The sequence below is a fragment of the Salmo trutta genome, chromosome 4 (assembly GCF_901001165.1).
Source record: "Salmo trutta chromosome 4, fSalTru1.1, whole genome shotgun sequence".
Classification (NCBI taxonomy): Eukaryota; Metazoa; Chordata; class Actinopteri; order Salmoniformes; family Salmonidae; genus Salmo; species Salmo trutta.
Window position 1 is genome coordinate 22991678 of NC_042960.1, and position 72089 is coordinate 23063766.

A 72089-nucleotide genomic window follows, 5' to 3' on the forward strand; every position below is an offset into this window, starting at 1 on the left:
ATAAATTTAAAAAAGCAGCCTGGCAAAGTTGCATATTAAAGAAAAGAGTTACACTCCTTGTGATGACAAATTGACTAAATTAGTTTAATTCTTTAGGATATACGTAATCGGGACAATTGTCAAATTGTTCTTAGGGGATGTGTGTGTGAATGAGGGGGAACTGCAAACGTGTGGTGCAGCAGTCTAAGGCACTGCATCTCAGTGCAAGAGCTGGTTCGAATCCAGGCTGTATCATATCCAGCCGTGATTGGGAGTCCCATAGGGCGGCGCACAATTGGCCCAGTGTCGTCTGGGTTTGGACTGGGTAAGCCATCATTGTAAACAAGAATTTGTTCTTAATTGACTTGCCAAGTTAAATAAAGGTTACATTTAAATTTAAAAAATGCCCACAGTCCAATAAAGACATGTTATTGATAAGTACAGTCAGCAGCCATATCACCTGGCATTCTTCTGCTGTCTAGGTTTGCACCCAGTTGGGCTTTAGAAGAGGTTTCTACTGTGATGAGGACACTGTTCTCAAAGGGTGCCATTCTTGCTAAAACTGTAAGCTGGTTACCTGATTGAGGACAAGTATTCCAGGGCAGGGCTGTGCACAGACGTTTCAGGGGGCAGGGGCTCAAAATGTACCCTCCCACCTGAAAGAAAGAATCTACTTTAAGCATTAATTTCTCGAAATTCATTACAGCCCCGTAGCGATTTTCATTTTAGAATATTCATATATATTTCTTGCAACAACACACTTACTCATCACAAATTGTAAGCAAGCTAACTTCGTTGCCTCCTAAAGACATTATTGAGGTCGGTAAAAGAGGGTGGGCTATTAACTGATCATTGATGTTGATGATTGATGGACATTTGCAAGTTAGCTAGCTCGATAAATCACAATGAGTAAAAATTATTTTATCTTAAATTCTCCAAAATAATAACTTCATAGTATAATATTCTAACCCATGATATATGTCTGGCTGGTTAGTGGCCTGTGTGGATATTGTAGTATATTGTGGTTAGCTAGATTCAACTACCTCTGTTGCTGCTGACACACCTGCAACTCCCGACTGAAGAAATTATGGAGTTAGGTCAGAGGGTAGTTGATGCAGCCGCTCCTCTCCTCTTTTTGCGTCTCACTGCTGCGCGTATCAGCCAACCAGACCGAATCTTGATGATGATGTAAATCAAGTGTTATAAAGTGTTAATCAAATATTATGCTGCTGTGGCAGTACTGTTGATATTTAAAATATGTAGCTTGTTACACACACACACACACACACACACACACACACACACACACACACACACACACACATATAAAATCGGATACCGGGCGCGCGCAATCTCAGTGGACAGACCTGGAAACAGGCGCAACCAATCGTGCGCGAGATCCAGGGCAGACCAAAAGGCGAAACCAATGGACGGGGTGGGGGGGTGGCGAACTTGATGACGACCTATACTGCCACCCAATGGGGCACTTGGTGATTGGGAGGGCAAAGGGTGAGGTGCTCAGGCACAGTTAGGCCTCTATCTGTGCACGTGCCTGTCCCAGGGCTTTATCCCAAATGTCCAAACTAAAGTCCTACTCAAGTCCCTCATACTGTCATGGCCATCTAACCAAATTGGCACCCCAATCTATAGTCACACAGCCCAGTAACACTCACCGTGCTATAATTACTGTGTAATTATTTCTGTTAGTAAAATGTAGCATTGCAATTACAGTTTAGGGTTACTGCTGTAAGTACAGTGTAAAAATGACTAATAACAAAACTTGTTAGACTGTACTCACAGGAATAATTAGCCTACACAGTAATCAGATTAAAAGTGTCACCAAATCAGATAGGAACTTTACCCAGAGCAAACGGTAAAATAATCAGCTGTTGGTCTCATTTTGTCACTTAGTGGCTTTATTGCTTCACCTTTCTTGCCCACTGGACCAGCCTGTCGATTATTCAAAAACAAACATCCTATTACTGATTAGACATACAGTATTCTACTAAATTATTTTTTCAAATTTCTTATGTTCCATCAGACAAGATCTGAAAGACTAAATGTAACATTTGTTTTTTTTATGATTGTTGTTATTGTCATTGCATTTGTTTTTATTATGAAAATATAGTTAGTTGTTTGCATTGGGACTCGCATGATTATATATAAAAATGAAAAACCTAAATTGTTTGAACACATATATAGCTACCAGGTGTAACTTCGAAGTGAAAGTAACATTATGGTTCAGGCACAGGAGGCAACAAATGTGCAAATGTCCTAAGGACAGTTTTCACAGCTGTGAGTTGACCCATTATCTTCCCTCTCATATGGTCCAATAGCCAGTTGTGTATCATTAGAGCCCTCTATTAAGGTCTGAAACAATCTCTCAATATGAGGCTTCGTGTATTTTGTTAGTAAAATTTTGCATAATAATACTACTAATAATAATTCTGAATAATAACAATAGGCTCATTATTTTTTGGGCAAATACATACTTCCCATCAAGTATTATTATTAAGAATACATTTCTTTGCTGAAAGGCGCTATACGCTGTCTAAAAGTACTTGGTTTTAAATATAAAGTATCAAATGTATATGTAATTGCTCAAATATAGTTAAGTATCAGCAGTCGAAGTCAAATTCCTTAAATAAAGGCTTCACCATTTTCTAGTTTTTTTTTTAAATTTATGGATAGCCAAGGGTCATGCTCCAACACTCAGACATAATTTACAAATGAAGCATGTGTTTGAGTCCCCCAGATCAGAGGCAGTAGGGATGACCAGTGATGTTCTCATTATGTGTGTAATTTAAACAATTTTACTATCCTGCAAAGCATTCAAAATATAACAAGTACTTTTGAGTGTCAGGGAAAATGTATGGAGTAAAAGTACATCATTTTCTTTAGGAATGTAGTGAAGTAATAGTTGTAAAAAATATAAATAGTAAAGTACTGGTACTCCCAAAAATGACTTTAGTACTTTCAGGTATTTTTACACCACTTGTTACATTTAGTCTATGGATCCAGGCTGGGATGTGAGGAGTCTGACACTGAAGTGTAGCCTACCAACTCTATTCTGTACCAATTACGGCAGTGAAATGTTGCATGTACTGTACATAAACTACAAACAATGATCAGAAAATAATTTAACTATTATACAGTGGAGGAGGAATAACTTGAGAAACATGCCCGATAGGAGTACAAATTTGGCACTGTATCTCTGATCTACAATCAAGATGGTGGGCATGGACAGTCCGCCCTAATTTCTAACACATGGACATTATGAATTCTATTAAATGTTATTCTTTAGTGGTTATTGTTTGTGTTGAAGTTGCCAAAAATTCCAAAAAACAGCACTGCTCATCTGTCATTGTTTAAATAGTCCGTCAAAGTTCAGCATTCTAATCTGGTAAATGTTTGCAAATCAATCTCACATATATTTTGGAATGTAGCTACATGTAAAAATAAAACATTTAAAAATAAATAATAACTGCACAAATTGATCCCATACAGACAGCTTTCAGACAAATTCACAATCCACTGTGTATGAAGGTTTTCCAATGACATGGAGGTGACAGTGTTGTGGTTGTCACTTCAGTCAAAGCTACAGGTAATGAACCTTCCTTATGTTTCGATGGTCGGTAAGTTTTTGTTTTAACACACTGTCCCCTGGTGGCATAAACTCTGATCAACAGGTAGTTTTAGTTGATAGGACTACAGATGACAAGACTACGGCAGACAGCACATTGGCCTTGGCCTAATATACGGCCGCTTAACGCTTTAACATATCAACTTCACTGTACAATGACAATAGGCTTCAATTCTAGCCAACATGTTTTAAAGCAAGCCATAGTTGTAAGTTGGTGATCAAAGAAACTCATATTTTGGCAGGATTGTGACAGACTCGCTATAATGTTCCAATATGTGTTCGATGTTATAATATGTGTTTGATGCCCAGTCTAACCAACTGAATCAATTCCTCAAAATGAATAATGCAAAGACAGTGCATTTTTTGTAGTAATTTATATTTTGTTGCATAAAATAAAAATAATGATATAAAATACTTCAAATCACATTCAAAATATTTGTCTACAAAACAGGATAAATTCTGAAAATAAATATTACTGTGCAACTTGAATGTATTGTCATTGCAGGTAGAGAGATGGATCAAGAACACTCTTTTTATAGATTAAACTTCACTTGAACTAAGTTACAATTATGTAGGCTTTAGGTTGGCTAGCTCAAGGCCGTTTCAATAGAAAATGCATAATTCTTTCCGCCCTAACCTTGAGGCCATCACTGACATGCGATTGGATAAGTAAAAGTAAAGATTAAACCCCACTGCTTTTACCAATTCAAACCTCTCACATCTGTGATTACTTTGAGGAAGGGAGAGAAATAAAATTGAATTGTTTAAGTGAAAGCATTCAAACAGGTCCTACATTTGTTTTTTCTCACACTACTGAGCCAAGCCAAACTCACTTGGCCCAGTTACACATCCACTAGTTGCTGGAACCTTGCTGAAAAGGACAATGTGAAGCCAGCACAAATTGCTTTGGAAGTGCACAATAGTGTGAAAGGGGTATTATTTAGCCTACTACACAGGCTGTCATAGGATTCAAAACACATATTTTGACAAGTAAAAAAGCTTTGGACTTTGTCAAATCACTCATACTTGGAAAGCAACAGAATGGTGATTCTTGATCATATTCTAAAAACAGTTACCATCCTGCATGTCTGCAGGTTTTTAAATAAAATCCAAGTAGAAGGTATCTAGGTTTGTAGACACTAGCACTGCTCTTTTTGCCTTTGTTCAAAACAGTGCACTGCATGTTACGGTATTCCTGTCCCATACAATACATCTACTCACTACAATGGTTGACAATACAAAATAATAATACTTCAGTTTTTTTTGTCATGCATCCTTTTAAACGGCTGTGCTCTACATTTAGGAAAATATAAATATACTTTTTGGCTAAACAAAATACTTCAGATACTGTAGTTAAAAATTATACCACTTTGTGGACTCTGGATAGAGTTGTTTCCTGCACTTGTTTGCCCCTATACTTTGACACCACACAACCCAACAAATTGTATACAAAACAAATTGTATCAGACTGTGTAAAGAAATACCAGTATAGCTTAGTTTAAAACAGAACAGTTCTAAATGGAGTCCACAAAAAGGTAATTGACTTGAGATTAAATTACTTGTGGTAAAACTATTATTGGAGTCAAGTGTTTGCTATGCCTCCTCCAACCAACAACCTTCCCTTCCAAATGGTAGTGTACAAAAGTTGAGCAGTTCTATTCAATTACTCAATTTTAATTCACTTACATGGATTCAACTGATAGGCCAGATCATGGCATATTGAAAAAGCCAACCAGGTTCACGCAAGGCTTGTCACTACACACAGTGCCTCTTATTTGGATATGCATTGCATGCCTTATATTTTTCTCTAAGGGCTAAAAGTAATGTAAAAAAAAAAAAAACACTTTAATGTTGGCACAAAAATGACAATTAAGAAAGCAACTTAAATTCATAACATAATTATTAATGAATTGCTCCACTTGTTAAATAGACCTACTTCATTGGCCATCCAGAGTTGTTTACTAAGCACTTGCACCAGTGACATTTTGCACCACTTATTTTCCAGGAGGAAATATAAAAATAATAAGGGCCAGTTTCCCAGACACAGAGAAAATCTACTCCTGGACTAAAAACTAATGTTCAATGGCACATGAATCTCCTATAATAAAAGTGTATTTTAGTCCTAAAGGTAGAATAAATATTAAGATAGTTGTGTTTTTTTTCTTGTTGCTTTTATCTTATTCCCTTCTGAAAATAACAGGTGCAAACACTCCCTTGTTGTCTAGTTTAGACTTTCTTAGTTCTCTTCATGTGGGTAACTATTCAGTAGGGTTGGCCACGTAACAACCAGCATAATATTGTCGTCAAGGCGTCATGAAGACATCAACAGCAAACAATTACTATGGTAACTGACCTATCCCTTTTATGCCTATGTGAGTATTTATATGGTTGCAATTCACTATCATCAACAGTTGAGACAGCGTTTTACATTTCAGTTCTGTTACTCTCATTTTCATGACAACTGACAATCTGAGACTTGACTTACATTTCTCTTCTAATACTCCGCATTCAGTAAAGACTAGGGTTGAGGGGGTTGAGTGTTTAAAAAAAGAATCAGCTAAACACCTCTTACTTCAAAAAGGTATCCGTGTGTTCCAGAGCCTTCAACAGGGAGAAAAAATTGTTTGCTTTTGCCTTACATTTTAAAATATATAATACAAATGCTCTTAAATATAGTTGTAGATAATGCAATAACTGAGATAATACTGTATACAGAAAGTCTGTTAACGCTTCACATTCGTACCCATATACGCGTGGAAAAAGATTGACACTGCTAAGAGCCTAAATTCGAACACAGTGGCTGTACAGTAACATGCTATACATGAGTCAGAGCTCAGGATTTCCGCTTCACAGCTCTGTATGGGTTTTGACTGACAGTTGTTCTGAACTTGAGCACCACAAGAAGTTGCCTTCATCCCTCCCGCTAATTGGGCAACTTTAGCAAATGTTTTGTTGTCTGAGTGAGGGAAAGGCTGTAAATTATGAGGATTCAATGTATTTTCAAAGATGAGACATTGAGGATGATAATACCACACTGATGTCATACAACCAAGCCAAACACCTGAGTCCACTTCACATTACCATATCAACTCATGTAATATAGTGTCAACATGTATATTACATGTTTGATGTACAGATAACATGGCATTATACCCTGGGCTTTCCTGAACAGAATGAGCCCGTTTGTGGTATCGTGATGAAAATCTGCAGCGAACCATGCATCTGAATGCACGCATGACTCCATTCTATGCGCACCAAAATTATTATCTGCTTCTCTGAATTGCCTTGTGAAGGCCTAACACTGTAAGATCATATTTTATAAATTTAGCTAGTCATGTTGGCAATAGAACAATCTTTCAAGTTATGCCCACCTGACCCAGATTGCGATTTATAATGGACCGTTTTTGGATTGCGTAATCAATAGTAATTGTGTAAAGATGGGGATGCAGGGCTGTGTTCCAAACAAAAAAACTACATGTCTGCGTGCTCTAGTTCCTCAACGGCACAGCTAGGACAGAAGGAAAAAAAAAGCTCCTTATAGTTGAAGAATCTTCTTTGAGTCATAAAAAGTGCATTGAAATTACTTCGGAACTGTGCACACTTTGGAGAAGTCACTTTGGGAACACCAATTAGATCTCTCACTTGTCATTTTTTTGTCATATGTTGTACCTAACCCACATTTTCCAATAATATTTTTTATCGTGCAACTGAATGTATCCAGAGTATTTTTAGATTTCGTTATCAACAAATGCGGCAAAAAGTACATTGAAAGTAAAATGCACAAAAAATTTCATGTTTGGATTCAGTCTTGTGTCAGAACTGTTGTGTCCTCAGCTTTAGTCTGATAATTTTCCAATAACTAACCAAACTGTTCCCTTTTAATTGCTACCATGGTTATGCATTCCATATTTCTTCTGTAAGAAACATATCAATTTCTCCCTATAGGTCAATTCCCATGAGTCTAAGGGGTTAATTAATACACGTCAATAACAGTCCCGTGGTCCCGTGTGGCTCAGTTGGTAGAGCATGGTGTTTGCAACGCCAGGGTTGTGGGTTCGATTCCCACGGGGGACCAGTACGGGGGGGAAAAAAAATGTATGCATTCACATTCGCTCTGGATAAGAGCGTCTGCTAAATGACTAAAATGTAAATGTAATTAACAATCAGTCAGCCACGCTGTAAATGTAAATACTGCACAACATATACCAATGGCAAGGTCCTCACCATTTGTGCTCAATTGCCTGAAAATGCAAGGGCAGTGAGTATTTTGAATAGTAGATCCAGAGCTGAAAAATGTAACATTTCTGTGAGAAACACTGCAATACACCTATATACATTACTGCTTTACTCTAAATTGAATTATTCACGATCACCTCAACAAAGCCTGAGAATTACATTCGGAGTTGATTAATGAACACAACTTGGTAAGTTTCTTAGCATTGATGTTACCTCACTTATGTCACTTTAATAGACGACTGCGGGACACATTTGTGCTTTGACACTAAGTTGCATAAACATTATTGCATATGCAACAAGGGAGTGAGGGGATTTCATTTTGAGGCGATAACGGACAAGTTATGTCGACTTTGTCACCCATGTCAGAGAAGTACTTTAGAGGTACTTCATTTTAAAGCATACTACATGCATTGTTCCGATTATCTGACATTAGGGCATATTTTGTGGGCATGTTTGGGGAACACCTCATAGTGAGGAATTTTCCAAGCACAGTGGGCCCTGAGGAGGTTATGTCACCTTGACAGAGTCAGATTTCTTGGTTTCACAGAGTAGAGTGACATAGGGCACTCCGATGAAGGCCCATTTCTCGTTGGGCCAGAACATGATGACCGGGCCTCGTTCGGGGGCCTCTGTGGCGACGTCGAAGTAGGCGAAGCACACACAGCCCAGGTAGGAGGCTAGGCAGATAAGAATGTGCCTGTGGGAACAAGAGTCATGGGGTCAGGACCAAAAACATTTAGGGCCAGTTTCTCAGAAAACTAGCTGAGAAACTGGCCCTAATGGTGTATCTCAACAAACTTGAGTGGCTTCCTTTCCTCATCTCCTTTCTTCCATCTGCACTGATGTGAAAGAACTTGCCCAGTGGGCAAAAATGATTGTAAGGATGTTCATAATGACAATTTCAACCAGCTTCTGGTTATAACAACATAATGTCAACTAGTTTAGCCTGCTGGGTGTCAGGAAAAAGGACATTTTTTAATACAGAAAGTGTGAAGACAATTTCATGTTTTTAATCTTCATGTATTTATTCCTTCTTAAAAACAGCAGGTGCAATTTCCAACCATTGTGTCCTCTGGTGACCCAGATCAGTACCTGATTTGGACTTTGAAAACAAAGGTGTTGCAGGTTTCATACCCCACCCTTAGAATTGAATAGCCCTACATTAGAGTGGTTAATAAAATACTTCAAGAAAGGGAAAATAATTCTGAAAGCCATTGTCATAAGAATATTTGTCATCATCATGCGTGCACCATGTGTGATGGAACATCAAGGTGACCCCATTTAAAAGGATTACATTAAAATGGTAGCTACCCATCTTTCCCACTCATTTGAGATTGAGGCATATACAGTAGCTGGAACTACATATCAGACAGCATGGCACATCGACTCATCTCACCATTAGACCACTTTTGAGGTCTGAAAACATTGTCACTTATGATTCATTTATTTTATTTATCTTAGTTGAAGTCACTGACTAAGTCACTCTGGATAACAGTGTCTGCTAAATGACCAAAATGTAAATGAAAACTTTCTCAATTACTTTTCATGCAGTTTCAAGCTCACCAAGCACAGTGTAGGTAGGGGAAGTTGACAGAGGACCACATCTCACAGAAGATCTTGTCGCTGATCCAGCAGAGGAGAGCCAGAGCCCACCAAAACCCCGAGATCAGCCCCAGCTTGAATACACGTGGGTTCTCACACCTGCAAACACCACACAATAACACATTGACAATGCATAAGTCCCCACAAAGACATATACGTGACACACACTATTCAAATGTTAGCAAGAAAACACACACACTTCATGGCTTGCTGTTAATGTAAATTCTATATTGACAAGAACTACAGCCATCATGAAACCAAATGCCAGTACAACTTCCAGTAAATGTTCATACAATGCCCATACATATGACTTTTGATTGCATTTCAAATAAAAGAGCTTCAAACAATAGGAAGCCATGCATGTAAAAAGCAATGGGAAATGAAATATCACATTTTCGTCATTTAGCATATGCTCTTATCCAGAGCGACTTACAAGAGCAATTAGGGTTAAGTGCCTTGCTCAAGGGATTTTTCACCTAGTCTGTTGGGGGATTCAAACCAGCAACTTTTCAGTTACTGGCCTGTTGCTCTTAACCACTAGGCTACCTGCCGCCATAATCAACTACAATCCCTATACAGATTTTGAATCTGGTGTAAAAATAATAATAAGCAGGTAGACTCCAGAGGTCGACCGATTAATCGGAATGGCCGATTAATTAGGTCCGATTTAAAGTTTTCATAACAAATCGGAAATCGGTATTTTTGGACGCCGATTTGGCCGTTTTTTTTTGTTTTGTTTTAGCCCTTTATTTAACTAGGCAAGTCAGTTAAGAACACATTCTTATTTTCAATGACGGCCTAGGTAGGTAGGTTAACTAGGTGGGTTAACTGCCTTGTTCAGGGGCAGAACGAAAGATTTTTACCTTGTCAGCTCAGGGATTCAATCTTGCAACCTTACGGTTAACTAGTCCAACGCTCTAACCACCTGCTTTAAATTGCTCTCCACGAGGAGCCTGCCTGTTACGCGAATGCAGTAAGAAGCCAAGGTAAGTTGCTAGCTAGCATTAAACTTATCTTATAAAAAACAATCAATCAATCATAATCACTAGTTAACTACACATGGTTGATGATATTACTAGTTTATCTAGCCTGTCCTGCGTTGCATTTAATCGCTTAGAAACACGTTGCTCCAACCATAAACATCAATGCCTTTCTTAAAATCAATACACAAGTATATTTTTAAACCTGCATATTTAGTTAATATTGCCTGCTAACATGAATTTCTTTTAACTAGGGAAAATGTGTCACTTCTCTTGCAACAGAGTCAGGGTATATGCAGCAGTTTGGGCCGCCTGGCTCGTTGCGAACTGTGAAGACTATTTCTTCCTAACAAAGACAGCCGACTTCGCCAAACGGGGGATGATTTAAGAAAAGCGCATTTGCGAAAAAAGCACAATCGTTGCACGACTGTACCTAACCATAAACATCAATGCCTTTCTTAAAATCAATACACAGAAGTATATATTTTTAAACCTGCATATTTAGCTAAAAGAAATCCAGGTTAGCAGGCAATATTAACCAGGTGAAATTGTGTCATTTTGCGTTCATTGCACGCAGTCAGGGTATATGCAACAGTTTGGGCCGCCTGGCTCGTTGCGAACTAATTTGCCAGAATTTTACGTAATTATGACATAACATTGAAGGTTGTGCAATGTAACAGGAATAACGTTTTGTTTTCGAGATGATAGTTTCCGGATTCGACCATATTAATGACCTAAGGCTCGTATTTCTGTGTGTTATTATGTTATAATTAAGTCTATGATTTGATAGAGCAGTCTGACTGAGCGGTGGTAGGCAGCAGCAGGCTCGTAAGCATTCATTCAAACAGCCCTTCGCAATGCATTGCGCTGTTTATGACTTCAAGCCTGTCAACTCCCAAGATTAGGCTGGTGTAACCGATGTGAAATGGCTAGCTAGTTAGCGGGTGCGCGCTAATAGCGTTTCAAACGTCACTCGCTCTGAGACTTGGAGTAGTTGTTCCCCTTCCTCTACATGGGTAACGCTGCTTCGAGGGGTAACGCTGCTTCGAGGGTGGCTGTTGTCGATGTGTTCCTGGTTCGAGCCCAGGTAGGAGCGAGGAGAGGGACGGAAGCTATACTGTTACACTGGCAATACTAAAGTGCCTAAGAACATCCAATAGTCAAAGGTATATGAAATACAAATCGTATAGAGAGAAATAGTCCTATAATTCCTATAATAACTACAACCTAAAACATCTTACCTGGGAATATTGAAGACTCATGTTAAAAGGAACCACCAGTTTTCATATGTTGTCATGTTCTGAGCAAGGAACTTAAACGTTAGCTTTTTTTACATGGCACATATTGCACTTTTACTTTCTTCTCCAACACTTTGTTTTTGCATTATTTAAACCAAATTGAACATGTTTCATTATTTATGAGGCTAAATTGATTATATTGATGTATTATATTAAGTTAAAATAAGTGTTCATTCAGTATTGTTGTAATTGTCATTACTACAAATAAATAAATAAATAGGCCGGTTAATCGGTATCAGCTTTTTTTGGCCCTCCAATAATCGGTAGCGGCGTTGAAAAATCATAATCGGTCGACCTCTAGTAGACTCCCCCCAATTCAGTCAGTCAGACACATGTGTGCACTGGCAGTAGTTGTGTATTGCTATTTACAAATACACACACTGCATGAGCAGTATTTAACTGAGCCTCAGTCCCATGTCACATTGACGGGCGACTCGGCCTGACAGGAAATTTAGTGCGGCGATGGGCCGTGTCGTGACATGTGGTCTGTACTGGGACGATAAACCATTAAATCATCAACACCGACCACTTATCGCAGGCATTTTGCTGATATCGATCATTACAATAAGTAGCCTGTACTAGAGAAATGTGAAGTTTGCTAATATGGGTGACTGTTAATGGGACAATTGATGGCTACAACCATAAAACTTGTAGTAGTAGTTTAAAAGGTAATACATTTTTTTTTAAACTGTGGTGCATATTAATGCTATAAAATTGTTCTATTTAATTGCATCAATTCAGGCAATTTATCGCGATATGGATTTTTGTTCATATCGCCCAGCTCTAGTCTGTACATCTGGCTAATTAAGCACAGAGAGGGAGAAACACATGCACGAGAGAACGAGCAGTAAAGAGGAAGTGCAAAAATAAAGAGACGGGGGACAAAGACAGTGTCAGGAAATAGAATGTTAGAAGAACTATTAACTCATATTAGCACATTTCGATGCAACTTTGAGCTTGAAGGAGACACACGCATGTTAAAAAACCACGGACTATCGGTAGTGAAATGACAACGGGGTCGTTCCACAAAATGAGAGTAACTTGTTGAAAAAAATGTTTAAAATTGTTTTCCCGTCTCAAGAAGTTAAAATAGGCCTATAGTAAGTGAGTATTAAGTGCCAAATAAAGTAACAGGGTGGAGCGTAACAGGCCATAAATCAGCCATAAATCCCTTTGTGACAGGGGGAATGGAAGCTGGTTGTGTGCAACAGTGAGGGGCAATTGAATGCAAGTTTGTTTAAGATGTATTTATTTTTGTAATAGTAACACCATATTGGGCTCCTGAGTGGCGCAGCGGCCTAAGGCACTGCATCTCAGTGCTAGAGGGCTCACTACAGACCCTGGTTCGATCACTGGCTGCCGTGATTGGGAGTCCCATAGGGCGGTGCACAATATGCCCAGTGTCATCCAGGTTAGGGCTTGGCCAGGGTAGGCCATCATTGTAAAATAAGAATTTGTTCTTAACCGACTTGCCTAGTTAAATAAAAAGGTTCAAATAAAAAATGTATTCAAATGAGAGTTCAGTTCATAGTAGAGGGTTGATCTTAAAATGAGGGACAGGTTTTTTTAACATAAGAATTAGTCCCTAAATCACATTAAATAAAATTATAAATCTTCATACAACAAAATAACTAGGGATTTCAAATGATGATGAAAACCGAGAAATTTGGGGAGTAAGTGAGTTAAAATCTTCCTAGAAGTCACAGAGTCAGCTATACAACTGAATACCTTCAACTGAAATGTGTCTTCCGCATTTAACCCAACCCCTCTGAATCAGAGATGTGCTGTGGCCTGCCTTAAATCGACATCCAAGTCTTCGGCGTCCAGGGAACAGTGAGTTAACTGCCTTGCTCTGGGGCAGAATGACAGATTTTTACCTTGTCGGCTCGAGGATTCGATCCAGCAACCTTTCAGTTACTGGCCCGGTTACTGGCCCCCTCTAATAGCTGAAGAGACTGGTACCCAGGCTAACTGTCTTCCATTTTTTAAGAAATGTATTTTCATTGTTAGAGCGACTTGAGCATCTGGTCAATATAATGGATAATCATGGGGGACGACATGTTTACTGTTGCCTTGTTCATATAAAAAATTTGATTTATTGAATTTTAAAAAGGGCACTTCATTTAATTTAACAGGCTTTTAAAATGCAATATTGGTGCACAATCTCTACTTAAAATATCAAAACGGTTTCACGACCGTCATATGAATAATTGGACCAAGGCGCAGCGTGAGTAGAGTTTCACATTTTAATGATAGTGAAACTTCCAAAACAACAAAGATATAACGATCGTGAAATACGTAGCGCACATAGGCACTCATACAAAACAATATCCCAATTAGAGGTAACGATTATCAGCTGCCTCTAATTGGGAACCATACACACACACACCAACATAGAAATATAATACCCCCTAGTCACGGACCTAAAACACCATAGAGAAGCCCGAGGGCTCTCTATGGTCAGGGCGTGACAAACGGACTCATTTCGTGGATGACCCACCTGCTAGCGACACAGGTACCAATCAATTAATACAGACAAAAGACTAATCTCCAATGGAATAGATTCTACAAGTCTCTGGAACTCTATTGGAGGGATGCAACACCATCCTTCCACGAGAAATTCCATTATTTGGTGCTTTGTTGATGGTGGTGAAAAATGCTGGTCTTATGGGACATTCTGGAGCGGCACCTAAGTGTCCAATTTGGTTGAGATCTGGTGATATAGTGAAACATCAGCAAGTTGAGCAGTCTTTGTCACTGAAGCTCTTGCCAAACGTGCCCCAACAATCAACCCTCTTTTAAAGTCACTGAGATCTCTTCTAGCCATGGTAGCCAAAATAAAATGGGCAACTGGGTCTGCCCAGCATTTCTATACACTAAGCATAAGGAGATGATAATTCCACACCTGTGTTCAAGCACCTGCTTTCAATATACTTTGTATCCCTTATTTAGTCTGTCTGTCTGATTAAGCTACTCTCAACCCAAGGTATAATAAGGAAGACAAAGACAATAGAAGCAAAGCAAGATGCAGCACATATATTAAATGAGAGTTTGAGAGTTTTAGAGTTATAAATGAGAGTTTTAGAGTTATAATTTTCCGAATATAACTCTTCAGATATTTTAATATTACAGTCTTCTATTATTATTATATATTATTGAATTATTACCTCATCAGTTCTCAATACTGAATGTCTCAACCCCTTAGATATCTGCACGAACCCTAGCCTAAATCATGAATCAGCGACATACAAAATTGGCTTCATTATTTATTTACTAACTAACCACACAGAATTACAAACAAAATAACAAACAAACAAACAGTAGATACTTGGGTTACTACATGATACAAAGAAAAAGTCTCTAGCTGACGAAGCCAATATGATGGCTTGGTAGACAAAGGAAAGGGGTGGGGACTGAGAAAGAGCGGCAAAGAAAGACAAAATAGATTCACTACACACAGTTGATAATTATATTCATTGAAATGCTAATCCTTTGCACATGAACGGCCACTCATTCAAGAATATTTGCAATGTATATATTTACGCCCGTATGTCGTTATTGTCTTCTCTATTGGAATCGTGGTCAATTCAGAGTCTCTGGTTAACTTCCCCAGAAGTCACAATGTCCTTCGTGGTTGTAGTTTTCTCCGTGGCTCTGGATAGTGTCTGTTGTAATGGATACGTCAGGCGTAACATGTTCTTAGATTAGATGTTTCGGTGGTTGTGGGTATTCTCGTCCTAGGTTTACGTAATTTCTAGCTACAGACTAGTAATTCTACGTCTAGGATTTGCTCTTATGCTGTTTGATAGTCTCAGAGATTAACCATTTCCAGCCGTGTTGCCAACACTACACGCGGTATGGTCTCCGTGGCCTATAGCATTGTAGCCATTCGAATGTGTGGACTCCATCCCGGCGTTCCCTGACTTAATGTATATTTTGTAGGAAGTGGGTTTTTTACTCTGTAGAAGAAGGGGAGGTTCTATGATGCCTAATGTGATGTCTGGGCACATGGGGGTGTGGCAACCGACTAGTTAATCTTTATATAAAAATCCATACCCTCATTTAGAAGGTTAACATCACATTACATCTTTTCACAAATAGTTTCATGTTTAATCACATACGTTTCACAATATTTAGATGTAAACCTGACAGCTGGGAAATGTACACTTTAAGAGATACAGTTGTGTGTTTCCTGTCCTTCATGAGATCACCAAATGAAAAGCACTCGTCATAACTGTCCCCTAAGTGTCCACGGACCATTCCCACATTCTCAAAAGTAGAAACATTGTTTAATTATTCAAACTTTTGATGTCCAAAGGTCTCTCTGTGTTCCACAGTTTACATTCCAATCTCAAACACTACAGAGCATAGGGGCAGCCCATTTTATGACCGACCATAAAACAGTCGACTTCCCACTCTATGAGAGAGAGCACGCTGTAGAGCGGACCCCCGTAACCTGATCCTTCAGATCGTCACAGGAGAGTTATGACAAGTCCTTCATGCTGAACAATGACTTCAAATTGTTAATAAAAAAAATGCACTTAGCGTTTAACATGAGAGCGCTAACTGTTTTAGTGCAATGAGAGTGGGTAAGATGCTAAGCTATTGGCTCAGTTGATAAACTAGAGGGAAATGTTAACGGAGTTACAAAATCAATTGTGATGTACTAGAAGGCAGCAGGCCATGTTTTAAAGGGTCTCCTGCAGGAACTCTCATCCACTTAGCAGAACTACGAAAACAAAACAACAATATCAATGACTGGCCGTGTGAGGTATGTCAAGAATTAGAAACAAGTAGAACAATGGATGAATCAAGGCTAAATGCTTTAAGTGAGTCAGTCTTGTAGGAAAAGGAAAAAACATCATGCACCCACTTCCACACAGGTGCATATACACAAACCGACACGCGCACACGACAGGAATGGCCCTTTGTGCTGCTATTTGGAAGAATGTTATTTCCTTCAACATTGACAGCAACACACTATTGAAAAGACTCAAAGTAACACAATGCAAAATAGGTGACACATAACCATAGTCAAAAATGTGGACCCTCCAAAATGTGACTAACTTGTTTTCTGTCTAAATGGTTTTCTGTGTGTTAACTGCTACTTACACTCTGACCTTAGAGAAAAAATATTTAGAAATGTACTTTTAACACTGACTGTTTCCCATTACTGGTTGAAAATTACTACACTACAACAAAGTGTTGTCACGATACCAGTATCATGAAACAAGAAGCAGACTGAACTCCATGGTCCTTTAACAACCTGTTTTAGGTCACATATTGTGTGTCTAGTTTAGAAATAAAAACGTGCCTCTGGGTGACAACTCTTTTCCCTGGGAAATTGAGTCCACTTCATGTGTTGCTTACTTGCCATGAAACTTGTGACATCACTATAACATTACACTCGTCACTTTTGTAAAGCACCAGGAATTGTTGATGCTTACACAACACTAAATCATATTAACTGAGATAAGGTTTGGATGTAGAATCAGCAAAGTGAGGCGAATCGCTATTTTCAATGTGAGTGAGAGGAAGACATTATCCCTGAGGCTCAACTTTGCGGCTTTCGCGTGCACACCCACACACGTCCACTATTGCATGTGGACACACACCCAAACACACCTTGTGGCTGCCTCATTAGATACAGCTTTCAAAACATTCAGACGCCTGGAGTTTTATCCATTTCACATTCACTCAGCAACAGGCCACAAAGTCTTTTATAAAAATATAATCCTTACATTGGAGGGTGCATTCTTTCATTCAGATCCATTACATTCCAATTCAGGAGATGAATTGACATTTTTCCAATTAATTAATTACATTTCGATTCTCTTCCTGAAATGGACTTGACCCCAACCCTGGTTTCTACATATACTTTAGGTCTAAGGCCCCTCAGAGAGAACTAATGACTCAATGTCAAATCTGTTATTTAATGGATTCATAAATGATTTAATCTGTGGTGGCTTCTCAAACCTAATTTAGCTAGACAGCAAACTCAACTAGCTGTAGGCCCCATACAATAGGACAGATTTGTGGACTCAAGTCACCTGACTTGGACTAAAGTCACAAATTTGATGACTTGAGACTCGACTTGATATAAAATAAAATAACTGGAGACTTGACTATGACTTGAGACTGATGACTTGAAATTATCTGGCCATGTTTTGTAACGTTTTGTCACTCATTTTGTGGCAGAGTCGCTAGTAAAACGCAAATTATTGTTCCATGTATAAATGCTTAGGAAATAGCAATTCGGTCTCCCAAGGGGAGGCTTTGCAGTCTTGCCCTCTACCGGTGTCCGTTCAGATAGCCTCTGTATCAGGCTTAACCTGTCCTATTTCTTTTAGGCTAATTGCCCGTGTATATTTGGTAAATCTACTTGTATATTTTGTATGATATAGCACTTTCACAACAACCTGTCTTGTCTTCTGCTGATTTCATGCCCTTACAACTGCTACAAGGTCCCCATTTTACAATTACATAATCAAAATGTGTTGTTGACAAAATATTGAAAACGTCTGTCTGGTAGCCTCAATAAATAGAGAAAGATTTGTAGTTGAACAAGTCATCGCATGTATAGATTTTATTTTTACTTGACTTCAGACATGACTTGAAAAAACTTTGCTCGGCTCAAATTGACTTGCTCTTAGAATGCACGACTTGGACATTTATTTATTTAACTAGGCAAGTCAGTTAAGAACAAATTCTTATATACAATGACGGCCTACCAAGAGGCCTCCTGTGGGGACGGGCTGGGAACGGGAAATTGACTCGACCTGTTCTACTTGGGACTCGACGTGAGATGGATCTTGTGACTTAAGTCTTGCTTGTGACTCGAATAATAGCGACTTGGTCCCAGTTCTGCAACAGCATGTACCAGCTAGTCTATTGCATGTGATATTTGTCGGTGTTTGTTCTTAATAACCCACCTGTTGAAGTAAAACATTCTCACCTTTTGAGCTCGGTAATGAGCAGAACGGTGCAGGGGATACCCAGAGTCATCAGAGACACCGAGTTGACGACGGGCTTAACGAAGGCCAAACCAGTGGTGATCCCGGACAAGATGCCGATGACCACTTTGAACCTTGACCTGGAAAGCAAAGATAACTATATGACCACAGAGCAAAACATACTGGCAAAGCTGCATCTGCTTATTTAGAATGTGATGAGCACTGGGAAGAGTGCGACATGGGAGTATAGTGCACAAACAGAAAAACAGTATAAAATAACAAAAACAGCTGTATATTGAGGATTCAAATAGATGCAATTTATCTGAGGATTTGAAAAATCCTTTACTTTGATGTCGGACAATTTAGCCAGGATACCCGTCCAAAACCACCAACACAGGAAACACTTCACATCAATCCAAATGCACTGGATCAAAATGCAGTGTGCAATGGTAGGTAAAACATTTTCAGTAAAGTGCAAGCCCAGGCCAGGCTGGATTTCAGCGACGTGATGGCTTTGGTTACAAAGAAGGACAAACAGTGCCTTCAGAAAGTACTCACACTCCTTGACTTTTTCCACATTTTTGGTTACAGCCTGAATTTAAAATGGATAAAATTCAGATAGTCACTGGCCCACACACACACACACCCCATAATGTCAAAGTGGAATTATGCTATTAGAATTTTTTACCAATTAATTCATACTGAAAAGCTGAAATGTCATTAGAAAAGTATTCAACATCAGTGAATTTCAAAACGCAGATTCAACCAAAGTCCAGAGGTTTTTCAATGCGTCGCAAAGGGCACCTTTTATTTGCATTAATTTAACCCTTATTTTACCAGGTAAGTTGACTGAACACATTCTCATTTATAGCAATGACATGGGGAAAGGTTACAGGGGAGAGGAGGGGGGGATGAATGAGCCAATTGGAAGCTGGGAATGATTTGGTGGCCATGATGGTATTGGGAATTTAGCCAGGCCACCGAGGTTAACACCCCTAAGTGTTTTTTTTTTTTTTTTTAGACCAGAGGAAAGAGTGCCTCCTACTGGCCCTCCAACACCACTTCCAGCAACATCTAGTCTCAAATCCTGAGACAGACCAGGACCAACCCTGCTTAGCTTCAGATAAAAGTGGGATGCAGGGTGGTATGCAGCTGGCACCTATTAGTAGATGGGTAAAAATAATAATTTTTGAATATTGACTATCCCTTTGAGCATGGTGAAGTTACTAATTTCACTTTGGATTGTGTATCAATACACCCAGTCACTACAAAGATACAGGCGTCCTTCCTAACTCAGTTGCCGGAGAGGAAGGAAAGCACTCAGTGATTTCACCATGAGGCCAATGGTGTTGTTAAAACAGTTACAATGTTTAAATGGCTGTGGACTGATCCACAACATTATATAGTTTACATTTTTTATTTATGCAGTACAAGTAAAAAGTTGACACACCTACTGATTTTAGGGTTTTTCTTTATTTTCACTATTTTCTACATCGTAGAATAATAGTGAAGACCTGAAATAACACATATGGAATCATGTAGTAACCAAAAAAAGTGTGTTAAAACAAGTCTAAATACATTTTAGATTCCTTAAAGTAGCCACCATTTATTTGCCTTGATGACAGTTTTGCACTCTTGGCATTCACTAAACCAGCTTCATGAGGAATGCTTTTCCAACAGTCTTGAAGGAGTTCCCACATACGCTGAGCACTTGTTGGCTGCTTTCATTTCACTCTGAGGTCCGACTCATCCCAATTGGGTTGAGGTCGGGTGATTGTGGAGGCCAGGTCATCTGATGCAGCACTCCATCACTCTCCTTCTTGGTCAAATAGCCCTTACACAGTCTGGAGGTGTGTTTTGGGTCATTGTCCTGTTGAAAAACAAATGATAGTGGGACTAAGCGCAAACCAGATGGGATGGTGTATTACTGCAGAATGCTGTGGTAGCAATGCTGGTTAAGTGTGCCTTGAATTCTAAATAAATCACAGACAGTGTCATCAGCAAAGCACCCCCACACCTCCTCCTCCATGCTTCACGGTGGGAACCACACATGCGGAGATCATCCGTTCATCTATTCTGCGTCTCACAAAGACACGGCGGTTGGAACCAAAAATCTCAAATTTGGACTCAGCTCAAAGGACAGATTTCCACCGGTCTAATGTCCATTGCTCGTGTTTCTTGGCCCAAGCAAGTCTCTTATTATTATTTGTGTCCTTTAGGAGTAGTTTCTATGCAGCAATTCGACCACGAATGCCTGATTCATGCAGTCTCCTCTGAACAGTTGATGTTGAGATGTGTCTGTTACTTGAACTCTGTGAAGCATTTATTTGGGCTGCAATCTGAGATGCAGGTAACTCTAATGAACTTATCCTCTGCAGCAGAGACAACTCTGGGTGGCGGTCCTCATGAGAGCCAGTTCCATCATAGCGCTAGATGGTTTTTACGGCTGCACTTGAAGAAACTTTCAAAGTTCTTGAAATTTTCCAGATTGACTGACCTTCATGTCTTAAAGTAATGGACTATTGTTTCTCTTCACTTATTTGAGCTGTTCTTGCCATATGGTATTTTACCAAATAAGGCTATATTCTGTATACACCCTACCTTGTCACAACAACTGATTGACTCAAACTCATGAAGGAAAGAAATTCCACAAATGAACTTTTAACAAGGCCACCTGTTAATTGAAATGCTCTCCAGGTGATTACCTCATGAAGCTGGTTGAGAGAATGCCAAGACTTTGCAATACTGTCATCAAGGCAAATGGTGGCTACTTTGAAGAATCTCAAATATAAAATATATTTGGATTTATTTAAGACTTTTTTGTTTACTACATGATTCCATATGTCTTATTTCATAGTTTTGATGTCTTCACTATTATTCTACAATAATAGTGAAAAACCATGGAATGAGTAGGTGTCCAAACTTTTGACTGGTACTGTATGTGTGAAACCTATTTTGATTTAGAATGGACCATTATCATGCACCGGTCTCAAAACATGCACTTAAATAGCAAATGGAGGACGCTTTTACCGTTGTTAATTTTCATGCCAGCCAGGTAGGCTATACTCCTGTTGAAAAGAGAAGCAATGTGCTTAATATTAGGAAAGTTGATAAATAAATAAAATATAGTAGGCCTAGCCTATAGAAAGTTGATGGGATCCTCCTCTTTTTAGAGGACATCACTCTGTTTTCTCATGCAATTGCATAGCCTGCGCAACATGAGCTAATGGGATCTCATGAATTGTTTGATTAGAGTTGAGACATTTGCATTGATGTCAGAGTGATTAGAGGGACAATCGAGTGCTAAGTACCAGGCAGTTTGCAAGTTTGGTAGGCTACTAATGACCATCAGCAGCATCAGAGCTTGGAGAAGCCGAAGTACAGTGACTAAAGGGTCACGTGGAATTTGACTGGCGTCATGACTCGTGACCGCCGGTGTTGTGGTAATACGGTCATCTAACAGCCCTTAACACAACAAAATGTGGAATAAGTCAAGGGGTATGAATACTTTCTGAAAGCACTGTAGCTCTAGAGAAGTCCTCACTTTGGGAACTCTGTGCCTTCTTCCTGAAGGGAGTAGCTGCGACATTGCGAATAGAGGATGTCCTCAGAGCCCTTATTGATTGTGGAGATGAGTGAGGGTGAGTTGTTTAGCGCCAGTAATGCAACTTGAGATGTAATGCAACATGTCATGTGAGACATCAACTTCAATAAATGTTTTTATTTGCAATGATTCCCTACATCCTATTTTTGATCGTATTCTTTTGTGCCACTCTACCGATCCAGGTAAGACTAAGGAAAGTCCTTAGGGACAATAGGACTGACAGCCTCCTTCCTGACTGTCGTCTCAAGGACACATAATGACAATAGTAATAGATGTGCTGCCATTTAGGCTGACACTAGCTGAAATATCTAGGTAGAGTACATATGGATGACAGCCACCAGAGGTGTCCATAATGCATTTAATGACAATGGAAAGGGATATAGGGACATGTGATGCAGCTATCTCAGACAGGACTATTATTGAACATGGTCATACCAATGACCACATGACAAAGAGTAGCCAACAGCAAACTTAATGAAACACCAAGAGTGGAAAAAGCTCATGGTAAAATAAACATCTATGAAACTGAAATGGTAAGTGTTTCTTTCATCCGGAAAGTTGCTTACTCAAAGAGAACAAATTAAAACTTAGAAATGTAATATTTTACATTATGTTGCAATGATGACCAGCTGGCCAGTGTTTTCACTGACATGCACATTTTATTTAACCTTTATTTAACTAGGCAAGCCAGTTAAGAACAAATTCTTAAATTACAATGATGGCCAAACCAGGATGACAACGTGCACCGGACTCCCAATCATGGCCGGATGTGATTCAGCCTGGATTCGAACTAGGGACTATAGTGACGCCTCTTACATTGTGGTGTGTACCTTAGGGCTCCCAAGTGGCGCAGCGGTCTATGTTCAACCTATCCCTCACCCAGTCTGTAATACCAGCTTGATTCAAGCCGACCACTAGTCCTCATGCCCAAGAAGGCCAAGGTAACCTACCTAAATTACTATCGCCCCGTAGCACTCAAATCTATAGCCATTGGGATGAGGTTGATGAAGGTGTGCTGTGCCTTTTTCTCCACACATAGTGTTGTGTTCCTTCCAAGCAACTCAACTTCAGTTTCATCTGTCCTCAGAATATTTTGCCAATAGCGCTGTGGAACATCCATATGCTCTTTTGCAAACTTCAGACCTGCAGCAATGTTTTTTTTGGACAACAGTGGCTTCTTCTATGGTGTCCTCCCATGAACACCCGTCTTGTTTAGTGTTTTACATATCATAGACTCGTCAACAGAGATGTTAGCATGCTCCAGAGATTTCTTTAAGTCTTTAGCTGACACTAAGATTCTTCTTAACCTCATTGAACATTCTGCGCTGTGCTCTTGTAGTCATCTTTGCAGGACGGCCACTCATAGGGAGAGTAGCAACACTGCTAAACTTTCTCCATTTATAGACAATCAAGGCTTTTAGAGATACTTTTGTAACCCTTTCCAGCTTTATGCAAGTCGACAATTCTTAATCTTGGGTCTTCTGAGAACTCTTTTGTTCGAGGCATGGTTCACATCAGGCAATGCTTCTTGTGAATAGCAAACTCACATTTTGTGAGTGTTTATATAGGACAGGGCAGCTCTGACCAACATCTCCAATCTCACCTCAATGATTATACTCCAGGTTAGCTGACTCCAATTATCTTTTGGAGAAGTCATTAGCCTTGGGGATCACATACCTTTTCAAACCTACACTGTGAATGTTTAAATTATGTATTCAATGTAGACAAGAAAAATACAATAAATGTGTGTTATTAGTTTAAGCACACTGTGTTTGTCTGTTGTTGTGACAGATGAAGATCAGATCTAATTTTAATGACAAATTTATGCAGAAATCCAGATAATTCCAAAAGGACACACACACATTTATGTATGTATGTATGTATGTATGTATCACACGCATACTGACGCCACACATTCACACACACACCACATACGCTGCTGCTATTGTGTATTACCTATCCTGTTGCCTAGTCACTTTACCCCTACCTATATGTACATAGATACCACAATTAAATTGTACCCTTGCACATCGACTCGGTACTAGCACTCCCTGTATAGAGCCATGTTATTTTTTACTCGTTATTCACTGTGTATATGTCACTATTTCTATTAATTTAATTTTAATTTTTTATCTTTAACTCTGCATTGTAAAAAAAAGTACCCATAAGTAAGCATATCACTGTTTACAAAGCATGTGACAAATAACATTTTATTTGATACCATGTAGTTTAATGGAACTGAAACCAACCAGTCCCCCAAAAGGCTAGAGTCTGCACTAGAGGTCGACCGATTATGATTTTTCAACGCCGATACCGATTATTGGAGGACCCAAAAAACAAACAAAGCCACTACCGATTAATCTGTCGATTTTTTTAGTTTATTTGTAATAGTGACATTTACAACAATACTGAATGAACACTTATTTTAGCTTAATATAATACATAAATACTATCAATTTAGCCTCAAATAAATAATGAAACATGTTCAATTTGGTTTAAATAATGCAAAAACAAAGTGTTGGAGAAGAAAGTAAAAGTGCAATATGTGCCATGTAAAAAAGCTAACGTTTAAGTTTCTTGCTCAGAACATGAGAACATATGAAAGCTGGTGGTTCCTTTTAACATGAGTCTTCAATATTCCCAGGTAAGAAGTTTTAGGTTGTAGTTATTATAGGACTATTTCTCTCTATACTTCATTTACGTTTGACTATTGGATGTTCTTATAGGCCCTTTAATATTGCCAGTGTAACAGTATAGCTTCCGTCCCTCTCATCTCTCCTACTTGGGCTCGAACCAGGAACACATCGACAACAGCCACCCTCGAAGCAGCGTTACCCATGTAGAGCAAGGGGAACAACCACTCCCAAGTCTCAGAGCGAGTGACGTTTGAAACGCTATTAGCGCGCACCCGGCTAACTAGCTAGCCATTTCACATCGGTTACACCAGCCTAATCTCGGGGGTTGATAGGCTTGAAGTCATAAACAGCGCAATGCTTGAAGAATTGCGAAGAGCTGCTGGCAAACGCACGAAGGTGCTGTTTGAATGAATGCTTACGAGCCTGCTGCTGCCTACCATCGCTCAGTCAGACTGTTCTATCAAATAATAGACTTAATTATAACACACAGAAATATGAGCCTTTGGTCATTAATATGGTAGAATCCGGAAACTATCATTTCGAAAACGAAACCTTTATTATTTCAGTGAAATACGGAACCTTCCGTATTTTATCTAACGGGTGGCATCCCCAAGTCTAAATATTCCTGTTACATTGCACAACCTTCAACGTTATGTCATAATTATGTACAATTCTGGCCTTTGTTAGGAATAAATGGACTTCACACAGTTCGCAATGAGCCAGGTGGCCCAAACTGCTGTATATACCCCGACTCCTTGCACGGAACGCTAGAGAAGTGACACAACTTCCCTAGTTATAAGAAATTCATGTTAGCAGGCAATATTAACTAAATATGCAGGTTTAAAAATATATACTTGTGTATTGATTTTAAAGAAAGGCATTAATGTTTATGGTTAGGTACATTGGTGCAACGACAGTGCTTTTTTCACAAATGCGCTTTTTAAAATCATCACCCGTTTGTCGAAGTAGGCTGTGATTCGATGAGAAATTAACAGGCACCGCATTGATTATATGCAACGCAGGACACGTTAGATAAACTAGTAATATCATCAACCATGTGTAGTTAACTAGTGATTATGTTAAGATTGCTAGTTTTTTATAAGATAAGTTTAATGCTAGCTACCAACTTACCTTGGCTTCTTGATGCCCTCGCGTAACAGGTAGTCAGCCTGCCACGCAGGCTCCTCGTGGAGTGCAATGTAAGGCAGGTGGTTAGAGCATTGGACTAGTAACCGGAAGGTTGCAAAAACGAATGCCCGAGGTGACAAGGTAAAAATCTGTGGTTCTGCCCCTGAACAAGGCAGTTCTGCCCCGTTCCTAGGCCGTCATTGAAAATAAGAATGTGTTCTTAATCTGGCTTGCCTAGTTAAAGGTATTAAAAAAAAGCTGAAATAAATAAATAAATAAATAAATAAATAAATAAATAAATAATAATAATAATAATAATAATAATAATACAGCAAATCGGTGGCCAAAAATACCGATTACCGATTGTTATGAAAACTTGAAATCGTCCCTAATTAATCGTCCATTCCGATTAATCGGTCGACCTCTAGTCTGCACAGACCCTTCATATCTGCAAACATCGAAGCGCAATGGCCAAGGTGAAGGGAGTGAATTGAGCAGTGAGACCAGGCAAACTGTTGACTCACCTGTCATTCCTGAACATCTTGGGCAGGTATCTCTTGGGGAACCACATGCCGATGGCACACATGAGCACCCACAGGATGGACAACTCATCCAGCATCTGACCCAGGAAACTGAGGGTGGCATGGAAGTATGTGGAGCCAATACCTGAGGCAAGGGAGACACACCACAAAGTTACATGCTATACAAAACCAACACCGTGCCTTTTAATAGGCATAATAAGACAACATCTGATCATTTGTGGGGCTATTGACAACAGGTGTTACTGGTAGTCCACAGGTGGTGTGTTATTTGGACTATTAATAAAATTGCTGTAACTCTGGTCAAAAGCATTGACTCCGGAATAGGGTACCATTTCAGACGCACAGGATTTGCAGGCACACAGAGCTCCTCAACTCCCCCAGACGAATTTTATTCACTTTTATATTATTACTTTTATATTATTACTCCAAAAATGTTCCCTTATCAAATTGTGGTCTTGGTTCTTTCAAAACAAGGAAATATCACCTTCTTTCAGAAATGAAACTTATCTGATTAGTGGCAGGATGTTTTGAAACACAATTTCACACATCCTCTCAGAGGTCAATTGAAAACAGAGGGAGAGTTCACCTGAAACCCAGTTATCTCCCTACAGACATCAACCCCTAGCCCTTCCCCCACCTAAACTCTAACCTCCCCAGATCCGACGGAACCACACAGGTGTGAACAATGTGGCAAAATCTCCCTTTTGACTATGGGAAGGCAAGGCGGGGCCATCTCAGATTTACTCTGTGCACTGCCTGAGGATGGCTGCGACCGAAACCTGTTCTTAGGCTACAGTGGAATAAATGAATAACTAAAGATTATTTATGGTGTGGTGTCCAATCTCTTTCACCAAGGTAGAGCCATTGCCACACTGCTTGACCTATCCAGTCCCTTCAGAACTGCATGCATTGAACAGAGGATGTGTTTCTCAATTCTGGTCCTGGGGACCAAAAAGGGGGCACATTTTTGTTTTTGCCCTTCAGGTCAACAGGACCAGAATTGGGAAACACATCCTCTCAGTGTTCACTGCATCCAGACACTCTGGGTAGGGCCTAGCTAGACAGGGGAAGGAGCCAGGAGACCAGGCATACAGCTCTAGATTACATTCCAGCTCTGTGTTCCAACTCAGGTCAGAGGTGAACTCAGCTCTAGAAACTGTAAGGAGAGGCAGAAGTTATGTGAATTGTGGCCACAGTGCAGCTGCTGTCCCACTAGGCGTGTAATGCAGTATGCTATTAACTCTCTGCAATCTATTTTACAGTCTTTATAGTCATCCATTTTAGACTGCAGACTTACAGATCAGGATACAGTTTAATATGTTGATTGGGATTGTGGGTGATGCTGTACATTTAGGTAACCCCACAGCCTGGACAATAATCTGCAGTGTAGGCTTCGCAGAGACATTGCAAAATAGAAATGCCAGCTGTACAAATAACTCATCCAGACCCCTTTGACATCACAAACACGGCAGAATGGCCAAGATTCGAGAGGTTTTGTCTGGCATCAGGGCTGAATGCAAAACCAGAGGAATATCAGTTGAACTCTCTTATACAGTGCCTTGAAAAACTATTCACCCCCCTTCACTTTTTCCACACTTTGTTGTGTTACAGCCTGAAAATGGATTAAATTGAGATTTTGTTTCACTGGCCTACACACAATACCCCATAACGTGAAAATGGAATGTTTTCAGACATTTTTACAAATAAATTAAAAATTAAAAAGCTGAAACGTCTTGAGTCAAAAATAAGCTGAGAAGCAAGCATTTGCTTAATAAGTTGCATGGACTGTATGCAATAATAGTGTTTGACATGATTTTTGAATGACTAACTCATTTCTGTACATCACACATACAGATAATTGTAAGGTCCCTCAGTTGAGCAGTGAACTTCAAACACACTGGAATTGTGATACAGTGATACTTCAACTGCGTGTGTGTGTGTGTGTGTGATATATATATCACACACACACACACTGCTCAAAAAAATAAAGGGAACACTTAAACAACACATCCTAGATCTGAATGAAAGAAATAATCTTATTAAATACTTTTTTCTTTACATAGTTGCTGACAACAAAATCACACAAAAACAATCAATGGAAATCCAATTTATCAACCCATGGAGGTCTGGATTTGGAGTCACACTCAAAATTAAAGTGGAAAACCACACTACAGGCTGATCCAACTTTGATGTAATGTCCTTAAAACAAGTCAAAATGAGGCTCAGTAGTGTGTGTGGCCTCCACGTGCCTGTATGACCTCCCTACAACGCCTGGGCATGCTCCTGATGAGGTGGCGGATGGTCTCCTGAGGGATCTCCTCCCAGACCTGGACTAAAGCATCCGCCAACTCCTGGACAGTCTGTGGTGCAACGTGGCGTTGGTGGATGGAGCGAGACATGATGTCCCAGATGTGCTCAATTGGATTCAGGTCTGGGGAACGGGCGGGCCAGTCCATAGCATCAATGACTTCCTCTTGCAGAAACTGCTGACACACTCCAGCCACATGAGGTCTAGCATTGTCTTGCATTAGGAGGAACCCAGGGCACACCGCACCAGCATATGGTCTCACAAGGGGTCTGAGGATCTCATCTCGGTACCTAATGGCAGTCAGGCTACCTCTGGCGAGCACATGGAGGGCTGTGCGGCCCCCCAAAGAAATGCCACCCCACACCATGACTGACCCACCGCCAAACCGGTCATGCTGGAGGATGTTTCAGGCAGCAGAACGTTCTCCACGGCATCTCCAGACTCTGTCACGTCTGTCACGTGCTCAGTGTGAACCTGCTTTCATCTGTGAAGAGCACAGGGCGCCAGTGGCGAATTTGCCAATCTTGGTGTTCTCTGGCAAATGCCAAAAGTCCTGCACGGTATTGGGCTGTAAGCACAACCCCCACCTGTGGACGTCGGGCCCTCATACCATCCTCATGGAGTCTGTTTCTGACCGTTTGAGCAGACACATGCACATTTGTGGCCTGCTGGAGGTCATTTTGCAGGGCTCTGGCAGTGCTTCTCCTGCTCCTCCTTGCACAAAGGTGGAGGTAGCGGTCCTGCTGCTGGGTTGTTGCCCTCCTACGGCCTCCTCCACGTCTCCTGATGTACTGGCCTGTCTCCTGGTAGCGCCTCCATGCTCTGGACACTACGCTGACAGACACAGCAAACCTTCTTGCCACAGCTCGCATTGATGTGCCATCCTGGATGAGCTGCACTACCTGAGCCACTTGTGTGGGTTGTAGACTCCGTCTCATGCTACCACTAGAGTGAAAGCACCGCCAGCATTCAAAAGTGACCAAAACATCAGCCAGGAAGCATAGGAACTGAGAAGTGGTCTGTGGTCCCCACCTGCAGAACCACTCCTTTATTGGGGGTGTCTTGCTAATTGCCTATAATTTCCACCTGTTGTCTATTCCATTTGCACAACAGCATGTGAAATGTATTGTCAATCAGTGTTGCGTCTAAGTGGACAGTTTGATTTCACAGAAGTGTGATTGGCTTGGAGTCACATTGTGTTGTTTAAGTGTTCCCTTTATTTTTTTGAGCAGTGTACATACATACATACATACATACATACATACATACATACATACATACATACACTTGAAGTCGGAAGTTTACATAAACTTAGTTTGGCGTAATTAAAACTCGTTTTCAACCACTCCACAAATTTCTTGTTAACAAGCACTAGTTTTGGCAAGTCGGTGAGGACATCTACTTTGTGCATGACACGTCATTTTTCCAACAATTGTTTACAGAGAGATTATTTCACTTATCATTCACTGTATCACAATTACAGTGGGTCAGAAGATTACATACACTAAGTTGACTGTGCCTTTAAACAGCTTGGAAAATTCCCAGAAAACGATGTCATGGCTTTAGATGCTTCTGATAGGCTAATTGACATAATTTGAGTCAATTGGAGCTGTACCTGTGGATGTATTTCAAGGCCTACCTTCAAACTCAGTGCCTCTTTGCTTGACATCATGGGAAAATCAAAAGATTTCAGCCAAGAAAAAAAAAATGTGTAGACCTCCACAAGTTTGGTTCAACGTTGGGAGCAATTTCCAAACGCCTGAAGGTACCACGTTCATCTGTACAAACAATAGCACGCAAGTATAAACACCATGGGACCACACAGCCGTCTTACCGCTTAGGAAGGAGACGCGTTCTGTCTCCTAGAGATGAACGTACTTTGGTGCGAAAAGTGCAAATCAATCCCAGAACAACAGCAAAGGACCTTGTGAAGATGCTGGAGGAAACCGGTACAAAAGTATCTATATCCACAGTAAAACGAGTCCTATATCGACATAACCTGAAAGGCCACTCAGCAAGGAAGAAGCCACTGCTCCACAACCGCCATAAAAAAGACAGACTAAGGTTTGAAACCGCACATGGGGACAAAGATCGTACTTTTTGGAGAAATGTCCTCAGGTCTGATGGAACAAAAACAGAACTGTTTGGCCATAATGACCATCGTTATGTTTGGAGGAAAAAGGGGGATGCTTGCAAGCCAAAGAACACCCTCCCAACCGTGAAGCACAGGGGTGGCAGCATCATATTGTGGGGGTGCTTTGCTGCAGGAGAGAGTGATGCACTTCAAAATACATGGCATCATGTGGGAGGAAGATTATGTGAATATATTGAAGCAACATTTGCAGACATCAGTCACGAAGTTAAAGCTTGTTGCAAATGAGTCTTCCAAATGGACAATGACCCCAAGTATACTTCCAAAGTTGTGGCAAAATGGCGTAAGGACAACAAAGTCAAGGTATTGGAGTGGCCATCACAAAGCCCTGACCTCAATCCCATAGAATATTTGTGGGCAGAACTGAAAAAGCGTGTGCAAGCAAGGAGGCCTACAAACCTGACTCAGTTACACCAGCTCTGTCAGGAGGAATGGGCCAAAATTCACCCAATTTATTGTGGGAAGCTTGTGGAAGGCTACCCAAAACATTTGACCCAAGTTAAACAATTTAAAGGCAATGTTATCAAATACTAATTGAGTGTATGTAAACTTCTGACCCACTGGGAATGTGATGAATGAAATTAAAGCGGAAATAAATAATTCTCTCTACTATTATTCTGACATTTCGCATTCTTAAAATAAAGTGGTGACCCGAACTGACCTAAGACAGGGAATTGTTACTAGGACTAAAAGTCAGGAATTGTGAAAAACTGAGTTTAAATGTATTTGGCTAAGGTGTATGTAAACTTCCGACTTCAACTGTATATATTAGAGGTCGACTGATTATGATTTTTCAACTCCGATACAGATTATTGGAGGGCCAAAAAAAGACGATCGATATATCGTCTTTTATACACATACACACACACACACACACACACACACACACACACAGTGAGGGAAAAAAGTATTTGATCCCCTGCTGATTTTGTATGTTTGCCCACTGACAAATAAATGATCAGTCTATAATTTTAATGGTAGGTTTATTTGAACAGTGAGAGACAGAATAACAACAAAAAAATCCAGAAAAACGCATGTGAAAAATGTTATACAATGATTTACATTTTAATGAGGGAAATAAGTATTTGACCCCTCTGCAAAACATGACTTACAGGCTCAAAATGGCTCAAAATGGCCAGAAACAAAGACCTTTCTTCTGAAACTCGTCAGTCTATTCTTGTTCTGAGAAATGAAGGCTATTCCATGTGAGAAATTGCCAAGAAACTAAAGATCTCGTACAACGCTGTGTACTACTCCCTTCACAGAACAGCGCAAACCTATGGAACGCCATTTGGGTCTTTGCATGTCAAAAAAGATACACGTCCTTTAACACTATTTGACGTGTCAAATAAGCTTGTTGACCAATCAGGACCTGAATATGACTGCACGTCACGTCACATTACAATTTAACGCGTTCATTCATTTTTTACGTAGTTAATACACATTGATTACACCGTCACTCGTATTTCATATAAACAACGATTCATCGATACGTATGCTATGATGCTGGTAAACTTGTCTCGCGAGCACCTACATTGCTGGTCATAAAAAAAGCTAGCTAACTCATGGATACAAACAATGTTCTTTCCCAAAAACAGTAGTTAGCTAGCTAGCTAACTATATAGCTAGGTGTCATCTAAAATAACCCTAATTTATAAGACAGTTCTTATTTGTTTAATGGGCGGACCCATCTATGTGAAGCTAGCCACAATAAGGATTAGCCACAATAGTGGACTTTGAGTTTAACATTCATAAGAAAAGTATGTTATTGACAGTGATGCAAATTAATACAAATAATAGAATTATGCCATAATCGAATAGATCATGCTAAACGACGTTGGAATGTTATATAAAATAAACAAAAGACAATCATTTGTTAATTTGACAAAAATCTGTTGAAATCACACTAGATGTATTAGACTTTAGAATTGCATTGTGGGCATACTTATTTCACTGTACAGCCTTACCTATGGATTGTGGATCAATGACTTGGGGTATCAGTCTGCTCAGTGACACCCAGAGAACATTAGCATCGTAACTCTTATTGTGGGACTCTGAAACAACTGTGAATTGTGCCACATTTATTGTCAACCTATGTGTTTTGAACACTAATCCAGAGGAAAAACAATACCGCATGGATATTTTGGAGTCTGATAACTGAGGAGGATGTTGGGAAAAAAATATCTTTGGTATGAGTAGACTGATACCCCATTTCATTGATCCCCAATCCTTAGGTAAAGCTGTACACGGCAGTATGGATGTCAATACACACAATAGGCTGACTGGGGAGGTGATTTCATACAGTCACAGTCCTGCGATAAGAGCTACAACGCTAATATTTGCGTTAGCTCTTCACAGTTGTGTTCTGTGGGTGTCACTGAGTAGACTGACACCCCATTTCATTACTTCACATTCCAACCTTGTTTAACATTATCTAGTCTAAATATGGCATGATTCCACCAATTGTAACCCTTTGCATCACTTTCAAATAGGTACTTTTATTTTGAAGGCAAATCACAATTTCTAAAAAGATTGCGCCTAATCCTTATAGTGGATAGCTTCACAACACATTACCCAGTCTGGCTGAGCCTCATGAAGCTAGCTGGCTGCTTATAACGTTAGCTTTGGGCAACAGGGTTTGGTAGCTGGCTAGCCATTTATTTTCATTAACTGAAGTTCAATTGGCGAACAACAAGTGGCTACCTAGTTAATACTAACTCACAAGGATTCCTAAATCATTGCTAAGAATAATGTAAATGACTACAGTTTCTACAGGTAATTGTATTGGTGCTAGCTCGGTACCAAGCTAAAGCTAGCTAGCTACCCCAGAAGTTGCGGTCCAACACAACATTCTACAATTAAACTGTGTTATTTGACGTGTCAAATTAAAAGCTTATTTAACACATCAAATAGTGTTATTTTACGTGTATATTTTTTTTTTTACACGCAAACACCCAAACGGCATTCCATACAAACTGGCTCTAATGAGAATATAAAGAGTGAGAGGCCCCGGTGCACAACTGAGCAAGAGGACAAGTACATTAGAGTGTCTAGTTTGAGAAACAGACGCCTCACAAGTCCTCAACTGGCAGCTTCATTAAATAGTACCAGCAAAACACCAGTCAACGTTGAAGAGGCAACTCCAGGATGCTGGCCTTCTGGAAATGGCAGAAGGCCAGCATCCCGGAGTTGCCTCTTCACCGGGTCCTCCCACTCCTCTTTCTATTCTGATTAGAGCCGGTTTGCGCTGTTCTGTGAAGGGAGTAATGGTTGCTGATAATGGGCATCTGTATGCCTATGTAGATATTCCATAAAAAATATATATTTAGATCAGCCATTTCCAGCTACAATAGTCATTTACAACATTAACAATGTCTACACTGTGTTTCTGATCAATTTCATGTTATTTTAAATGGACAAAAAAAGTGCTTTTCTTTCAAAAACAAGGACATTTCTAAGTGACCCCAAACTTTTGAACGGTAGCATATACATATATTTTACACACACACAGTGCATTCGGAAAGTATTCAGACCCCTTGACTTTTTCCTAATTTTGTTCCATTTAGAGCCTTATTCTAAAATGGATAAAGTTACAATTTTCCCCTCAATCTACACACAATAAACCCTTAATGACAAAGCGAAAACCGGTTCAGAAATTTTTGAAAATAAAAACAGAAATACCTTATTTACATAAGTATTCAGACGCTTTGCTATGAGACTCGAAATTGAGCTCAGCTGCATCCTGTTTCCATTGATCATCCTTAAGATGTTTCTACAACTTGATTGAGTCCACCTGTTGTAAATTCAATTGATTGGACAAGATTTGGAAAGGCACACAGCTGTCTACATAATGTCCCACAGATGACAGTGCATGTCAGAGCAAAAACCAAGCCACGAGGTTGAAGGAATTGTGCGTAGAGCTCCGAGACAGGATTGTGTCGAGGCACAGATCTGAAGATGGGTACCAAATAAATGATCAGCATTGAAGGTCTCCAAGAAAACAGTGGCCTCCATCATTCTTAAATTGAAGAAGTTGCCTCCCGAGTGGTGCAGTGGTTCAAGGCACTGCATTGCAGTGCTAGCTGTGGCACTAGAGATCCTGGTTCGAGTCCAGGCTCTGTCGTAGCCGCCCGCGACCGGATGACCTATGGGCGACGCACAATTGCCCCAACGTCGTCCGGGTTAGGGGAGGGTTTGGCCGGCAGGGATGTCCTTGTCCCATCTCGCTCTAGTGACTCCTGTGGCGGGCCGGGCGCAATTCACACTGACACGGTCGCCAGGTGCACGGTATTTCCTCCGACACATTGGTGCGGTTGGCTTCCGGGTTAAGCGGGTGTTGTGTCAAGAAGCAGTGCGGCTTGGCTGGGTTGTGTTTCGGAGGACGCACTGCTCTCGACCTTCACCTCTCCCGAGTCCATACGGGAGTTGCAGCGATGAGACAAGACTAACTACCAATTGGATAACATGAAAATTGGGGAGAAAAGGGTCATGTAAATTTTTATTATTTTTTTTAATAAAAAATTTAAAGTTTGGAACCACCAAGACGCTTCCCAGGTCACGCCGCCTGAGCAATAGGGGGAGAAGGGCATTGGTCAGGGAGGTTCACTCTGACAGAGCTCCAGAGTTCATCTGTAGAGATGGGAAAACCTTCCAGAAGGACAACCATCTCTGCAGCACTCCACCAATCAGACCTTTATGGTAGAGTGGCCACACCGAAGCCACACCTCAGTAAGGCACGACAGCCCACTTGGAGTTTGCCAAAAGGCACCTAAAGGACTCAGACCATGAGAAACAAGATTTTCTGGTCTGATGAAACCAAAATTGAACTATTTGGCCTGAATGCCAAGCACCACATCCTGGAGAAAACCTGGCACCATCCCTACGGTGAAGCATGGTGGTGGCAGCATCATGCTGTGGGGATGTTTTTCAGCGGCAGGGACTGGGAGACTAGTCAGGATCGAGGGAAAGATGAACGGAGCAAAGTACAGAGAGATTCTTGATGAAAACCTGCTCCAGAGCGCACAGGACCTCAGACTGGGGGCGAAAGTTCACCATCTAACAGGACAACGGCCCTAAGCACACAGCCAAGACAATGCAGGAGTGGCGTCAGGACAAGTCTTTGAATGTCCTTGAGTGGGCTAGCCAGAGCCCGGACTTGAACCCGATCTAAAATAGCAGTGCAGTGACGCTCCCCAACCAACCTGACAGAGCTTGAGGATCTGCAGAGAAGAATGTGATAAAATCCCCAAATACAGGTGAGCCAAGCTGTAGCGTTATACCCAAGAAGACCTGAGGCTGTACTTACGTAAATGTGAAATTGAAGTTGATTATTTTTCATAAATTTGCTAAATGTTCTGAAAATCTGTTTTTGGTTTGTCATTATGGGGTATTGTGTGTAAAGTGATGAGGGAAAAAAAAATATTTAATCAATTTTAGAATAAGGGTGTAACGTAACAAAATGTGGAAAAAGTCAAGGGGTCTGAAGACTTTCTGAAAGCACTAACTGTGATAGCAATGTTTGGTTGGTGTCATCATACACCTAGGCCATCCTTAAGTCTTCCATTAAAGGAAAACGTGTGGGATGTGTTCTATATATTCAGACCCATCTTTTTTCAGACGTAAACCTATAAGTATGAGTGCCCTTAAAATAGGATGAGGTTCAGGCCACACACACACAAGTCAAAGTAAATGAAGGAATCATCATGCTTTGTCAAAACAACTTACCAATCACAACCAGTAGAATCCAAATTAGATATATTCCACTGTTGAAATGTGTTGCGTACTGGCGGAACAAGCACATTAATATAGGCGGTAAAACAAAAAACAAGATGTTGCTGATCTGAAAAAATGAAGGGAATGAAAATGTGAGCAGAATTGTAGCCTAAAAGTTACCAAACAATATGCTTGTTACAAATACAATACACACATCCATTAATTTCACTCTCTATTGCAACAGAATTTCTGAATCATTAGGAACACGTAGCCATAGTAAGGATACGAATACAAGAGGTAGGCCTATTGAACAATATGAAAATGTTTCATCTAAATACTAAGATGTCTTCTTGATAGGAAAAAATAAATACAAAAATTAACTCAGCACTGATAGTAGCTGACAGCTGTTGAAACAGATGAGGTGCCACTGCACCTGTGTGTTCTTTACCCCTTTCTATGTCCTAAAAATCAAACTGTTGAAAAGTGAGGATGTGTTGACTATCAATCTGGGTAGTAACATTCAAACGAAATCACAATACAGTAAATAACGGGAAGCAGTGCCATGCAGAAAAGTAAGGATTAGCAAATATTGACACAAAGACACTAAGCAATGGCTGTCACAAAACAGATTACAATATTGGCATCAAGATAAATGACTAACCGTGTTATAAAACTCTGCAATGCTAGGGTAAATAAGGTAATTGCCTTCACACCAGTCCACCTCGGAGCTTCCAGCTTGCAGTTGATCCCAAAACATAGGATTAGTCATGTCTCGACTTGTTCTAGTAATGGATAGGACTCCGCAGTCACTATTGAGATAAAGCAGTCGACTATCAAATCAGCTGTGGACCGCTAGATGATCAAGTACCAGAATTTGAAACACGTAGCTGTATACAAAATGCATCCAAATTCAATCGCATTTTAAATCACCAGTATATCCCAATGCAAGCTTGTCGTCCAACTCAGCTCTCAACAAAGTGCAAGATCGCTGTAATTATTGTTCTTGTTCTTGTTCTTCTTATTCTTCTTTGGGATTTGGTTGTCGGATCACATCGAACTTCTAGGTGCATACACCGCCACCTACTGCACTGGTGTGTGATGCCATTCACGGTCTACATACGTTACATTATTGGATATAATAATGCAAAATTGGGAAAAAGGAAAATTACCCTACCACCTATTAAACCTCTCTAAAAAAAACACCACTCATTGCACTATTTAACCCTATCTATTCCTACTCCAGACCAACGGTCTGAGAGGACATATCACTACCACTCAACACCGCCTCTAGCTGTTCTGCAGTAAATCCTCGCAATCCCAAGTACCTCTCTGCCGCTGCCACTACAACCTATATTTTCTGTGACTTTTGATTAATTTCTGCAGTACAACCATGGCTATAAATGCTAAAAAGCCCACCTTACTGAAGTGCACATTCTTCCATCACTCTCTCGACCTCTGCCTACTCACAGGATTCCTCTCAGCATCCCTCACCCTGTACCCATCCTTCTCTACCACTGTCTTCACTGCTTCAGTATTCAAAACTTTCTGTACTACACTCAATCTGCCTTTCTCTCACCGGATACCTCCTATCTCCAGCCCCATGATCATCCCCACAACTAACACACAGAACTTTCTACACCGATACTACACATTCCTTTGTCTCATGCCCTCCTGCACACTTCTCACATTTAGGCATCTGCTGCAATATGCCCATAACCTTGACATCAAAAACACTGTCATATTTTCAGAACAAACTCTCAATGGATAACTGACACTTCCTACTTTTACCTTATCTGGTAACAACTGCATCAAAACTCCTTTTCCCCAACGGACCTATGTTTCATCAAGCGGCGGGCGTCACAGACACCGGGAATCTTCCATTTCAACTGCTCCTCCTCAACACTTCATGCCACCCCCGTTATCATTACTTTCAATGGCACCCTGCTATGGAGAGCAAAGCACTTCAAAATTATTGTCCCTAATCTCGTAAACCAGAGCGCCCTCTGGGCGGAGGAAACACAATAAATCATCACGAGTCCACTCCGAGTTACCTTCACCATCTCAACAGTCCCCAACCTCTCCTCCACCCAACCTGATACCACATATGGATCAACCACACAGCAAGGCTCCATTCTCTCTACAAATCTCACTCCCACTGGACCAAAATCATCCTTGGGACGAGGCCCGAAATCGGCGATCCTCACCGCAGGTAGTTCACCCTCACTCTCAACAAATTCCATCTCTGAACTATTGGAGCTTGTATCCCTGTTTTTGCATTTGACGCCCACCTTCCTCAACTCACTACTTTCCTCTACACTCAACTTCTTCTCAGCAGTCATCAAAGCACCTGCCACTACATTTAATTCATCCTCACTATCGTCCTGTCCCATTTCCTCCTCAAGCTCTTCCAAAAGTTCTGTGTGATCCTCCATTCCATATTCACTCAATAAATATTCCATGTCTCTCCTTTTTTTTCGATCATCTTCTCGTTCACCAGATCTTTCAGAAGGCCTGTGCAATCCCCCACTCCATCTTTATTCATAATATGTTCCACTTTATTCCTAATTTTGTTTTCAGACATCCTCCCCACCGTGGCCTTCGCCCAATTACTCTCTTCACCACTGTAATTCCTCTTCTTCTATGATATAATGGCGGTCCTCAAGCCAATGTTGCATGCTGCAACCTACTGTGCTGGAGTGTGTGGTCAATCACAGTTTACAACATTTCTAAATCCTCCTACCTAACTCAGTACTTCTGAGAAAATAAAAAAGAGCCCTAATAGACCCTCCCACATCCCCAAAATCACTTCCAACCTGTCCAACCCCATCCAACCTCAATGACCCTACACTTCGATCTTTTCCTCTCTTCAACATACTTACAACAATATAATAACACATGCTCCACCGTTTCATGGACCATACAGTCCAGACACAAACCATTCACATGCTTGCCAACCAATCACAAGTTCAATGGACAATTTCCTAAGAGCAATCGAGCAAACACCACCTCTTCCTTCCTAATCTTAACATTGAATATTGGGCCACCGACCTTTCTTTGGAAGGCATATAAATGCTGGCACTTGGGCTCAGAGTCCCATCTCTTCTGCCACACATCTATCAAAATGACTCTGATCATACACTTGGCCTCACCTCTACCCAGTGGAACATTAATATCAATTATATCAGGTTTCAAAGCTCTTTTGGCTAACTGGTCTACAATTTCATTTGCTGTAATTCTTCTTCTTCTTCTTCTGTGGATTTTATATGGCAGTTGGCAACCAACTGTGAGGTGCATTATGGACACCAACTAGACTGGAGTGTGGACCAGAGACAGGGAATGTCTAAATTCTACCCATTATTCTCGTCTCCCTAAGGAAAGGAAATAGATAGTTAAATACTACAACCCCTGAAGATTTCCTTCAGCATTTCACTCAATCTTGGCTCTTCCACCCCATTACTCCATAAATCGACCTTTCCCTCCCATGTTTCTGGCACTGAAGTGTGGTGTAATCTCAAGTAGGCCTACCCTTGAATACAGCAACAAATTGTAACACATGCGTGATGATGCACAAGTATACTTTTCCAGACAGACAAAAATTATGAAATCATATATATAGTGAATTACAGCATATTGAAAGGCCTATAGTTGACAGTAAAGAAAGATGAATACCTTGTTTATACTGTCATTGGAGGGGAATATGGGGATTTTAGAGACCAGGTTCAGTGACAATTTTTTTTATAATTACATGTTTCATTTAGGAGTATTGAACGGAATGTTTCCATTACATTTGTGCATGCAGTTTTAAATGCTGATGAAAGATTCATGAGAAAAACGCAACATTGTAACTAACACCACGTGTTATCGCGATAGTTTATGATGCCTATGTGAGAAAGCAAGGCGGATATCCGCTCTCTTTTCGGTGGCAGACTGTTATAGAGTCGGTTTTACAGAATGAAGGTAAGAGAATTCAATTCAACTCATCTTTCAAATAACATATCTATCCTTGTTAATGTCCAGGACGAATTGAAGTAGTTTATTACAATATTATAAAACGGTATCTTGTTTAGCCAGATATTGCATTGTATTTTAGGATGCATGTTGATTTTGTTGCTAGCTAGGCAGTTAGCTATGGCTGGCAACGTTACTAAGTGAACCTGAAAACATGTCTGCCTCCTGAGAGAAATGTGCATGTCTTGCCGGGCGTCATTCAAAGAACCGCAACAACGTATCCTCTGCTGTTCTTCGGGGTACGAATATTATCTCTGATGTGGGTTTGTTCACACATCCATATTTCGCCAATCAGTTGCACGTTTGTTAATCGCAACGTTGTCATTGTCAAAGGCCGCTTCCAGCCAGCTAGCTTCCGACATTGGTTAACTATCAGTTAACGTTAGCTGCATAACAGCGTGTCCCTGGATCGTTCCAAATAGTGTAAAGTTAGCTGCCGAATTAATTTCCCGTGACTAAAATTCACTTTCATCCCGCGAACTGTGTAACGAATCTTGTTTCTAGGAAACTAGCTAACAAGAATTAACCAATTGCATTAACTAGCCAACATGCCAGTATCTGCCAATTGCTAGCATCCCGTGTACAGCTGCCTCACCATACTAACTTGTTTTAGTTAGGCTACTGTAGTAAATTATTCAACTCATTTAAAAAGTTTGTTATGGATGGGTAGCGTCGGTGCAAGCAATCTGCCTGATGTGCATTGCTAAGGCCTTCTCAACTGGGATAGCTTGCTACATCTGGTCAATCTACAACACGCTGATCTATACATATTTTTCTCAGCTGAATATCTCGTTTCCTGCCACTGGCTGTCAGAAGCTGATTGAAGTGGATGATGAGCGCAAGTTGCGAACCTTCTACGAGAAGCGTATGGCCACAGAGGTGGCTGCTGATCCCCTGGGAGATGAGTGGAAGGTAAGCTGCAGTCACTAAAAAAGCTGCTCAGTTTTCAGATCCTGCAGGAAATGTATTTTAATAGTTAAATTAGTTAGTCTCAAACTCAAGTGAATGTAGTATTCGCTATTTACTCCAAGCTCATTGACTATATAGCTTTGGGTAATTTTGGAATAGTCAATTTAATGCCTTGGATGCCAGTGTGCCTTGAAACAGAATGTTGATACTGCTCGTGTTCAACTCAATATGATCTCACACAACTTAGTAGACCCTTTCTGGCTGGTCTGTAGGGGGGACAGTGTTGTGCTACAGAAACTGCAGAGCTGCTTTACCAGATGCAACCTAACCCTCTGACCATGGCTGGTTGAACTGTAATGCTCTTCCAAACCTTTCCCTAATACATTTCACTAAACAAATGTCTAACTTGTGTGATCAACAGGTCCTTGTATAGAGCAAGGTTTTCTTACTTAATCTTGGCTCTCATCTCCCCCAGGGCTACATGGTGCGCATCAGCGGAGGCAACGACAAGCAGGGCTTCCCCATGAAGCAGGGTGTGCTGACCCATGGACGTGTGCGCTTGCTGCTTGCCAAGGGCCATTCCTGTTACCGCCCCCGTAGGACAGGAGAGCGCAAACGCAAGTCTGTCCGTGGCTGCATCGTTGATGCCAACCTCAGCGTGCTGAACTTGGTTATCATCAAGAAAGGTATGGAGTTGTAATGATGGTAACCACTTGCTCTGGCACACCTTAGTAGACCCTTTCTGGCTGATCTGTAGCCTCAAAGGGGGGACAGTGTTGTGCTACAGAAACTGTAGAGCTGCTTTACCAGATGCAACCTAACCCTCTGACCATGGCTGGTTGAACTGCAATGCTCTCCCAATCCTTTCCCCGATTAACATTGGGTTATATGAAAGGTAATATTTTAAAAAATGTATTATTTAACCTTCATTTTGACAGGGAAGTCCTACTGAGACTAGGGTCTTATTTTTTTACGATGAGTCCTGCATAAATGTATTAAACACACAATATACCGTATACAAATTTACAAAACCTATTAAGGAAAACAAGACATGCGCATGTTTCAAGACTATATACCTTTGAAAACAACTTGAACATCCTCAATGCTGTTCTGCTCCTGCTGCCAGCGCTTGGATGTGGTTAACCATTTGGGTGGTGATTTCTGTATAGACTGTTTTAAATCTAGTGGCCTGACACCTTTTTCCTCCCATCACCCAGGTGAGAAGGACATCCCCGGCCTTACCGACAGCACTGTGCCCCGCCGCTTGGGACCCAAGAGGGCCAGCAAGATCCGCAAGCTCTTCAACCTGGCCAAGGAGGATGATGTCAGGCAGTATGTTGTGAGGAGACCCCTGACTAAAGAAGGTGAGGCCAACGCTGCTTCTGAATGGTCCTGTTAATTAATGGATTGGTAACAAGCTTAGCACATCAGCACTTGTAAACTTTTGACAGCGTGATTTTATTTGTTTAAACTTTTAATATTTCTGTTTGCCAAATTGTGCAAAAGATATTGTCTGGCACACCAGTAGACCCTTTCTGGCTGGTCTGTAGCCTCAAAGGGGGGACAGTGTTGTGCTATAGAAACTGTAGAGCTGCTTTACCAGATGCAACCTGACCCTCTGACCATGGCTGGTTGAACTGCAATGCTCTCCCAATAAGTAGATTTGCTCAAATCTGATTTGAGGCAACTTGTAGTTTTTTGTGGGACATTTATTTCATGTGCACATTGGCAGGCCAAATGAGTTGATACGCACAAAATGTATCAGTTATAAAACATTGGGGATACTGGCTAGAATGAACAACGGCTACAACTCTCAATCACTAAGATCGACATAAGGTTTCAATGTTTATGAAATGTAACTATTTACCCATGTGCACACACACTTTGTAGTAAATGCCACTGGTAACACCTCTTCTCCCCATCTTTTCCAGGTAAGAAGCCCAGGACCAAGGCTCCCAGGATCCAGAGGCTGGTGACACCCCGTGTGCTGCAGCACAAGCGCCGCCGCATTGCCCTTAAGAAACAGCGCACCCAGAAAAACAAGGAAGAGGCTTCCGAGTACGCCAAGCTGCTGGCCAAGAGGATGAAGGTACCGAAGGGACTTAGGCACTACTTAGGCATTTGGCTGTAATATGAGTCATTATCTATTCTGTGTAATGAATTGCCCTGAATGTTGTGAATACCATTAATTTCATTCCAACGATTGCAAGCGAGTTGATGTATGATTGCAAGTTGACTCATAAAATGGTTAAAATATTACAATTAATTAAAATGTCCATAATCCCCAATGAAAAACAATTTTGCCATTGAGTAACTTGTAGTCCGTAGGAAGACTAACAAATCTCATCCTTGTTTGCAGGAGGCTAAGGAGAAGCGCCAGGAACAGATCGCCAAAAGGCGCCGTCTCTCCTCCCTTAGGGCCTCCACATCCAAATCTGAGTCCAGCCAGAAGTGAAATGTGGAATTGAATTAAATGTTTTGCTGAAATGCTGTTACTGGTGTTTTTGTTTCATACATCTAAAATAATGTCCATGCCTGAAACAAACATCCTGTTTGTATTTATATTGATCATTTTCAAATCCATAAGAGGCTCCATGGCTCCCAAAACTTGTAAGAAAAAGTATGTGAACCCTTTGGAATTACCTGGATTTCTACATAAATTGGTCACAAAATGGGATCTGATCTTCCTCTAAGTCGCAACAATAGACAGTGCTTAAACTAATTATTGTATTTTTCTTGTCCATATTGAATACATCATTTAAACATTCAGTATAGGTTGGGAAAGTATGTGAACCCCTAGGCTAATGACTTCTCCAAAGCTAATGGGCGTCAGGAGTCGGCTAACCTGGAGTCCAATCAATGAGATGAGATTGGAGATGTTGGTTAGAGCAGCCCTATTAACTCAATGTGAGTTTGCTATTCACAAGAAGCATTGCCTAATGTGAACCATGCCTTGAACTCGAGTTCTCAGAAGACCCAAGATTAAGAATTGTTGACTTGCATAAAGCTGGAAAGGGTTACAAAGTATCTCTAAAAGCCGTTATGTTCATCGGCCCACGGTAAGACGTCTATAAATTGAGAAAGTTCAGCACTTGCTACTCCCTAGGAATGGCCGTCCTGCAAAGATCAAATCAAAATCAAATTTATTTATATAGCCCTTCGTATATCAGCTGAAATCTCAAAGTGCTGTACAGAAACCCAGCCTAAAACCCCAAACAGCAAGCAATGCATGTGAAAGAGGCACGGTGGCTAGGAAAATCCCTAGAAAGGCCAAAAACCTAGGAAGAAACCTAGAGAGGAACCAGGCTATGAGGGGTGGCCAGTCCTCTTCTGGCTGTGCCGGGTGGATATTATAACAGAACATGGTCAAGATGTTAAAATGTTCATAAATGACCAGCATGGTCAAATAATAATAATCATTGTAGTTGTCGAGGGTGCAACGAACAGGTCAGGGTTCCGTAGCCGCAGGCAGAACAGTTGAAACTGGAGCAGCAGCATGGCCAGGTGGACTGGGGACAGCAAGGAGTCATCATGCCAGGTAGTCCCGAGGTATGGTCCTAGGGCTCAGGTCCTCAGAGAAAGAAAGAAAGAGAATTCGAGAGAGCATATTTAAATTCACACAGGACACCAGATAAGACAAGAGAATACTCCAGATGAAACAGACTGACCCTAGCCCCCCGGCACATAAACTACTGCAGCATAAATACTGGAGGCTGAGACAGGAGGGATCAGAAGACACTGTGGTCCCATCCGATGATACCCCCGGACAGGGCCAAACAGGCAGGATATAACCCCACCCACTTTGCCAAAGCACAGCCCCCACACCACTAGAGGGATGTCTACAACCACCAACTTACCGTCCGAAGACAAGATGCCCTCGAGCACAGTGCAGAATGCTCAATGAGGTTAAGAAGAATCCTAGAGTGTCAGCTAAAGATAAAAATCTGGAACATGCTAACATCTGACGAGTCTACGATATGTAAAACACTAAACAAGAATGGTGTTCATGGGAGGACACCATGGAAGACAAAACATTGGCATGTCAGAAGTTCGCAAAAGAGCACCTGGATGTTCTGCAGCGCTAGCAAAATATTCTGTGGCCAGATGAAACTAAAGTAGTGGTTTGGACCGAACATAACACTGGAGGAAAAAAGGCACAGCACACCAACATCAAAACCTCATCTGAACTGTAAAGTATGGTGGAGGGAGCATCATGGTTTGGGGCTGCTTTGCTGCCTCAGAGCCTGGACAACTTGCTGTCATCAACAGAAAAATGAATTTCCATGTTTATCAAGACATTTTGCAGGAGAATGTAAGGCTATCTATCTGCCAATTGAAGCTCAGAAGTTGGATGACGCAACAGGACAACGACCCAAAACACAAAGTAAATCAGCAACAGAATGGCTTCAACAGAAGAAAATACGCCTTCTGGAGTGGCCCAGTCAGAGTCCTGACCTCAAATGTTTGGTTGAGGATATTGCTGCCAAAGGAGGGTCAAGCAGTGTTCAATAAAGACAAAGTGTGTTATTAGATTAAGCAGACTGTTTGTCTATTGTGACTTAGATGATCAGATTTTATGACCAATTTATGCAGAACTCCAGGTAATTCCAAAGAGTTCACATACTTTTTCTTGACACTAATTGATGAACACAAATCTGTAAAGGGAGTGTCGAGAACAAGACTTGAGATAGAATCTGTTTCAATGATTGCCACAGCCCAATGGGCAATCGTAAAATAAATGTAGGTACCCACTGCTATAAGGCAGTCTTTGATCTGGAGGGGATCTCATTAAACAGTTGCCATCCTTTGGAAGCCAGGGTAATGAACAAACACAGCTGTTGACACTGCCGCGCTGATGTGCCTGAAGCCGGGGCAAAACAGATTATGAAAAATCTGTTTTTCCGTCAACATTGAACTTTTGCATATACATAACTAATTTGCAGATTCTCTTCTGTTAAAAAATGTAATTGTCTGCTTAATGTGCCTCAATATTAGTCCTGCACTTCCACGCAGAGGCTCTGAAAAGGGTGTTGTTTGTGGACTCTTCGCAGGAAATACTAAACCACCGCCTTTCTTCTTCCCGGAGAGATCTTTATTCCTGTATGCACAATGTACTAAGAACCCAGCTGGCTGTATGGACAGAGACATATCCAGAGAGAGCCATGATTCTGTTTAACAGAGTATGTTACAATCCCTGATGCCTCTTTGGAAGGAGATCCTCGCCCTGAGCTCGTCTACTTTATTGTCCAGAGACTGAACATTAGAGAGAAGTCCACTGCGAATACTTCTCCACTGGGGGCGTCTTAGAGCAGACTCTGGAATAAGTTAAATTGCCCTGGGGGGTACGAATTAAGGATCCAATTCGTGAAAGTCGTATTTCTGGTCGTAATGCTGGCGAGTTACCGCCGCTCTGATATCCAAAAGTTATTTTCAGCTGTATGTAATAACAAAAAACCTTCTGGGCTAATGTAAGAAATAACACAGACAAAACAACTAAATACAGCAAAGTTGCTTAGGAGCTAGAGGCAGAGCTGCCATGTCTGTCTGCGCCATCTTTACTTTTGGACCACAGACTTTGTCTTGTGCTCAACATACTACAGCAAGAACAACTTATTACCCTGCTGACCACCATCACAGACACAATATCAACTCACCACTGTAGCAGACAAAAGGGAAACTATCATTTCAGTTCAGTGTAATACTGATAAGACTGATTATTGTATTGAAGTGTGACAGTGCTGATTCAAGTCAATAATGTATAAAATACATATTCACCACTTGTAGATGAAGGTGCAGTTGTTCCATCTTGAGTGGTTGTAGGTTCAGTTGTTGGGAACATGGCTGTTATACGGTGCATTTGGAAAAGTATTCAGACCCCTTGACATTTTGTTACGTTACAGCCTCCTAAAATTGTTTCGTTTTTTTCCGTCGTCAATATACATACAATAACCCATAATGACAAAGCAAAACAGATTTAGAAATTTGTGCAAAAAACACATTACATTTACATAAGAATTCAGACCCTTTACTCAGTACTTTGTTGAAGCATCTTTGGCAGCATTTACAGCCTCGAGTCTTTGGTATGACGCTACAAGCTTGGCACACCTGTATTTGGGGAGTTTCTCCCATTATCCTCTGCAGATCCTCTCAAGCTCTGTCAGGTTGGATGGGAAGCATCGTTGCACAGCTATTTTCAGGTCTCTTCAGAGATGTTCGATTGGGTTCAAGGACATTGAGACTTTTCCTGAAGCAGCTCCTGCATTGTCTTGGCTGTGTGCTTAGGATCGTTGTCCTGTTGGAAGGTGAACCGTCGACCCAGTCTGAGGTCCTGAGCACTCTGTTGGAAAAGCATTCCAGGTGAAGCCGTTTGCGAGAATACCAAGAGTGTGCAAAGCGATCAAGGCAAAGGGTGGCTATTTGAAGAATCTGAAATATAAAATGTATTTTTATTTGTTTAACACTTTTTTGGTTACAACATGATTCCATGTGTGTTATTTCAGTTGATTTCTTCACGATTATTCTACAATGTAGAAAATAGTCAAAATAAAAATCCTTGAATGAGTAGGTGTTCTAAAATGTTTGCTCGGTAGTGTACATTTCCTTATATCTCTTGATTAATTTCTGTTTTTCCATGTATGAATCTGTTGCATTTCTATGGGCTAATACACTACATGACCAAGAGTATATAGACACCTGCTCATCTAACATCTCATGCCAAAATCATGGGCATTAACATGGAGTTGGTCCCCCCTTTGCTGCTATAATAACCTTCACTCTTCTGGGAAGGCTTTCCACTAGATGTTGGAACATTGCTACAGGGACTTGCTTCCATTCAGCCACAAGACCATTAGTCGGGCACAGATGTTAGGAAATTAGGCCTGGCTCGCAGTCAGCATTCCAATTCATCCCAAAGGTGTTCAATGGGGTTGAGGTCTGGGCTCTCTGCAGGCCAGTCAAGTTCTTCCACACCAATCTTGACAAACCATTGCTGTATGGACCTCGCTTTGTGCACAGGGGCATTGTCATGCTGAAACCGGAAAGGGCCTTCCCCAAACTGTTACCACAAAGTTGAAATCACAGAATTATCTAGAATGTCATTGTATGCTGTAGCGTTAAGATTTCCCTAAACTAGAACTAAGGGGCCTAGCCCAACCATGAAAAACAGCCCCATTCTCCTGGCATCCGCCAAACCCAGATTCATCCGTCAAACTGCCAGATGAAGAGTGATTCATCAGTCCAGAGAACGTGTTTCCACTGCTCCAGAGTCCAATGGAGGAAAGCTGTATACACCACTCCAGCCAACGCTTGGCATTGCGCATGGTTCTTAGGCTTGTATGCGGCCATGGAAACCCATTTCATGAAGCTCCCGATAAAGTTGTGCCGACGTTGCTTCCAGAAGCAGTTTGGAACTCAGTGAGTGTTGCAACAGGACAGATCATTTTTACTCGCTTCAGCACCCTCCGGTCCGTTCTGTGAGCTTTTGTGGCCTTCCACATCGCGGTTGAGCTTTTTCTACTAGACGTTTCCACTTCACAATAAGAGCACTTAAGTTGCCCAGGGTAGCTGTAGCAGGACAGAAATTTGACTTGTTGGAAAGGTGGCACATCTAAAGTCACTAAACTTGTCAGTAAAGGCCATTCTACTGCCAATGTGTGTATTTTACACCTGTCAGAAAAGGTGTCGCCGAAATAGCCAAATTTATAGGGGTGTGTACAGGTGGACACACGGGCAAATTCAATGTTTCAAATAATTGTTTTTGATCCCTAAAGGACTCATAAATTCAAAGTCACTAGCTAAATGATCCTTGGTATGACCATCTTAAAAACAATTCCATGTCATTTTAGTAGAACCCGCCATCATGACTGAACTGATAGTTTTACCTTCAGTGAGATCTCAGCCATCACTCTTCCCATCTGTACCAGTCGGTCTGAGATGGAGGCAGACTAGCTCTGGCACTAACTAATCTGGGCAAGGAAGCGCCTCAAACTTATGAGAAGTTTCACATTTACCGCCGATGATCATATGGTTAACTGGTGTAACTCAAATTCATGTTTACAGTCACAGTACCCCCATCAACACTATTCACAGTCTGGGAGCACCGAGTAAGCCTCAGAATATTACCCAGGTAGCAGTATAAGGTTTTATACAGTATACCTTACTAGAAGGGCCACTACAGCATTAAGGCAGGGGTGTAAAACTGAATTCGAAGGCAGGGTTGTAACTTCTTTTCAATTAGTATCCAATAAAGACCTCTACAACCAGGTGAGGAAAGTTCCTAACTGATCAATGACCTTGATCAAGGCCTATTTTTTTTCCTTAAGATGCACAAGAAACCTAGCCTGTCAGATTTGTTCCCAGATCTTTTGCCATTGTCAAGCAAAACAGGTTTAGCAATGACAAAAAGGCAAACAAATTTGTGCCCTTACACTGGGGCACTCACATTGGGTCATGTCTTTGCTGTCAACCTAGACCAGGGCATTTCTTTGTTAATTAGTTGCATTGCTACATGTCACCTTGATATAACATTTAGGAACATCACCCAACCATGAATGACAAGGCCAAAGGAAGTAACTTGCATTGTCATTTATTGTGGTTTAACAGATTCTTTCCACAGCATGAAGCATACAAAATTATAGGGCCATCCACACATTGATTTGCAGTACCGCAGTGACAGAAACCCCAGACCAAGTCTATTGACCCAAGTCCATTAAACATGATATACCCACAAGTCAAATGCATTGACATGCTGTTTGTTAGACCAATATTAATAAAAACCGATCACTGCATTTCAGAAGCCTACGTATATCTGAGATGACTGACTCCCAACACAAACCACATCAATATTGTTCATAGGGTGTGACAGTATACCCAAGGTCAAAAACACCTGTTTTCTTGGCAGGCCTCTTCCTCTGACCATTGGTCTGGGCCCTTGGAGTAATGGGGGGCGTCTGAGGGCACCAGGGCCCCACCAGCCAATTGAGGGGCATGTTGTGGACCAGGTAGTCCAGGATGGCATCCAGAGAACCGCTCACTTTGCTCTGAGGTCGGATGCCCAGGTGGGGGTCAGTGGAACTAAAGTTGTTTAAGATCTGTGAGGCAGAAAGCAGCACACACACAGCCTGCTGCTGGAGGTGGCGGGGGAGACTTTGTAGGCTGCAGACCAGGCTCAGACAGTTTCTCTGCAGCTGGTGACTCACACTGGGAGAGACATCCAGGCTGTGGATAACCACCCGCTGGAGAAACAGAGGTTATTGTACTGCGTTATATGATACTCTGCTGAACCATGCAAACACAACCAATGCTTGGTCTGGGAAACAACAGCATGGTTGAGTACAATTCTGTTTTATTTTACATGTTAACATTTCAGTACCAGAATTTTCAGTAAGGATTTCTCAATTAGCCACTTAAATATGATCCAATTCCTAGGGAAAGAATTTGAGAACCCCTAGAGCAAGCTTGTAACAGTAATAATCACAGCTTTTAAGACCCATTTCCACCAACACAGTACATTAGTAAATAGATTTGACAATACCTCGGTCTCCTCGTCTTCCTTCTCTTGAATGTTACTAGTCCATTCCACCAAGGCGCCAAGATTGTCCTGCACACATTAATTCCATCAGAAGCATAAAGGACATTCTGGACTCAAAGTAGTGTTTCTATTTCAAGAATTTAAAAGAAACATGGATTATACCGAATATAAATGCATCATACAACAACTTCAAAAATTATGGAGTTGATTCATATAAAAGTAGTCAGTCAATTGATAAATTCATTATTCCCCAATCCATGACCAAATATAGATATGCATCCATTGGGCACAGATACCAAACATGTAGGGGGTGGATCAGAAAACCAGTCAGTATCTGGTGACCACCAGCCTTATGCAGCGCAACATCTCCTTCACAGAGTTGATAAAGTGGTTTGTGGCCTGTGGAATGTTGTCCCACTTCAATGGCTGTGCGAAGTTGCTGATATTGGCGGGAATTGGAGCACGCTGCCATACACGTTGATCCAGAGCATCCCAAACATGCTCAATGGGTGACATGTCTGGTGAGTATACAGGCCATGGAAGAACTGGGACATTTTTAGCTTCCAGGAAGTGTACCTAGGGCCGTGCAGTATCATGAGGTGATGGCGGTGGATGAATGGCACGACAATGGGCCTCAGGATCTCGTCACGGTATCTGCATTCAAATTGCCATCAAAATTAAATTGTGTTCGTTTTCTGTAGCTTATGCCTGCTCATACTATAACCCCACAGCCACCATGGGACACGCTGTTCACAACATTGACATCAGCAAGCCATGACCGCAAACTGACCTGAAACTATTAGACTACCAAATCCTATCAGTGGGTCCCTCTCCCAAATGGACTTCTAGAGAAACTGGTTTAAGCATCTACCAGGCTTACCAAGTGCATGGTGTGCTGAAGCAAGTTGAGGGATTTCTGACCGCAGACTTTGACAGAACGCATCTTCTCCTCTGCCTGGTGGTATGCGCGTCTACACAGCTTGACGGTGAGGGAAACAAGTCGGACAGGAGAGCTGGGCCTGGCGGCAATGTCAAAGCCCTTCACAGTCTTGACCTCGTCTTCTAAAGACAAGACTCGGTGTGATGAGAGATTACAAGAGAACACATCAGCTTTCAGTTGCCCTTCATTTCTGTCAGTATAAGTTTCCAGAGGCCTTGTAAAACCATAGTTAAGGTGCAAAACATTGTTGACTACACTTTGATATGGTGGTGTAAATAGCACCTCACTTCCGTTACGAAATATTTTGCTACATTTCGCTATGGTGTGCCACTAATGAATACACCCCAGCATTAGCGCCACTCACCCATCTCTTCATCGGTCGGAGGAAGGGCTTGGTCCACCAGGGTTTCTGACAGGCTCAGTGCATATTCCAGTCCCACACTAACCAGCTGGACAGCATTTTCCAGGGACACAGTGTTGGCTCTCCCACCACTTGCTCCTTTTGTCATCGCAACCATTCCAGTCAGGGTGTAATACATGCAGTTCTTTGCTCCATGGACAGCAATGGCTACAGCATCTTTGGCCTCCATCATTATATTCTTCACATCTGAAACAATCTGGGTGATAACAATAAATGAGAATTTAGCAAAAATAGTTCTTACAATAATGTAAAAGTATATTTGTCACAAAGGACAGCCAATAGAGGATTGGGACATATATGAAGATTGAGTTCACCTGCTGTGAAGGCTGTTGAAGCACTGGCAACGTACTCTCAAGCTTATCCAGGCCTTTGCATGCAAGATCATTCACAATGGAAACTGTGGGAGCACAGCATAGGGGTTGTATTTGGAGTAAAACAGAATTGTCACAATTCAAGCCCTGGTTTGGCCCAATGTGATTCCATAAGTGGAAACACTGGAAAGGTGATAGCATCAAAGTACTTACTTTGGGGCTCCAGCTTAATGATGATGGGGGTGGCACTGTTACAGGCTACGGAGGTTAAGGTCGTCACACTAATCTCCACCACCTTACACAACGATCTGATGTAGGGGTGGTTGCGCTTGGTGTCACAATACAAGACAGACACGAGTGCACACGCTGAACTAACCATGGGGAGGTTAGCCAAACGAAAGACCACATTCTGTCAAGGAACAAACCAAACTGTAACCACAAGTCATAACTAATAAAAATACCTATGACCAATGCATAACACTTTCACTGGGTATGGCTACTTTAGATCGTCAGTGCTGTTACTAACATTAAGCAAGCAGTTAATATAGCTAGAACATGGTTGAGTAGTAGGAATACAAAGCATAGGGAACATGTGCCGTCTAGGCCTAGTGGCTGGGGACAATAATGTAAATTTAACCAACCTGACTCGAGTTAAGATTCCCAGGCATCATATTTGGCCCTATTAGATTAGGTCATTTAAATTGATATACATTTTACAACTACATTTCATTTCAAATTTGCATGAGAAAAAACATGGTTCAAGGTATAAATGCATCGCATATGCTACCTGAGAAATTACATATTTTGCTTTGTCTATTCACCTGCCAAACTTTTACCTGCCTGTTCTTCGTAAAACCACATTCTTTCTTGCGATGTCCCTTGCACCATGGCGTAATGACGATAGAATTGGTCAGCAAAAATAATATGTTAATTAAGGCTATTTAGCAAAGAAACCGCACACAGGGTGGATCTCTATAGTATGACGTAGTGTCCTCTCCTTTGCCTTATCGGTCCTATGAATAAAATGCTACAGCTGAAACCCAATTCCTGATGTATATTCATTAGGCTATTGCTTTCACCTGTTGTTTCACCCCCTAATTAGTGACTATGAATCAGTGTAGACGAGGAAATGAAGATGTTTGAGATGCGCGCGCATGCACACCAGCGATGTCAATTACACTTTGAAGGATAACTGTGTGTTTGTTTTTTGCTTGCCACTTAAATGATCTCATACATAGAACTTTCTAGGTGATATAAATGCCCACCTGACCTACCACCTCCAATTTTGTTGAGGACGCTGGGACTCATTCAGATGAGTTAACTTTGGCAAATTACAATTCTGTATCGTGGAACAAATCATTTGTTTACTATTGTCATGCCGGTAAATTTACATTTACATCCATAAAGATACATTTTCTAGTTGCATCTTTGCATAATTTCCTAGGAGTGACATCACTTCCTAACACAGCCTAATCACGGCTACATCAGATAATGGTTTATGCAATCGCAGTTCAATTAGAATTTTGTAGTTCATGTTATTGTTCATATGTTATTGTTCATATTCTTTGGTTATTAGGTTTACTCATTAAATTGTTGGGAGCATGTGTGGGTCTTTATTTTCATAGTTATTCATGTTCTTGTCAAAATGCAAAGATTACATTTTTTTCTTTTTTTCTTGCAGTCGGCATTAATGTCCACACCCCACCTGCTGTCATCCCCACCTCCCGCTCCGACTCAGCGTGTGTGCGCACAGATTACAGTGACAAGTTCCACTCTAAAGGAACTGTGGCTCCTCAGGCGTCCAAAACACTTAACAATGAGTTCAAGCCTTTGGATGGTCACATGTCCAATACCACCACTTTCAGGTTCGTTTCAGTCAATTTATTCGATCTACACAGTAAAAGCTATAGTGTTCATTTTGTAGTCCCTTGCCATATGGAATCATGCCAAAACCACTTCCATGGAAGGCACTACACTCAATTGGCACAAGGAGTATGTAATGAGTCCCACTGCCCCAATCCCTTGAAGTGTTACATTAGTGTTAGAAGTGGTTTGTGTGCTGTCTTGCAGAAGGGGTATGGTGTGGCATCCATGCTGTATGTAGGCGTAAATTCATCGAACCACCTTCCGCTCCCAGTACACTGCCAAGAATGCCCCCCAGGCCACCAGCTTCAAGCCAGCCCAGATGGTAATGAGATCTCAGACTATAGATGACAGCACCGTGTATCGCACCAGCTATACCATCAGAGAGCTCCGGCCCTGCCCAGCCCAGCTTCAGTGGTCCGCCCAGCTTTGAGTACAAGTCGGTGGGTAAAAAAGGCCACATCCTCTACCGCACCGTGTCGGCAGGAGAGAAGGGCGTGACCTATCCATCCGCTGCCAACGCCACCGGTGCCAAGCCCAGCCACATCGCCAAGACCAGACCGGTTAGATCGGCCATCCTACGTAGAGGCAAAATAACCCATTAGGTACCAGAATAAAAGGACACAGATTTGATATCAGGGCTATTTCTTGCACCAGAAATATAATACCTAATATACTGCCTATTGTTTGTATTCAGAGGTAACATGAAGATCTGCAAATTGAAGACTATACATTAACAACTTGACTGAGACATTTTATATGAGGAACTCTGTCGTGACGTTGCTATCATTAATGTGTTTGACTGTTATTTCTACATTAAATTATTACGATGATTAAATTATCAAGGAGAGCGGTTCAACTGTTGTGAAGAAGGCTTCAGGGCGCCCAAGAAAGTCCAGCAAGTGCCAGGACCGTCTCGTAAAGTTGATTCAGCTGCGGGATCGGGGCACCACCAGTACAGAGCTTGCTCAGGAATGGCAGCAGACAGGTGTGAGTGCATCTGCACCTTTGGAGGATGGCCTGGTGTCAAGAAGGGCAGCAAAGAAGCCACTTCTCTCCAGGAAAAACATCAGGGACAGACTGATATTCTGCAAAAGGTACAGGGATTGGACTGCTGAGGCCTGGGGTAAAGTCATTTTCTCTGATGAATCCCCTTTCCGATTGTTTGGGGCATCTGGAAAAAAGCTTGTCCGGAGAAGACAAGGTGAACGCTACCATCAGTCCTGTGTCATGCCAACAGTAAAGCATCCTGAGACCATTCATGTGTGGGCTTGCTTCTCAGCCAAGGGAGTGGGCTCACTCACAATTTTGCCTAAGAATACAGACATGAATAAAGAATGGTACCAACACATCCTCCGAGAGCAACTTCTCCCAACCATCCAGGAACAGTTTGGTGACAAACAATGCCTTTTACAGCATGATGGTGCACCTTGCCATAAGGAAAAAGTGATAACTAAGTGGCTTGGGGGACAAAACATCGATATTTTGGGTCCATGGCCAGGAAACTCCCCAGACCTTAATCCCATTGAGAACTTGTGGTCAATCCTCAGAGGCGGGTGGACAAACAAAACCCCACAAATTCATACAACCTCCAAGCATTGATTATGCAAGAATGGGCTGCCATCAGTCAGGATGTAATTATACTTCAGTATTCCATAGTAACATCTGACAAAAATATCTAAAGACACTGAAGCAGTAAACTTTGTGAAAGTTAATATTTGTGTCATTCTCCAAACTTTTGGCCACGACTGTACATGAAAAGTCCCTAGTGCACTAACCCAATATGATGGCTTGTTACACAATGAAAGGGGGGGAGAAAGAGCGGGAGATGGAGAGACAAAGGAATTCCACTATCGAACATAGTTGAATAATTCACTCATCTTAAATATGGATATTTAGCACCCTATAAACCGCTCATTTGTATTCAGAAATGCAATGTACATATTTACGCTTGTATGTCTTTTGTCGTCTCGCTCTGTTGAAATCATTCGATCAGTCTGTGGAGAATAGTTCGACAGAAGTCTCTGGTTGTCCACCAGAGGTCACAATGTACTAGTAGGTATTGTAGTAGGCTTTCTTTGTTCTGGAAGTGTTCATTAGACTGGATCCATCAGAGTACCACACGGTGGTGGGAGGGAAATGTTCTTCCCCTCTCGTCTTCATTAGATTGGTTCCTTCAAAGTTACACTCGCGGTGGTCCTCGGTCGAGCTTACTAGACTAAAGTACTTAACTTCTTTGGGATAGGGGGCAGTATTTTCTCGGCCGGATAAAAAACGTACCCGATTTAATCTGGTTACTACTCCTGCCCAGAAACTAGAATATGCATATAATTAGTAGATTTGGATAGAAAACACTCTACAGTTTCTAAAACTGTGTCTGTGAGTATAACAGAACTCATATGGCAGGCCAAAACCTGAGAAGATTCCAAACAGAATATTTGGAATATTTTGAAATGTTTTGTCACGAAATACCCTTCGGATAGTGACCTGAACGCACGAACAAAACGGAGGTATTTGGATATAACTATGGATTATTTGGAACCAAAACAACATTTGTTGTTGAAGTAGAAGTCCTGGGAGTGCATTCTGACAAAGAACAGCAAAGGTAATCCAATTTTCCTAATAGTAATTCTGAGTTTAGGTGACCCCGAAGTTGGCGGATGTCAAAATAACTAGCCGTGATGGCCGAGCTATGTACTCAGAATATTGCAAATTGTGCTTTTGCCGAAAAGCTATTTTAAAATCGGACATAGCGATTGCATAAAGGAGTTCTGTATCTATAATTCTTAAGATAATTGTTATGTTTTTTGTAAATGTTTATCGTGAGTAATTTAGTAAATTCACCGGAAGTATGCGGTGGGTATGCTAGTCCTGAACATCACATGCTAATGTAAAAAGCTGTTTTTTGATATAAATATGAACTTGATTGAACAGAACATGCATGTATTGTATAACATAATGTCCTAGGAGTGTCATCTGATGAAGATCATCAAAGGTTAGTGCTGCATTTAGCTGTGGTTTTGGTTTTTGTGACATATATGCTTGCTTTGAAAATTATATGCATATTCTAGTTTCTGGGCAGGAGTAATAACCAGATTAAATCGGGTACGTTTTTTATCCGGCCGTGAAAATACTGCCCCCTATCCTAAACAGGTTAATATGGCTAGGCCCCTTTTTTCCCCATTTCCGCCTGAATGACGTGTCCAAAGTTAACTGCCTGTAGCTCAGGCCCTGAAGCCAGGATATGCATATAATTGGTACCATTGGAAAGAAAACACAGTTTCTAGAAATGTTAAACGAATGTAGGGGAATATAACACAATAGATCCAAAGAAAAACAAAGCAGATTTCTTTTTTGAGAGACAATCCTCTAAGAAAGCCAAGTAAAAGGTCATATTGAAAACTATCTCACTGGATGCAATTCCTATGGCTTCCACAGGGTGTCAGCAGTCTATGTTCAAGGTTTCAGGCTTGTAACTTCAAAAATGAATAAGAAATATCAGTTTTAGTACAGGGACACAGTCTTGGAAATTTGTGTTTGCGCGCCATGAAGACCTGCTAAAATTGGTTTCCTATTGAACATACTTCTTTCCATAAGAAATATAGTTTGATTACATTTTAGGGTATTTGAGGAGTAAATAGAAACATATTTTGACTTGTTGAAACAAAGTTTAGGGATAGATTTTTGGATTCCTTTCTCTGCATGTTGAACGAGTGGTTTACTCAAATCGATGCCACCAACTAAACTGACTTTTTGGGATATAAAGAAGGATTTTATCTAACAAAACAACACTACATGTTACAGCTGGGACCCTTTGGATGACAAATCAGAGGAAGATTTTAAAAAAGTAAGTGAATATCTAATCGTTATTTGTGAATGTATGAAACCTGTGTCGGTGGAAAAATATTTTAATGTGGGGCATGGCATGTTTTCTCTGTAATAGCTACTGTAAATCAAACAGTGCAGTTAGATTAACAATAATTGAATCTTTCAGCTGATATAAGATACTAATATGTACCTAAATGTCCATAATATTTATGATTATTTATTTGAATTGGGTGCCCTCCAGTTTCACCGGAAGTTGTCCCACTAATTTCTTAGGGATGCCTATCCCTAAGAAATTAATCGGGTGTGACTTTTATGGACGGATCCGGGTACCTTTACACTTTATAGAACTGAAGAATTTCACTAACTGCTCTCCCAAGGCAAGGGACTCTGGAAACATTTCAAATGGAGAGATAGGGACACCCCATCCTCTCCTAAAAGAGAAAATGAACATTTCATTCGTTTTCACTATGGTGAATCTCAAAAGTTTTTAATTACAGACAAACAAAACATGTAAACTTCTGTTCACAGGGATGCCACTGTCCCCCCTCCATTCTTTAATCGTTTGTTTTAATCCACCCAAACATTTACTGTAAAGTATATACTATTACCAATCTCCATTGGATATTCACTATTTGCATCACACTCATTAATGTCTACTATTTTAAAATGAATGTGCACTGAATCGAGACACATCTACTTTTTTGGGCCATTGTAATCGAAGCAGTGACATGCAAAACCATATCTGTCACCTGCACTGTTCTCAGACTCAGCGGCTTTCCTCTCGCCACCGAGTCTAACGATTTACTCCAGTAAATGGCTGGTCTCTCTTTTCCCCCATGACCATTCCGTTTCAGGTCGTCACACCAGGGACCTGTTATGTGAGCTGTGACAGGGCCTGCAGAGGAGATTTAACAGACCTAAACCAATACATCTGGATGTCCATATTAGAGGTCGACCGATTAATCGGAATGGCCGATTAATTAGGGCCGATTTCAAGTTTTCGTAACAATCGGTAATGGGTATTTTTGGCCACCGATTTGCCTATTTATTTATTTATTTTTTAAACCTTTATTTAACTAGGTACGTCAGTTAAAGAACACATTCTTATTTTCAATGACGGCCTAGGAACGGTGGGTTAACTGCCTTGTTCAGGGGCAGAACGACAGATTTTTACCTTGTCAGCTTGGGGATGCAACCTTACGTTAACTAGCCCAACGCACTAACCACCTGCTTTACGTTGCCACGGTAAGTTGCTAGCTAGCATTAAACTTATCTTATAAAAAAACAATCAATCAATCATAAACACTACTTAACTACACATGGTTGATGATATTACTAGTTTATCTAGCCTGTCCTGCTTTGCATATTATCGATGTGGTGCGCATTCGCGAAAAAGGACTGTCTTTGCTCCGACGTGTACCTAACCATAAACATCCATGTCTTTCTTAAAATCATTACACAAGTATATATTTTTAAACCTGCATGTTTAGTTAATATTGCCTGCTAACATGAATTTCTTTTAACTAGGGAAAATGTGTCACTTCTCTTGCAAACAGAGTCAGGGTATATGCAGCAGTTTGGGCCGCCTGGCTTGTTGCGAACTGTGAAGACTATTTCTTCCTAACAAAGACAGCAGACTTCGCCAAACGGGGATGATTTAACAAAAGCGCATTTGCGAAAAAAAGCACAATCGTTGCACGACTGTACCTAACCATAAACATCAATGCCTTTCTTAAAATCAATACACAGAAGTATATATTTTTAAACCTGCATATTTAGCTAAAAGAAATCCAGGTTAGCAGGCAATATTAACTAGGTGAAATTGTGTCAGTTCTCTTGCGTTCATTGCACGCAGAATCAGGGTATACAGAATCTGTCTCGTTGCCAACTAATTTGCCTGAATTTTACGGAACTTTGAAATAACATTGTAGGTTGTGCGATGTAACAGGAATATTTAGACTTATGGATGCCACCCGTTTAGATATAATACGGAACGGTTCCGTATGTCACTGAAAGAATAATGTTTTCGAGATTATATTTTCCGGATTTGACCATATTAATGACCTAAGGTTTATTATATTATAGTTAAGTCTATGATTTGATATTTGATAGAGCAGTCTGACTGAGCGGTGGTAGGCAGCAGCAGGCTCGTAATAGTCAAAGGTATATGGTTTAGAGAGAAATAGTCGACGCGTCATAATTCCTGTAATAACTTGCGGCTGAACTTGAATGGGGTTCCTTCGTTATTTTACCGTTCATGTCTTCCATAGAGAATGTCTTGATCTACTTCAAAAAAGGTCTGTGTTTTGTGCTTAAACCGCCTCTGCGTTTTGATACCCGTGTAAATCTCACTAGGTAACGTTTGTTAACATATTTTCCTAAATCCACTCTACAAAAAAACATATCTTCGCTTATATTGATCAGAGTTATATCCTATGGATATCTACACAGTTATAAAATTGGCAAGGTGGTGTAAGCCTTAACCAAACACAGACCTTATTTTAAGTTAATCTAAAAATATCCTATGGAATAAATGAAGGAATCGCTTTTCAGATTTTGCTAGAAGGTGTCATGGGAATTATGACTCGCACTTTGGTAGTCAATTCTTACCATGCCCATTATAAAAATAGGATTTCCTGCATATAGAAATTAGTTTTTGTTTTCAGCATTCATCACAGGTAACTTAAACTCTATTTTTATTATTCAAACAGTTGAAAGTATTTGTCTCCTAAGCAGACTCTTCAGTATCGTTGTCACTTCAGAGCTGTGTGTGTGTGTGTGTGTGTGTGTGTGTATATACATATAAAAAAAATCATAACAATAATCGGCAGCGGCTTTTTTTGGGCCTCCAATAATTGGTATCGGCGTTGAAAAATCATAATCGGTCGACCTCTAGTCCATATCCATTGGCAACCTACTGGTGGACCGCAGACCTATACAGTCGCCCATGGCCTGCGAGTCTTCCATGCCCTTCTCTCGTCCACCACGGTCTACTATCCCCAAACCTATGTAACTCGGCCATGCCCCTCTCACGCCTGCTGAGAGACATCGGAGGTTGCGTGAAAACCTGTGCTTGTATTGTGGAGAGAGTAACCACCTACTCAATAGCTGTCTGATTCACCACCCATGAAGGGGTGACCACAACACCTCCACTTCTGCCCGGGTAAGCACCTCTATGTTTTTGAATATTACCAAAAGGCAGTTTGGTAAGTGGACTCGGGGGCCACAGGTAATTTAATTGACGAACAATTGGCACAACAGAGTCAAACTAATTCCTGTTAATCCTCCCTTTAGGAATAATGCGTTGGATGGATAACCTCTCGGAACTGGTCTTGTGACTCGCATGATCGAAAGTGTCACCCTTCAGATTGGCCTCCTTCATTCTGAGGTTATTCAGTTAATGTTGTTGTCTTCACCTAAAGATCCCCTCATCCTCGGTCACCCCTGGCTAAGCTTTCACGACCCTGCTATCTCCTGGCGGCAAGGGGAACTGCTGTCATGGTCTCCCACCTGTTTTAAGAACTGCTACAATCTACCCTGTCGAGCCACCTCCATAGAAGGATCAGAGTCTGCCATTCCAACCCCCATCCCACCTGTATATGCCCAGTTTCAGAGTGTCTTCAGCAAGAAAAAGGCGTCCATTCTGCCCCCCTCATTGCCCGGAGGACAGCGCGATCGACCTCCATCCTGGGGCATCGCCCCCTAAGGGTCAGATCTACCCCTTGTCCATCCCAGCATGAGGCTATGGACACCTACAGTTGACGTTGGAAGTTTACATACACCTTAGCCAAATACATTTCAACTCAGTTTTTCACAATTCCTGACATTTAATCCTAGTAAAAATTCCCTGTCTTAAGTCAGTTAGAAACACCACTTTATTTTAAGAATGTGAAATGTCAGAATAATAGTAGAGAATGATTTATTTCATATTTTATTTATTTTATCACATTCCCAGTGGGTCAGAAGTTTACATACACTCAATTAGTATTTGGTAGCATTGCCTTAAACAATTTAAACTTGGGTCAAACGTTCTGGGTAGCCTTCCACAAGCTTCCCACAATAAATTGGGTGAATTTTGGCCCATTCCTCCTGACAGAGCTGGTGTAACTGAGTCACGTTTTTAGGCCTCCTTGCTCAAACACTTTTTTTCAGTTCTGCCCACAAATGTTCTATGGGATTGAGGTCAGGTCTTTGTGATGGCCACTCCAATACCTTGACTTTGTTGTCCTTAAGCCATTTTGCCACAACTTTGGAAATATGCTTGGGGTCATTGTCCATTTCGAAGACCTATTTGTGACCAAGCTTTAACTTCCTGACTGATGTCTTGAGATGTTGCCTCAATATATCCACATAATTTTCCTCTCTCGTGATGCCATCTATTTTGTGAAGTGCACCAGTCCCTCATGCAACAAAGCACCCCACAACATGATGCTGCCACCCCCATGCTTCAAAGTTGGGATGGTGTTCTTTGGCTTGCAAGCCTCCCCCTTTTTCCTCCAAACATAACAATGGTCATTATGGCCAAACAGTTCTATTTCTGTTCCATCAGACCTGAGGACATTCCTCAAAAAAGTACGATGTTTGTCCCCATGTGCAGTTGCAAACCGTAATCTGGCTTTTTTTATGGCAGTTTTGGAGCAGTGGATTCTTCTTTGCTGAGCGGCCTTTCAGGTTATGTCGATATAGGACTCGTTTTACTGTGGATATAGATACTTTTGTACCTGTTTCCTCCAGCATCTTCACAAGGTCCTTTGCTGTTGTTCTGGGATTGATTTGCACTTTTCGCACCAAAGTACGTTAATCTCTAGGAGACAGAACGCGGCTCCTTCCTGAGCGGTATGACAGTTGCATGGTCCCATGGTGTTTATACTTGCGTACTGTTTGTACAGGTGCACGTGGTACCTTCAGGGGTTTGGAAATTTCTCCCAAGGATGAACCAGACTTGTGGAGGTCTACAAATGTATTTTCTGTCACGTCCTGACCAGTATAGGGGTTATTGGTTATGGTAGTTTGGTCAGGACGTGGCAGAGGGTATTTGTTTTATATGGTTCGGGGGGTTATGTGTATGTAGACGGGTATTGTATTTATGTGTTCCGGGGTGGTGTATGTTCTTGTTTTGGGTTTCTAGGTTTTGTATTTCTTTGTTGGCCTCAATCAGGAACAGTTGTACATCATTGTTCCTGATTGGGAGTCATACCTAGGGAGCTTGTTTTCACCTGTTTCTTTGTGGGTAGTTGTATTTTGCACTGCTGTTATTACATTTACATTTAAGTCATTTAGCAGACGCTCTTATCCAGAGCGACTTACAAATTGGTGCATTCACCTTATGATATCCAGTGGAACAACCACTTTACAATAGTACATCTATATCTTTTAAGGGGGGAGGTTAGAAGGATTACTTTATCCTATCCCAGGTATTCCTTAAAGAGGTGGGGTTTCAGGTGTCTCCGGAAGGTGGTGATTGACTCCGCTGTCCTGGCGTCGTGAGGGAGCTTGTTCCACCATAGGGGTGCCAGAGCAGTGAACAGTTTTGACTGGGCTGAGCGGGAACTGTGCTTCCTCAGAGGTAGGGGGGCCAGCAGGCCAGAGGTGGATGAGCGCAGTGCCCTCGTTTGGGTGTAGGGACTGATCAGAGCCTGAAGGTACGGAGGTGCCGTTTCCCTCACGGCTCCGTAGGCAAGCACCATGGTCTTGTAGCGGATGCGAGCTTCAACTGGAAGCCAGTGAAGAGAGCGGAGGAGCGGGGTGACGTGAGAGAACTTGGGAAGGTTGAACACCATACGGGCTGCGGCGTTCTGGATGAGTTGTAGGGGTTTAATGGCACAGGCAGGGAGCCCAGCCAACAGCGAGTTGCAGTAATCCAGACGGGAGATGACAAGTGCCTGGATTAGGACCTGCGCCGCTTCCTGTGTGAGGCAGGGTCGTACTCTGCGAATGTTGTAGAGCATGAACCTACAGGATCGGGTCACCGCCTTGATGTTAGTGGAGAACGACAAGGTGTTGTCCAGGGTCACGCCAAGGTTCTTAGCACTCTGGGAGGAGGACACAATGGAGTTGTCAACCGTGATGGCGAGATTATGGAACGGGCAGTCCTTCCCCGGGAGGAAAAGCAGCTCCGTCTTGCCGAGGTTCAGCTTGAGGTGGTGATCCGTCATCCACACTGATATGTCTGCCAGACATGCAGAGATGCGATTCGCCACCTGGTTATCAGAAGGGGGAAAGGAGAAGATTAATTGAGTGTCGTCTGCATAGCAATGATAGGAGAGACCATGTGAGGATATGACAGAGCCAAGTGACTTGGTGTATTAGCCTGTGAAACTGTCGGTCTGTCGTTCTTTGTTTGTTTTCGTGTTCACTTTAATATAAATAAAATAATGATGAGCACGCAACCCGCTGCGCCTTGGTCCCCTTCTCTCTTCAACAACGGCCGTTACATTTTCTGAGGTCTTGGCTGATTTCTTTTGATTTTCCCATGATGTCAAGCAAAGAGGCACTCAGTTTGAAGGTAGGCCTTCAAATACATCCACAGGTACAGCTCCAATTGACTCAAATTATGTCAATTAGCCTATCAGAAGCTTCTAAAGCCATGACATCATTTTCTGGATTTTTCCAAGCTGTTTAAAGGCACAGTCAACTTAGTGTATGTAAACCTCTGACCCACTGTAATTGTGATACAGTGAATGATAAGTGAAATAATCTGTCTGTAAACAATTGTTGGAAAAATGACTTGTGTCATGCACAAAGTAACCGACTTGCCAAAACTATTGTTTGGGGATAGGGGGCAGTATTTGCACGGCCGGGTAAAAAACGTACCCGATTTAATCTGGTTACTACTCCTGCCCAGTAACTAGAATATGCATATAATTGTTTGATTTGGATAGAAAACACCCTAAAGTTTCTAAAACTGTTTGAATGGTGTCTGTGAGTATAACAGAACTCATATGGCAGGCCAAAACCTGAGAAGTGCCCTCTCTGACCATTTCTTGGTCTTCTTTGTCATCTCTATCCAAAACAGAGGATCTCTGCTGTAACGTGACACTTTCTAAGGCTCCCAGAAGACGCTAGAACGTTGAATGATGACTCTGCAGTTACTGGCTGAAAAACAGTCGCTTATTTGGTAAGTGGTCGATCTGAGAACAATGAGACGGGTGCGCGCCTGCACGTGAAGAGTCCATTTTACATTTTGAGTCTTTGAACGAAAAGAACGACTCCCGGTCGGAATATTATCGCTATTTTACGAGAAAAATCGCATAAAAATTGATTTTAAACAGCGTTTGACATGCTTCGAAGTACGGTAATGGAATATTTGGACATTTTTTGTCACGATATGCGCTGGCGCGTCACCCTTCGGATAGTGTCTTGAACGCACGAACAAAACGCTGCTATTTGGATATAACTATGGATTATTTGGAACCAAACCAACATTTGTTGTTGAAGTAGAAGTCCTGGGAGTGCATTCTGACGAAGAACAGCAAAGGTAATCCAATTTTTCTTACAGTAAATCTGAGTTTGGTGAGTACCAAACTTGGTGGGTGTCAAAATAGCTAGCCTGTGATGGCCGGGCTATCTACTCAGAATATTGCAAAATGTGCTTTCACCGAAAAGCTATTTTAAAATCTGACACCGCGATTGCATAAAGGAGTTCTGTATCTATAATTCTTAAAATAATTATGTTTTTTGTGAACGTTTATCGTGAGTAATTTAGTAAATTCACCGGAAGTGTTCGGTGGGAATGCTAGTTCTGAACATCACATGCTAATGTAAAAAGCTGGTTTTTGATATAAATATGAACTTTATTGAACAAAACATGCATGTATTGTATAACATAATGTCCTAGGAGTGTCATCTGATGAAGATCATCAAAGGTTAGTGCTGCATTTAGCTGTGGTTTTGGTTTTTGTGACATTATATGCTAGCTTGAAAAATGGGTGTCTGATTATTTCTGGCTGGGTACTCTGCTGACATAATCTAATGTTTTGCTTTCGTTGTAAAGCCTTTTTGAAATTGGACAGTTTGGTTAGATTAACGAGAGTCTTGTCTTTAAAATGGTGTAAAATAGTCATATGTTTGAGAAATTGAAGTTATAGCATTTTTGAGGTATTTGTATTTCGCGCCACGGGATTCCACTGGCTGTTGACTAGGGTGGGACGCAACGTCCCACCTAGCCCAGAGAGGTTAACAAGACATTTGTGAAGTGGTTGAAAAACGAGTTTTAATGACTACACCCTAAGTGTATGTAAACTTCCTACTTTAACTGTATATTTCAAGATAGAATCCAACAGTTTATTCAACAAGTCCGTTTGGTGGAAACACCACTGATGGAAAAAATGTAAATTTTCTCTATGCAGACTTTCAAATATTCGCATGAATGTCGCCAATTGGATGGAAACCCAGCTATAGAATGAATGCAATGTCAATTCAATCTCTCACATGCATTGACGAAAACTAAGTTTATTAACAGTTAAATTCAACAGGAGATGGTGAAGTAGAAATGCGAAGTGCATTAGAATGCCTTGACCAATTACATTTCCTTATGCTCAGAATGGTTAAAATAATAGCAATGAGTTGTGTAGGACATTGGACTGGGTATGATGTTGAATGTTTCATTATGTTGCTTCAAATGTTCTATTTTATATGCTTTCAGGATTGAGCCATTATGACGGGACATGTAGATGGCCGTGTCACACATCTTTTACAATGTCCTACACAGTTTGGAAGATGAAGGCTTGACCCGTCAAACAGCCTTCACCTATTCTGTGCGCACTATGTATTCCTCCCGTGCCTCCAAGCAGACATAGACACATTTACCAATGGATGGGATAATCATTACCTGCGCAATGAGCTAAATTTGACCCCCAACCAGCTATGGGAAATGGGACAAGCACAGAATCCTGTCACCTTCCCTGGCAATGTGGAGGTATAGATTTAAAGGAGCCACTATGAAAATGTAATTATTATCTGAAAAAAGGTGGTTGTAAATTAACATGATTTTCCATGTTTAGGATTTAAACAACTTGGACGGGAACGATGCCTGTCTCCCAGAGAAGCATGGCCAGGAAATTGTGGACCCAACCTCACAATTTTGAGACAATGGACAAGATATTCATGCTTCTGTTTTGAACTATGTGCTGCTACTTACAGAATGATGCTTATGGCTGAATGATACTTATACCTCTGCTTGATACTGTCGCAAGGAATATCTGTCTTGTCCAGTAATTTTAAATTGCTACAATGCTATGAAATGTGGTCGCAGCAAAATTAGACCAATTGGCTGATTTTGATTGGATCTAATTTCTCACAACATTAATAACCAAAGATTAAGGCAGAGACTATTTAATTGTATAAAAAAAAACAAGCAGCTGCAGGGGAGATCTTTCTCTGATTTCACAGGGAAGAACTCGAAGTGTAAATGGTTACATGTCCCTTATATAGTGGGAGGGGATAATACAATCATATTGTTTATACAACAGTTATTTTATACAAGAAACAGTTCCAGAACACAATGTTAGGGTGCAGACATACCAGGAGTCTATGAAAGGAATAACATCCCAGTCCAACAAAGAACATATCCATTGAGAAGTTCCAACAGATTCTGCCACCACAATATGAACCACAGAATCAGTGTTAATTTAAATGAGTAGGATGTAGTTTAAAATAGAAGAGTTTGAATACAAAAGAGCTGCAGTCATCATTCATTACATTTCTTTCTCAAAATGTGTTTTTATATATGAGAAAAAGTTATCATTTTGACAGAAAATAAACCTTCAAATAGAAACAATCGACACTCAATGTCATGTGACACAATATGTAACGTAGAAACAAAACAAAAGTGATACAATTAAGCACATGGAGTAATGAGTAGGATTCTGTGTTCACATGCAAAAGTGATTACTTTTGATTAAAACGCTTTGTCTGCCTTCCCAATGAAAACTAGTTTGAAACCCCCCCCAAAATTGGAAAAGAGATTGTGAAGGAAAATGTTATGTTTGTGGAGAAGCCCACTTTAGACCAAGCGTACCTCGATTACCGAGAGGGCTAAGGTTTGAGTAGAGACCATGCATTCCTCAGTTGTTGAATTCCTAACCAAACCACATGGAACATTGGCTACACTGGTGGAAATGGTCAAACTCTGAGACTATCGATACCGACAGAACAAGAGCAAATCTTCGATACTAATTACTAGTCTGCAGCTAGAATTTATGTTGACGAAGACCGACAACCGCTGAAGACCGACAACCGCCGAAACATCTATTCTATAAGAACATTTCTGAATGTTACTCTGAAGTAACCATTCTAACCAAAGACTCCAGGGATGCAGAGAGAATCTCGAATGAACTTTCCAACAGAAAGACGGACGATTCCAACAGAGATCATGACGACACACTGAGCGTAAATATATATATTGATTGCAATTATTCCCGAATGAGTGAGTGTTCATGTGCAAAGGATTAGCATTTCAATTATTATAATTATCAACTGTGTAGTGTCTTTTGTCTTTCCCGGCCTTCTCAGCCAAACCCACTTCCCCTTTTGTCCACCAAGCCGCTATATCGGTTTAGCCACTAGGGAACATTCCCTATCATTTCCTTGTAACCATACCTACTGTTTGTTTGTTTGTTATGCATTTCTGTGATTATTTAGTTAGTTAGTAAATAAATGATTAAGACAATTGATGTATGGATGATTCATAGCAAAGACTGAGTTTGTGCAGATAACCAACAATTTACGACGTTTGGAATGAGACTAACGTAAGGTAAAGAATAATTCATTAATTAGAAGACTAATTGATCAGATATTAAAATATCTGAAAAGTTATATTAGGTCAATTATAACTGTAATCTGAAGATTTTCCTTGGTGCCTCGACTTCCTAGTTAATTACATTTACATGATTAGTTTAATCACGTAATAATAATTACAGAGCATTGATTTGATAAAATAACAGTCTTCACTTTAATGATGCCAAAGACACGACCTTACTTCCTAAATGAGATAAGGGCACATAACAAAATATCTCCTTTACTTTCCTGTCAAGCGGTGGGTGTAGCTGGTGCATGGAAGTCAGGCGCAGGAGAGCAGAGATGAGTGGACAAAGCACTTTACTGAGGCAATATTTAGAACAGAACACAACCACGTCACAAAAACAAATGCCCAAAGAACAAGTGAGGCAGCACAAAGTAGAACAACCAAGTACAAAGTACCGGCTGCCACAAAGCATGGGTACAAAACAAAACCCGGCGCAAACCTGCCGGAAGCGTGCCAACCTTGACAATAAACGAAACCCCACACAGACATGGAGGGAACAGAGGGCTAAATACACATAGTAATTATGAGGAGATGTAAACCAGGTGTGCAGGAAAACAAGACAAAACAAATGGAAAATGAAAGGTGGAGCGGCGATGGCTAGAAGACCGGTGACGTCGACCGCCGAACGCCGCCCGAACAAGGAGAGGAACCAACTTCGACGGAAGTTGTGTCATTTCCAAACTCTCCAAAATGAACTGGAGGTTTCCTAACTTTTTGAGAGCGTCGCAATTCCCCTCTAGGTGAACCTTTGTTGGTTTCCTTAACAAGTGCATTGTCCGTTGGTGGCCGTGGAGTACCTGTGTCCTGTGGTAACTCCTCGCCTGCTGGACTGAGCTCTGTGTTGCAGAGCTCTGAGTCACTGGCTCTGCATAGGCCTGTTCCTGTCTGCTGTCCTCGTCTCTGTTGTCTGTCACTGGATCTGCATAATCTGTTTCCTGTCTGCTGAACAGCTGATCAATGTACCTACGTACTCCTCTACCATCCCCACTAGCACAATCTTCGACACGGGCCCTGTGATTTCTTGAACCAGCCCTGGTATCCATTTTAGGTCTATACCCAAAGTTCTTGGTATACACTGAGTCTCCGACTACAAAACTGCGAGCTTTTGCATGTTTGTCATGGTAAGTTTTCTGTCCTGTTTGCTTAGCCTGCACCTTACTCTTTAGGTCTGGGTGTAAAAAGTCTAACGGGCACCTCAACTTCCTCCCCATCATCATCTCAGCCGGTGAAAGTCCGGTGGTTGACTGTGGCATGACACGATAGCTAAACAACGCTCTACTCAGTTTTGTCTCAAACGAGTCGCCTGCACTCTTTTTCATTCGCTCTTTGAACGGCTCCCTCTGCCAAACCAATCGATGCAGGATGGTATGGTGCCGAAGTGACGTGTGATTCCATTCTTTGTCATGAACTCCTTACTGTTCTCACAAACAAGACACTGAGCATTGCCTGAAACAATAATCTCTGGAATGCCATGAATACTGAATCTGTTCCTGAGACACTCCACGGTAGCAGCAGATGTAGCTGAGCTCACTGGATATACATTCAGGCATTTTGAGTGAGCATCTACTATCACCAAAAACATCTTCCCCATTAAAGGACGTGCATAGTCTATGTGTAGCCTTCTCCAGGGCTTACTGGGCTACTCCCATGGATGTAGTGGTGCACTAGCAGGTGCTTTCCTTTGCTCTTGACATGTGGTGCATGACTTTACCTTCCTTTCAATGTCAGAGTCCATATTAGTCCACCACATGTCGCTCCTGGCCAAGCCTTTCATTCTGGTCATGCCGGGATGACTCTGATGTAGCTGCTCCGTCATTGCTGTATGTCCTCTCTCTGGAACGATGACACGGGCTCCCCACAGCACACAGCCGTCCTGGACATTGAGCTCGTTCTGTCTCTGTTTGTATGGAGCAAATTCTGGTCCCACATTGTGCTCTGTCCACCTCCTCAGTGTGTACTCACGGACCCTCGACAGCACTGAATCTTTCGCTGTCCAGCTCTGGATTTGCTGGGAGGTCATCAGAGGGCTGTTCTCCTGGTTCAACATCAGCACTCGTTCCTCTGGAGGCGGACAGCTTGGCTCTGGGAGAGGGAGGCGGCTGAGAGCATCTGCATTCCCATTGTCCTTGCCTGCTCTGCTCTGTAAGTAATAACATACTCATATGCTCGTAGTGTTACTGCCCATCTCACAATCTGTGGCACTGCTTTCATTTCATTCAACAGACTGATAAGAGACTTATGGTCTGTACAGATTTCAAACATTCTCCCATATAGATACTTATGAAACATCTGCACCCGAATATGATAGGTAACCCCTCCTTATCAAGTTGTGAATTGTTCTTCTCTGCTGGTGAGAGAGTGCATAATACAAACCCTATTGCCCCCCCCCCCCATCTGGCATGCGATGAGACAATACCGCCCCTACCCCGTAGGGCGAGGCATCCCAGGAAAGTATCAGTTATTTTCCTTCATCATAATGCACTAACACTCTGCTTGACTGCAACAATTCTTTTGACAGTTTGAAGGCCTTTTGTTGTTCTGATCCCCAACAACATGGCTCGTCCTTCCTCAGCAGCTTGCGCATAGGAGCCAATAGTGTCGACAGATTCGGTAGGACACTCATATAGTAGTTTAATAGGCCCAGATATGATTTCAGTTCTGTGACTGTAGTAGGCATTGGTGCATCCTGCACTGCCTTTACTT

The 72089-nt window shown here is 41.3% G+C and overlaps 3 protein-coding genes across 8 annotated transcripts; 1 reads left to right on the plus strand and 2 right to left on the minus strand.

Annotated features, from left to right (window-relative positions):
- Nucleotides 1-3981: 3981 nt before the first annotated feature.
- On the minus strand, nt 3982-37913 carry LOC115192081 (alkaline ceramidase 2-like). The gene is made up of 6 exons (XM_029750200.1): nt 37435-37913; nt 36786-36900; nt 26584-26725; nt 18694-18831; nt 9422-9559; nt 3982-8555 (listed from the first exon to the last, which is right to left on the minus strand). The coding sequence occupies exons 1-6, from the start codon at nt 37540-37542 to the stop codon at nt 8366-8368; spliced, it is 831 nt and encodes a 276-aa protein (XP_029606060.1). The 5' UTR covers nt 37543-37913; the 3' UTR covers nt 3982-8365.
- Nucleotides 37914-40624: 2711 nt separating this feature from the next.
- Nucleotides 40625-44182, plus strand: LOC115192082 (40S ribosomal protein S6). The gene is made up of 6 exons (XM_029750201.1): nt 40625-40730; nt 41562-41693; nt 42166-42376; nt 42908-43054; nt 43622-43779; nt 44050-44182. Exons 1-6 carry the CDS (start codon nt 40725-40727, stop codon nt 44143-44145), a joined length of 750 nt encoding a protein of 249 aa, XP_029606061.1. The 5' UTR covers nt 40625-40724; the 3' UTR covers nt 44146-44182.
- Nucleotides 44183-50258: 6076 nt separating this feature from the next.
- On the minus strand, nt 50259-53923 carry LOC115191521 (perilipin-2). Of its 6 annotated transcripts, none has more exons than XM_029749327.1 (8): nt 53713-53923; nt 53533-53570; nt 53105-53300; nt 52895-52977; nt 52524-52776; nt 52100-52278; nt 51223-51288; nt 50259-50923 (listed from the first exon to the last, which is right to left on the minus strand). In XM_029749327.1, exons 1-8 carry the CDS (start codon nt 53777-53779, stop codon nt 50528-50530), a joined length of 1278 nt encoding a protein of 425 aa, XP_029605187.1. In that variant the 5' UTR covers nt 53780-53923; the 3' UTR covers nt 50259-50527. The 6 variants fall into 6 exon arrangements, with proteins under 6 accessions (XP_029605187.1, XP_029605186.1, XP_029605190.1 ...); XM_029749326.1 differs by having other exon boundaries at nt 52100-52281; XM_029749330.1 differs by having other exon boundaries at nt 52100-52281; nt 53732-53922.
- Nucleotides 53924-72089: the final 18166 nt, after the last annotated feature.

Bases quoted from the DNA above. Each gene is read 5' to 3' on its own strand.
- LOC115192082 (XM_029750201.1), top strand. The intron at 41,694-42,165 runs GTAAGCTGCAGT...CATCTCCCCCAG, and splicing joins CCCTGGGAGATGAGTGGAAG to GGCTACATGGTGCGCATCAG. The intron at 43,780-44,049 runs GTACCGAAGGGA...CCTTGTTTGCAG, and splicing joins TGCTGGCCAAGAGGATGAAG to GAGGCTAAGGAGAAGCGCCA.
- LOC115192081 (XM_029750200.1), bottom strand. From the start codon at position 37,542: ATGACTAATCCTATGTTTTGGGATCAACTGCAAGCTGGAAGCTCCGAG. The intron at 26,726-36,785 runs GTAAGTTGTTTT...CCCTTGCCTCAG, and splicing joins GATTCTACTGGTTGTGATTG to GTATTGGCTCCACATACTTC. The intron at 8,556-9,421 runs GTGAGCTTGAAA...TTGTTCCCACAG, and splicing joins CCCTACCTACACTGTGCTTG to GCACATTCTTATCTGCCTAG.
- LOC115191521 (XM_029749326.1), bottom strand. From the start codon at position 53,779: ATGGTGCAAGGGACATCGCAAGAAAGAATGTGGTTTTACGAAGAACAG. The intron at 52,777-52,894 runs GTGAACTCAATC...GTTATCACCCAG, and splicing joins TTCAACAGCCTTCACAGCAG to ATTGTTTCAGATGTGAAGAA. The intron at 51,289-52,099 runs GTAAGCCTGGTA...TAATGTGTGCAG, and splicing joins TTCAGCACACCATGCACTTG to GACAATCTTGGCGCCTTGGT.